Raw genomic sequence first — 68,594 nt, 5'->3', positions numbered from 1 at the left:
CATAAGACCGTAGTTCATATAGTTGTCCTATAAATTTGCTGAAACAAACTCTTTTCACTTTCTTTCTTTCACTAGGTAATAATCAGTTAAAAAGTCGATACGGATCTTTGTGATTTACTACTTTTTTCCCATCGAACCAATAAAGCTTATTGCAACTAATTTTTTTTTCTTGACACTGATCAACTGATCAAGATTCTGAGCAATGGGAAATACAAGAGTGTTCTACATCGAGCTGTCGTGAACGACAAGGCTACAAGGATATCGATCGCTCTGTCTAATGGACCATCGCCCGACACTGTCATCACGCCAGTGGAGCAGCTAGTGGATGGCAAGAACAACCGAGCCGTGCACATCGGGATGAAATACAAGGACTTCCTGGAACTTCAACAGAGCATCGTACTCAATGGGAAATCGGGCCTGGATGGGGTTATAATGCAGCCTGAACTGTCGGAACTTCAACAGAGCAGGGTTCTCTATGGGAAATCTGGCCTGGAAGGGGTTTTAGTGCAGCCTAAACTGTTATACTAATGGATGTGCGATCATGTTCTGCTTCCAGACTGTTTGGACTCTTCAAATTGCAACCCTATGGAACGCTAATATTATGTGATTCCAGGTGCAAGAACCATATAGCACTGATGTATTTAAGCTGGTCCTTTCAGTGATGTATCTTCTTGACAGAATAAATGGAAGTAAGAACACCGTAAGATTGTAGTTCTATAAATCATGATGGTTGGTCAGTATGAGCTAGCAAATTTTTCTGTCTAGATTTTCATTGGAAATGAGCCCTTCGTTGGGCTAAAAATATCGGGCACTTGGCGCAAATAGAAGAACTTGCTTCTAGTATGATCTCCTCAACAAAAAAACTGACCTGTTTAGGCTGAGGAAATGCGCTATTGACCTCAAGCACAAAAACTACAAAGGCATCCGGGGCGAATGTTTAGGATGATTCTAAAGCATCGGTTTCTTCTGGTTTCCACTGTTTGGATTAAAGCGCCAGACTGATTATACTGATGTGAATTTACTAATGTGAATTTACTTCATTAAGGAATGACGCACGTATTCAAGTAAGGTATTGAAGGCGTTCTTTGTACAAAATCATAACAAACAAAGAGCTTGAAAATTTTCATGCTTTCGGGGTACGTATACACACTTTTCGCTTTCTGACTGGCATCCCCCAAAATTTGGAAGGACAAAAGGTGCCGTCTTTTGTATGTCCCTGTAACGTCTTGCAATTCTAGAGTAAGAGACGATCCTCAATACGAACGCCATGATCTTCTCATATTCATATATGATCAATATAAAAAAAAATTGTAATTACAGATATATCAGCGAGGCTGTACATCTGAAATAGTCATTTCGTTGGCCGAATATTTTTGGTGCTTGCCACCGCTTGAAGAACTTGCTTCAGATACGGACTCCTCGCTGAAAAAACTGGGCTGTTTAGGATGAGGCAATGTGCTCTCACTGCCCAACATCATAACCACGGATGACATCTCCAGTCTGTCTCTCGAATTTTGTTGAACGCACAGCAAAGACACACGGATCGATCGCAAAACTTCCACAGGGATTGAATGTGGATGTGATCGATGGATCAACCAGCTCCATAGACTTTCGATCTCCGAACAGTGTCCGAGCCTGCATGATCAATTGATTACGTCAGTTATCTAGAGTAAGACTAAAAACTAACCTGAAGATAAATAAACAAAGAGATCTGATAAATTTTCCGACTTACGTATCCAAGAAGGCTCAAATGGCTGTCAGGATGAGTGAAGCCCCGATTTCTTTTCCCGCTCACGATTTCCAGCACTAAAACGCCAAAACTGAACACATCTGATTTTATCGAATATAACCCGTGGACCGCATACTCTGGTGACAAGTAACCGCTATGCAAAAAAGCCATCGAAAAGAATGATTAGTTTTTGAAGCAAATGGACCAGATCCAGTGAAGATCACTTGTTAAGAGAACTCACTATGTTCGCACCGCTCTCTTCGTATTCGCTTCGCTCTCATTGCCTCCGAAACTCCTCGCCAAACCAAAGTCCGATATCTTTGGATTCATTTCGTTGTCAAGCAGGATGTTTTCAGCTTTCAGGTCTCGATGAATTATTCTTAATCTTGAGTCTCGGTGAAGGTATAGGAGCCCCGAAGCTATGCCGTTGATGATAGTGAAGCGCTTAGGCCAATCCAGTGAAACACCCTTCTCTTGGTCTGCCAAATTATTGGCCTTATAGGTTATTAAAGGAAGCTTCTTCAGCCCTTTTCTGTGACAAAAGCAATGAAAATGTAGAGACTTGAGCGAAGCAAACCGAAAATGAAACAATCCAAGCTCCAGTTGGGCAAGAATTCATAGATCAACATCTTTTCATCTACTTGAATGCAGCATCCAAGAATCTTGACGAGGTTTCGGTGTTGAAGTTTGACGATGTAGACGACCTCATTCTGGAACTCGGCCTGTCCCTGCCCTGAGTTTTCCGACAGCCTCTTCGCAGCAATTTCTTGGCCACTCTTCAGAACACCCTAAAAGATAGAAATTTTTTGTTCCTTTTTTCCATTGTGCATTTGTATATGTATGAGCAGATTTAGAATTCCGAAAAATGAGAATAGTAACCTTATAGACAGCTCCAAAGCCTCCCTCTCCAAGTTTGTTGTCGTCAGAGAAGTTATTCGTTGCGCTCACTATGGTTGTGAGGTCGAACAGAGGTAAGTCTAGATCTTCACTACGGCTTTCATGGGAGAATCCAAAGATTTGTCCTGCAACTAGAAATTAAAGTGAGTGAATTCATCAAATAAAGAGAACTCATAATTGAGCTTTAAAAATCCCAAAACAGAATTCAAAGCAACACACATTTGGTCGATTCATATTCTTCACGCCACTTGGTTCATTCAAATTTCTAAAGGGAGACGATCTGAGGAAACTTTGCATTTGATGCAGAGCAGCAACATTTAAAACCTATGCTAACAAGAGTAAAAATTGACTCTTGTGGATCAAGAAAAACATCTTGCTTGGAAACCATATTATCTGGTGACGACTTTAACATCTCTCCCATACTCTGTAAAAACAGCTGCAATGCCGAGAAGAAGCACCGCAGACAGCACAGTGCTGACAATGATGCCATGCTTTTCCTCGCGCCATCATTTTTGCTCAAACTGCCACCTTGATACACATTACAATAAATTGAAGACAGAAGTTACTAACAATCCGACTGTCATGTCGAACTCATTCTCTTCCTCGTGTCATCACGTCAAAAATAACTTAGGGTTTGAACACGTACCAACTTCTGATGTGCCCATCCTTACGTAAATGTCCTGGCCGTTCTCGTTGAACTGTCTAATATCCATCAGGTCACCGAACCAAAGCAAGCATCCACTTCCTTGCGCTCATATCCAAGTTTGAATGAGGAGTGTGAATTTGAAATTAATTGAACTCAATCAATGGGCAAAAATATCTTATTTTTTTAATAGTATAAGATATCCGGACTTTTGGATTCGCCTAATTTCATAAGTACAGGCAAGCAAAGCGTCATGTACACCTCATTCGCGAGGGTGACATTTCATCCATGAGGCGGCGGCAGGGGACACCTTAAGATTATTTTACGTGAAACGGGTCGGGATTAAACATAAGTGGCTATCTCAATATAAAGTCTAACTTGATCCAGAGCAATAAAAACAATAATGAGGACTCGTCTTAGAATGACACACGATTAGCAAAATTAATCATACGATTATAACATCCTAATATTTTTGTGTTCCATTTTCCACCATTAACGTGTGGTCTCTTACGACTTAATCTGCGTTAGTTTCTGGTCAAGCAACTTGCTTCTTGTTGCAAGAAGAAGAAGATAGGAAGTAGCAAGTCAGTAGTCGCTTGAACAGTTTCGAAACTATTTATGTCATTATCCAACTAAGACACCTAAATGGACCAAAATAAAATAATTTATCGTTCTATACCTAAGAATAACTTAATTTAAACCTTCAAGGTCTTACTATTCTTAGTTCTTACCTGAAAATTCAATAATTTAGTATAAAAGGGGTATGATTCGAGTTGCTAAAGCTATTACCAAATGGTCTTATAAGCTGATAAATAAATGAGCAACTCCGATTGACTATAGTGTCGTTAAAGGAGAGAAGAGTTCAACAGATTCCACTCTTTGAAAAATCTACAAGGTACCCAAAGATATGCTTACGAACCTTGAAAATAATTAAAACATAGTATAAGTTTTGATTGTTATAATGTCACACAGCAAGTGGAACCCGAAACCCAACGTCCAGTGAACAGATTTTGAAAATTTCAACTAATTGATTAAAGAACGAATATTTAATTATGGTCAATGTGTTCATAATTTTTATAAATATGGGAAAATATTATTCGCATGATATTTCGGTTTAATAAAAAGAGGTTGTGATTAACTTAATATAATCCATGACGATACTAGATATAGTAATAACAATAATTATGGTATAGTCCCTTCTCTGGGATAATTAGCAAATCAGTCCTAAATATATTGTACATATACCAATTAAATCCTAATTTTTTCAATTTTACTAATAAAGTCCTAAATCTTTGCCCAAAATTTCAATTGAGTCAATTCAGCCAATTGCCGCTAGAAATCTCTGACGTTGCTATACACATAGGATGTCCTTTCGAGTAAAATTGTCCATGTCAACGTGACAAGTAGGACGACCGATGATGACCGGATGCCGTGGTAGCAATATCCAACGGGCATTAGCTGGAAAGACTACATCCAAATTTCGTGTAAATATTTAGAACTAAATTGGCAAAACTGAAAAGTTTAAGATTGAATTATAATCTGTGCAATAAGTTTAGGAATGAATTGAAATCCGTGCAATAAGTTTATGATTGAATTGATAGTTTTTCTTCCCCTCTTCCCTCCTCATTCAAAACACTTTCCATCCAAAACAGTCAAAGAGAGGAGAAGGAGAGAAACACCTAGTCTAGGACTCGTATGGTGTTTTCTATATCGATCGATTCGACGACGGTGATTAGCTAAACCAGGTGTGTTTCGATTGAAAAATATATATTCTGAATTCTATATATGGGTTAGCACCTCTCAAGTCATTATTATCAATTGAAATATATGATTAATTGATCCCATCCGGTCGGAATGTCCGACATGGTCTATCGTAGTAAGATATGACTCCAAGGACAAATTATACAGTAGACTATGACATGTAATACAGTACGTTAAAGCTCGAATGTGGATACGGATTGAATTACAATCGTTATGCTACAAACACCCAATTAAGTTATCAAGAATTTGAGGGTCGATTAATAAGAAATCGTGCAGATTTTAACTGTTCTCTTGAAGGATGGTACTCATACCAAAGCCAACTGAATATGAAACTACAGTGATAACGTGGACTCATGACCTAACTCGCTTTTCTGTACATAATGCATTGATTTTTGTCCTGGAAAATCAAATATGTTATGCATTGTTCAAGCTATTTTAAAGATGGTATATACATAAATAAAACTTTTGACCCATAAATTTATAGAAAATTGACGCTTTAATTTAGAAGCATTGGCTAAATATTTACTAAGACTCATGTAATAAACAGCGAGACAATCCGCATGTCATTGATTGGTTGATGATTTCACCCCTAGCATTGCTCATTGCATAGAGAATAATATGAGACACACCATGACTCGGCTACTAAATTTATCAGCCGAGCAATGTGACAAATGCTTATTGCACGCTTAAATAGGGTCACTAACTAAAATGACGACTAACGGAATGCCACACAAATTAATAAACCCATTCGCCGGATGAGTATCGGGTTCACTAGATTTGCTTTGATCTAAAAGCATGGATCATAAGCAATTAGATTGCAAAACGAAAATATATTCCGTTAGAATACGGATTGGGCCCATTCGGGTGCTGAAAAGAAAGACAGAAAATTTTTATAAACCTGAAAACTACTAAGGATGGGCCCGAGGAATCCGCGCCCAGCGGTACCTTCCCTTCGAATGGGGCAAATTTTTCCCGTGAAAAATGTCCCGCGGGGTATTTACTATGGCACGGGACAAGGCGAACTGACTCTTTTAATGATTATAGAATATGAATAAGTTTAAAGTAAAATGATTCATAAATTGTTATCAATATTTTAGCGATTACATTTTTTTGATATATAATAAATGGAAAAATGAATGAATGTCCGTAATGTAGATATAGGGCCTTGGGAACACTCGGATGCACCAACCACTTGTGTTCTGGTTTGCTGTAACCCTGACCTGTATTATAGTGCTTACGTTTTGTTAGAAATATATTGTATGATTCTGAGTATCTCAAATATCATAATCTCGTTATTCTAATTATGAGAGATTATGATCAGAGAGATACTTAAAATCAGACTTTATATTTCTATCACGTTTGATTTTCCTTTGGAAGATTTATGTTTCCAATGCGAGGGCTCGCTCTATACTATGTGAATCTCTTAACATCTTGCACCTTTAGGCAATGAATCTTTAATGGCTTGCTACTTCCTTGATGTGGAATAGTCTTAGGAAAGTCTTACTGCTGGTGCAATTGTTTTTCCTCCATTGATGGAAGCAAAAAGTCTCTTTGTTCACATGTCTCTGTGTGAAAATAGAAATCCCTTCGAATTGGTTCACCATCATTTCACAGAGCTAAACAAAATGAAGAAGCTTTCTATCTGGCTAGACACTCGTAAATCTATGTGTCGTGGTCTCTCCTTTCATCACTTTTTGGGATAAACGGTAATCATCGAATTTGTTAAGCTAGTCTGCATGGCAAATTGTGCGAGTTTAAGTACACTTGCTCAGACATTTCCCTATGAACTTTTACTAAAAATATACGAATAATGTAATTGCAATGTAATCTCGAATAAGCTGAGTTAGCTTCAATGTAAGATTGAATTGTGCCTGAGGAAGATTGGTCATTATTTTGAGTCTCGATCCAGGTAGCTTTCCTTGGAATTGCCTCTAGAGTAGACATGATCAATTAGCAGTTGGATTGGAACTGAGCTTAACTATCCTTGTCAAGAATGCACACACAGTTCAAAGACTATTAATTTTCCAATACAAAATTGGCCTGGCCGGAGTAAATCCACCCAGACTGGATAGGTTCAAAAAGAGAATTACTTGCCCAAGCGTGCCCATTTTGTTTCCCTTCGAAGTCGGTCGAGCCTGGCCAGGCCTAAGCAAGCCAAGCGGGCTGCCATGGTAACCTCTACTTCAGAGGCTTTCTGCCCTGATGATAATTACTTGGTTACAGTGGGGGGAAGTTAGAGGTGGTAAATGGGTCAAGAACCCATATATTAACCTAAATTTAATAATTGTGGATTATAAATGGGTTGGGTTTAGTTTTAAAAATAGACTTAAATGGGTCATTAATATGTTGCTTATTAACTTAATGGGTCTTAAATGGGTTCCCCAATAAGCTTAAGTGAAATTTTCTATTTTTTTTAAAAATTTTTGATTTTTATAATTTTAATATCCTTTTTATTCTTTTTTCTTTTATTCTTTTATTCTTTGCAAGGCTTCACCAACCTCTCGAGCTCCCCCGAGGCTGGCTATCTCGAGTCTCACCAGAGGCCGGTGAGCTTTTCCCTCCCCTATGTGTGGCCGGCCGTCGTCATGGCCTACCACCGGTGGGGGAAGAAGAAAAAAAATAAAATAAAAGTAATTAAAATATGATTTTTTAAATAAAAATATTAAAATGAGTACACAAAAGAAAATATGATTTTTCATACCAGAGGGTAAAAAATATTTTCTAGTTCATTTTCACGTTTCGCCAAATATCGGAAAATATTGTCATTTTCCTAAAGACATTTTCCAAAAATGTTATATTTTCTACGAAATAAACGGAGCCTCAATTTTTTTTAAAATATTTGTATTGCATGAAAATGTTTTACCAATACAATTTTTTAAAATAATTATCAGAAATAAGTTTTTCTAGATTTAGTTAAATGGGTCGGGTCGTGTCGGGTCGGATCGGATTTGGGTCAAGATTCTAAAGCATCGGTTTCTTTTGGTTTAGGATGATTCTAAAGCATCTTGGGCGTATGTCTAGGATGATTCTAAAGCATCGGTTTTTTTTTGTAGGAAAAAACCCTAATCACGATTGGAGAATTTGGAGAAGATTTTCAACGAACGAAACCGATCAACTCGTAGCCCTCGATTTCACGAATAACTTATTAAAATTTGAGCGAATTTCGACATTGTTGGGCCTTCGAAATGGGACCGCAAAATTCAGCCCCTTTACTTCCTTTCCCTCCCCATGTTCTCTCGGTGAGCTCGCGGTAAAAACTCACTTTTTCTCTCTCCTGTGGCGCCCTCACACCGCACAAAGCAGCAGCCCCCTTTCTTTGTTTGGTTTTGACTTTTTCTCCTTTTTTTATTTTGTTTTTGTTTTATACTAACTGGGTCCCACATAAGGTGGACCCAGTCAACATGAATGAAGGGGAAAAAGACAGGCATCTATCTACGCATTTCCATTGTTTCGTCTTTTTTCCCTTCACCTTTCGGATGCAAAAAGAAGGCAAACCGTGTTTGCTTTTTGAGACGTTTGCACGTTCTTGCAAAAGATGGTCTTAAGCCTAATAATGCAAGCGGTAGCATTATTATATTGCAAGTTGAACCATTATTAGCTCCCGAAGTAGCTATCTATAGATACATAGAGAAATGATTAAGTAATCGTCATTTATTTACCGTGAGACTGACTGCCTATTCTTGATCACAGAAGATTGATTCTAAAAGTTACACATATGCACTAATCATTCTCCTAGCGAGATTACTTTTCTTGCACACTCCATTCCTTTGGTTTCTAGTTTTAGAAATTTTTTAACTGGAACTAAGAATTTCACCGACGCTTTTCGCCATTGTTTTGTTCAAATAAAGAAGTAGATTCACATGAAATAAGATATGATACGACACATAATTTATACCAAATTCTAATTTTACACGAAAGAAAATGGTCGCATGTTGAGATGCACGCGTGAGCTCAATGTTAGAGAAGTCCCACATCGGAGAATTAGTATGGTGTTGGGCAGTTAATATATCTTAGTTGAATCATAACTCATTTGCTTAAGCTTTTGAGTGAAGATGGGTCCAACTGGATATGTTGACGGGCTCGGATTTAAGCTCCCTCTTGGCGATCTCCCTCGGTAAAGGTATCGGGTTTTTGTTGTGCGCTCCTAACAAATGGTATCAAAGCCAATGGTTGGTAGGTGGCCCACTCCCAATGTGTGTCGGTGTTTGGTGAATATCTCAATAAATGAATCTGGTGACGAACTCGATTTTTGGGCGAGCGGCGTGTGACGATTGTTAGTACATGCCATTACAGATTATTTATATGATTCACTGGACAAATTGCACTCCTAATGTATGATCATTAGAGTCCAATTTACATGGAAGTGAGTCTAGTTATGACCAATTAAATTGGCGCCAGGGCTGGTCATCAGACCGGGAATGCCACAACGCCGCATGCCACGCCACATGTTTCCCCACCGCTATGCCAAAGGGCACCACCAGCCCACCATTGTTATCCAAGCTTGGACACATGTCACCTCATCCAAGCCACAATTGGGACCTCATGCGTGAAGGGCTGCTGAAGATTAAAGATCTCTCTCTTCTCTCTCGGCAAACTTTCCCCCACACCCTCTCACTCCCGATTACTGCATTTCAAGAGAGAACACCATAATTCTCTTGTTTTTTTCGACAAGTCTGTTGGTGGCAAGAAGATTCAAGAGAACCCGCGGCAAATTCTCTTACGGTTCGACTTCCAGGCAAGTGAAACTCTAATTTCTAGACTCCTTGATCTTCTTGTGGCTCGGTTCGAGGATTTGCAGATGTAGTAGTTCACGGCCAACCGAATTGAAGACGGTTCGATGAAATTGCAGTGTAGTTCAGTGCTTAAATCGCTTAGAAAACATGAGATCGTTGTCCTGGGCACGTGAATATTGATGTACCTTCTTGGATTGGATGATTTATGAGGATGATATCTTCGGAAAGTCTGAATCGGGATGAACCGGGAACGTCTGCCATGACAGATTATTTATATGATGATTCACTGGATAAATTGCGATCCCGATGTATGATCATTAGAGTCCAATTTATATGGAAGTGAGTCTAGTTAGGACCAACTTGTCACCAGGGCCGGTCATCGGACCGAGAACGCCACAACGCCGCATGTTTCCCCACCGCCACATGCCACGCCACATGTTTCCCTACCGCCATGCCAAAGGGCACCACCAGCCCACCATTGTCATCCAAGCTTGGACACATGTCACCTCAACCAAGTCACAATTGGGATCTCATGCATGAAGGGCTGCTGAAGATTAAAGATCCCTCTCTCTTCCTCTCTCTCTCTTGGCAGACTTTCCCCCTCACCCTCTCACTCACGGTTACTCCATTTCAAGAGAGCACCAGAATTCTCTTGTTTTTTACGGCAAGTCTGTTGGTGCCAAGGAGATTCAATAGGACCCGCGGCAAATTCTCGTACGGTTCGACTTTCAAGCAAGTGAAACTCTAATTTCTAGACTCCTTGATCTTCTTGTGGCTCGGTTCTAGGATTTGTAGAAGTAGTAGTTCACGGCCAACCGAATTAAAGACGGTTCGATGAAATTACGGTGTAGTTCAGTGCTTAAATCGCTTAGAAAACATAAGACTGTTGTCCTGAGCACATGAATATTGATGTTCCTTCTTGGATTGGTTGATTTATGAGGATGGTATCTTCGGAAAGTCTGAATCGGGATGAACTGAGAACATCTGAACTGCTGTTCTGAATTCGAAGCTGCCTGATCATTGTTGTTTACTATTTTGTGTGGTTCTTTATGTTCCGAATTTTGAGACACTTCCTTCATGAGAGTTGTGCTCAACATCTTGAACAATAACATATTTTAATTTCAGAATTTTGGAGTAGAATTGGTCAGTACGTTGCCCTTGAGTATTACTGGTTTTTACTGGGTCACTACAGGATAAGCTACGACCTTTACTTAATTCTGATTTTCTTAAAAATTCTCCAATTCGAATCCTGGTATACTTCCTTCACAAAAGTTGTTAAATACATCCATTTCTACAACATAAAAAAATTTCAAAGCTTTTGGAGAAGGTATGACTTGCGAAATGAGTATCTTTTAAGTGATATCTGTTCTAGCGGACTGATTTTGGTCTGTTTTTGAGTAACAAAAAGACATGATTAAAAAATGAACTAGGCTTTGTGTTACGCATAATAAATTTTTATCAAAGTATTTCCTATAACATACTTAAATTTCAGAATTTTTGGGGTTCATTTACTATATTTTTAGAATGGATTTTGGCTACTATGCAAGACTGCGCAGATTTACCCAATTACAAAGATACACTATCTTCTATGTGAAAACGTTCAAAACTTGATTTGATGTCTTCTGGAGATAAAACATACACACTTTGAGCTTTCCAATGAGGTGTGAACAGTCTTGATATGAGGTCAAATGATGAGGCAAATAGGATCACCTATGTGATGCCAGATTCTGAAAATATTGGTCATAAATGCCTAGTGTGTGATAGTTAGATGTTAAATTGTTTTTTTGGCATATGTTATTCATTGTTCCTGTGAGATATGATGAATCGCATGGTGTGAAATGATTTTGTTGTGCATGTATAAAAGAAAGTGCATGAGTTGTTTGATATGAAGCTACCATAAGAAATGTCCATCGGTCTTTGCGCCAATGATGCCCCGGAGGAGTTGGGATGCCCTTGTGCTGTGTGTCTGGGATGCCTCGAAGTGAGCTGCCTATGACTAGTGAATCACAGAAGTCCGATCAATAAACCGGAAGTGACCCACACAGCCCAGACAGTATACTGGTTGAAGAGTGAGATGGGTTGTGGATTAAATGACATGAAGAACATTAAAATGAACTTGTGAAATGTATGTGCACTTGACATTGCATATACATATATTCATTGAATGCTGCGCTCATGTTATATATTGTGCTTGACTTTTCATGACTACCTTGCATGTTAGGCCGTTCTAGAATCAAATAATAGGTGGATCAGGTAGTCTATAAGTTAGAACTTTCATTGCTGAGCTTTGCTCCCTTGTTGTTGAAATTTTTTTTTCTCAGATAGCTAGTCATGGCTGCTTTGCCTGCTATGTCTATTGCTCGATATGGAGTATCTATAAATTTTGAGAGCTTGTTTGATGATTTCAATGATACCGCTTTCCCTAATATCATTTTTACGAAGTGTATGTTAGTTTTGTGGGTTGATGTAGGGCAAGTTTCGGAGAGTATTGCCTATCGTTTTGTGGCAGTATTCGTGAGGCTTGACGAGCGTCTTTTGGGCTCGATACCGTACCCACCTGACAGTAGCAGTGACGACAACAGTGGCAGTGCGTAGGGGAGAGTAGTGATAGGATGAGTAGCTGTACAGTCGGTCCATTTTGTCCATTTTTGGTGGTATGGTCATTTCTTTTCGGGGACGACCGTGAGAAGGGCTTTTGGCTAACTACACTAGAAATATGAGTGGATGGCACCTTTTGGCCTCTTATGTGTAGTTGATGTATAAATGGCTTGTACTTACCCTCCCAGGAGATATAAAGGAATGATGTTAATATACTTCTTAATCGGGATCCTTTGTAAATTACAAAATTATGTCTAATTGCATAATTCGTGTCATATATGCTTTGCAAGGGACATTGCCTTCCACTTGCATTTGTATCATAACAGATTAAAGAAGATGCGTTAGTAAGTGGCGCCCTAAGACGATAGAGCCTCTGGGCCTTCATGGTTCAATCTAGAGAAAAAGTGGGAGGGCAGGGCGGCCTTCATGGTTCAATATGGAGAATATGGAGAAAGAGATTAGGGTTGAAGGTGGGCATTGATGGACATTCAAATTGAGAAATGTTGGTGTAGATTTCTCACGTGAGCTAACTGTTAAAGAAGTCCCACATCGGAGAATTTGTATGATATTGAGCAGTTAATATATCCTAGTTGGCTTATAATTCATTAACTTAAACTTTTGAGCGAAAATAGGTCCGACTGGATATGTTGACGAGCTTGGACTTGGGCTCCCTTTTGGCCTCTTCTGGTGAAGGAACCTGGTTTTCGAGCGGTGGGCGTTGTGGTGTAGCAACGCGGTTCTGATAACAGTCTTCATGGTTCGGTCTAGAGAAAGAGACTAGGGATGAAGATGGGTGTTGATGGAAATTCAAATTGAGATATGTTGGTGCACATGCACGCGTAAACTCAGTGTTAGAGCATCGAAAAGTTAGTATGGTGTTGAGCAGTTAATGTATTTATCCTAGTTAGCTCATAACTCATTGGTTTAATCTTTTGAGTGAAAGTGGATCTAACTGGATATGTTGATGGGCTCGGACATGGGCTCCCTGTTGACAGTCTCCAAAATGAAGGTATCGGGCTTCTTCTGCGCGCTTCCAACATCGCGCTCGTTGCAACTAATTCGTATTTACATTGTCGAGACCCTTTCAATTCATGTGGTGAATTTCGTAAACTTACTCTTCGCGAGAGATTGCTGTGTCTATCATACACTTACCAATTTTATCCCAAAAAGAAAAACCCATTTAGTATTTGCTCCCACCACTATTCATCGTGTCGACACCAGCCTTAGACCAACTCTCTTTTAGTCACCACCATTGACACGGGTGAAGCCAAATTTCTTTTATTAAGGGTTTTTTTTCTTTTCTATTAATTTTGCTTTTAGGTTGAAGGCTACATTTTATATCAGCTATTGATATATGCTAATCATCAAGCGCTGAGAAGAAAATAGAGAGAAAAGAAAATAGAGAAGAAAAAGTGAGTTTTTCTTTGTGAGTGTTCTCAATCTTTTTGTGCTCTGATCTTGAGAGAAGATTGCCATTATACTCTTACTTTTTTCGAAGTCTAGTGGAATTGCAGAGTGCTTCTGCACGGAAACGTAGCCCGGGTTTGGATAAACTTCAATAACAAATTCTCTAGTGTGTTTTTCCAATTTTGTTATTTTATTATTATATTCTGCCTAAGTGGATTCTTTACTTGTGTTTTTTTTTCTAAAATTGGTGTGCGATTCCCACAACACTCCCTCTCTCTCCAAATGAAAGCGATAGAGGTAGTGGTCATGGTGGCGATAGAGTCATCATGCTAAGCAATCGCAAGTGCGAGTATTAGTGGCGGTTGCTCTTAATAAGAAATGAAATGCTACAAAAGTAAAGTAAATTTAATGTGGCATATCCCGGCTGTTAATTAAATTATCCACCCAATGCATTGTCTTCTTAAATAAGATACTGAACCACCTAAGTTCTAATACAAAGATGGAATTCCCAATTCAAAAATTGTGATTTCTAAGATTGAGCTAACAACTCACTAAACTCAATCACATATATTTAATTTATTTGTTTTTTATTATCTCTTATTTTGTTTTCATTCTGTAAACAGACACATGTGCATGCATATTGTTAGAATATTTAAATATTAAATCATACTTTTATCTAATAGTTTAAATTTTTAGAACTGTTGACAGTGATCCCACAAAATCTCACATGGCATCGGAGCATAAGATCTCGAGTTTAAATCTTTCAAAGCCCCTATCACTTTAAGTTTTGGTCAAAGTTCAGCCTAGAGCCTACACGTGAGAGGTTTGGAACAATTGGCAATTCAATGAAACTCCACTCATCCTTTCAACTTTGCAGTTGATCTTCGTTATATGGAATTAGAGCATCCAAAATACTCAAGTGAGTAACGATCCCATCATAGCCGAAAATATTACTCAGGTAAACTTTCTTGCTTTCTCCCTCCACTAATGCCAAAAGGCCGACACTAAGGGTGCGCATGATAACCATTCTGTTTCAGAATGAGTTCCTGAAACAGAAATAAATTTTTCTATTTCTGGTTCCAGAATGAGTTTCTGAGAAAAGAAACCCATTTGATAAAGATCAAAAATTTCTATTTCTGGAACAGAAACCCGTTTGATAACAGCACAAAATTTCTATTTCTTAAAACAAAAACCCGTTTGATAAACAACACAAAATTCTATTTCCAGGAACAAAAATCTATTTTTTTAGAAATGGAATAAAAATAATTAGAAAATCCAAAATATTCCTAAAAATTCAAAAAAATTCAAAAAAATTGAAAAATTCTAGAAAAATTCATCACAATTTTCAAAAAATTAAAAAAATTCAGATTTCGGGAAAATAGGAAATTTGTTGAATTTTTTCAAAAAAAATCAAAAAATTCAAAACTTCATAGAATGACTTAAAATACACTGTGGCCACCCACTTTTAGTGAAATTTAAATTTTTTAGGTGCCCAAAAAAAATCAAAAATCAAAAATTTCAAAACTTAACGGAATAGTTTAGAATACATGTGGCCACCCACTTTAAGTGAAATTTAAATTTTTAAGGTGCCCAAAAAAATTCAAAAACTCAAAATTTCAAAACTTTACAAAATGGGCAGAATACACATTGTGTGCTTTGAGTGAAATTTTAATTTTTGAGGTGAAAAAAAAAGCAAAAAATCAAAAATTTCAAAATTTCACAAAATGACTTAGAATATTTGTGGCCACCCACTTTGAGCGAAATTTTAATTTTTTTATGTGCCAAAAAAAAATAAAAATAAAAATAATCAAAAATTTCAAAATTTCACAGAATGACTTAGAATGCCTCTAGCCACCCACTTTGAGTGAAATTTAATTTTTTTTAGGTGCCCAAATGGTATTTTTTTATTTTTAATTTTTTAATTTTTTTTTCGGCACCTAAAGAAAATTAAATTTCACTCAAAGTGGATGGCCACATGTATTCTAAGCCATTCTGTGAAGTTTTGAAATTTTTGATTTTTTGCTTTTTTTATTTTTTTGGGCACCTAAAAAAAAATTTCGCTCAAAGTGGGTGGCCACAGGTATTTTAAGCCATTCTGTGAAGTTTTGAAATTTTTGCTTTTTTTCTTATTTTTATTTTTTTTGCACCTAAAAAATTAAATTTCGCTCAAAGTGGGTGGCCACATATTCTAAGCAATTCTGTGAAGTTTTGAAATTTTTTTTTAATTTTTTCGGCACCTAAAAAAATTTAAATTTCTCTCAAAGTGGATGGCCACACGTATTCTAAGCTATTCTGTGAAGTTTTGAAATTTTTTATTTTTTGCTTTATTTTCTTTTTTTCGGCACCTAAAAAAAATAAAATTTCGCTCAAAGTGGGTGGCCACAGGTATTTTAAGCCATTCTGTGAAGTTTTGAAATTTTTTCTTTTTTACTTATTTTTATTTTTTTTGGCATCTAAAAAAAATTAAATTTCGCTCAAAGTGGGTGACCACATGTATTCTAAGCCATTCTGTGAAGTTTTGAATTTTTTATTTTTTTATTTTTTCGGCACCTAAAAAATTTAAATTTCACTCAAAGTAAATGGCCACAAGTATTCTAAGCCATTCGTGAAGTTTTGAAATTTTTATTTTTACTTTTTAAATTTTTTTCGACCTAAAAAAAATTAAATTTCGCTCAAAGTGGGTGGCCACAGGTATTTTAAGCCATTTTGTGAAGTTTTGAAATTTTTACTTTTTTGCTTATTTTTATTTTATTTGTCATCTAAAAAAAATTAAATTTCGCTCAAAGTAGGTGGCCACAGATATTCTAAGCCATTCTGTGAAATTTTGAAATTTTTTATTTTTTTATTTTTTCGCACCTAAAAAAATTAAATTTCGCTCAAAGTGGATGGCCAAGTATTCTAAGACATTACGTGAAGTTTTGAAATTTTTTATTTTTTGCTTTTTTAGTTTTTTTTTCACCTAAAAAAATTAAATTTCGCTCAAATTGGGTGGCCACAGGTATTCTAAGACATTCTGTGAAGTTTTAAAATTTTAGATTTTTTGATTATTTTTTATTATTTTTTTCATCTAAAAAAAATTAAATTTCGCTCAAAGTGGGTGGCCTTAGGTATTTTAAGCCATTTTGTGAAATTTTTTATTTTTTATTTTTTATTTTTTTTATTTCTTTCGGCACCTAAAAAAATTTAAATTTCGCTCAAAGTGGGTAGCCACAGATTCTAAACCATTCTGTGAAGTTTTGAAAATTTTGATTTTTTGCTTTTTTTTCCCACCTCAAAGATCGTGACTTCTAGATAAACATGTGTTTTGAAGAAAGAGTTCTCTAAAAAATGATTCTCATTTTTGGTCTAGAAATAAAAAACCTACTTTTTTTTTTATTCTAATTTCTGGTTCAGAATCGGTTCTGGAACAAAAAGTTGTCCCGGAAATAGAAAAATGATATTGCGTTACCAAACGGGTTTCTGTTCCAAAACTGTTTCTAAAAACAGAAAACTTGCTTTCTCCCTCGACTAATGCCAAAAGCTCGACACTAATTGCCATCAATGCAGCCGTTCAACTCCCCGTCAAGCGCTCGCCATCCAACTACACTTCATGGAGTACCCAGTTCATGTCCTTGCTCGTGGGTTATGATCTTTTGGGCTACATCGACGGCTCCCTCCCACAAGCATTCATAACAAAAATTTGTTCGAGCAACCCCGGGAGACTGGTAAAAGATAGATTCGATTTATCTACATATATGTTTTTACAAATTTTTTTATTTATTTTGGTTCGCTTTAATTTGTTTGAATGAAATTTGACAGAAGATATAACAAAAAATATTACTTCGCTTTTGCGATTGCATGTAGTTTATAAGTTAAAAATGTAAATAAACAGCTTCTTCATTACCCTTTTAAAGAAGCAACCTAAGTCACATCATATGAAGCAATGACTTGATCCGAGCACTTGGTGCATTGTATGTGAAAAGCCAAGGATACGATTGACTTCATAAATACGATATAATTACATATGTATCTATCTCTTTGAAATTTTTTGCGTGAAGAAACAAATCAATTGTCTCGTTTCTGCACTCAATATATAGTAGTCAATTTTACTACATTAGATACTAGATTAAAGTATTAATACCATAAAAAATCTCAAACTGGTACACTCGTGACATATGCACCCAAAACCAATTTTCGTGTCACAAAAAACCCAAACCGGTACACCCATGCCCCATTAATCCTAAATTAATTTCCGTATCACAAAAAATCTCAAATATTTGGGTAAATGTGGTACAGATATATCGGTTTGAGGTAAATCTGACACGGGTGTACTGGTTATTATAATTGTACCAATTTGAGATTTTTTGTGAAGCAAAATTTACTATTTCTTTGGGGTTTTTTTCGTGGTAATAGTTCTAACATTAAATTATATTTAGAGCTTTTAGGATTTTGGGCCCGGTGAATTGCTCATAGTGGGCCCATTCGCAAGCCCACTTGGATAATGGGCCTTTCCCTAAATTTCTGGGCTTAACAAATTCCCATGTTCTCTTCACATTCGGCGCGACAGTGCCCTTTGTTTGGACGGCGACATTCTCGAAAGCGGCGCGCCGGATATCGCATCTCCGGTCGCTTTCTTTTTTATTTCTTTTTTGGGGGGATGGTCATCTCCAGTAGCTTTCGTGAAACTGCTTTTGACCCTCTTTTGGACTCCTCACGCTTCTTTTGTTTCTCCTTTTGTCTTTTTCTTTTTTCAGCAGCTCATTTCTTCTTCTTCTTCTTCTTCTTTTTTTTGGCCCATCCGACCTGGAAAATCTCGCCATTTTTTTCCCTCCCGCGCTTTTGCAGCGGACAAAAACGACGCCGTTTCGGTCGTTTCGAGTGGAGAAAAAGGCGCCTGTTTTTGCGCATCCGAAGGAAAAGAAGATGAAGAAGACGACATCATCATTGTTTAACAGTGCAAATTTATGGGTGCAATGTCTGCTCAGCAAATTGAGCCCCAAAGAAACGGCAAGGAAAATTTTAAGGAGAGCAGAACACTTGTTAGGATTCATTAGTTTTGTTTTTTTTCTTAAATTTAATTTTTTTATATTTGGAATCAGTGAGTTTTTTTTTAAAGTGTCAATCTTTTAATTTCCAATATGTGGTGATATGCCTCGTTTTTATCGAGTTTAATAATGCCCTTAAAACACCCGTTAATTGGAAAAAAGCCATTCCTTACCATTAGAACTAACCCTTTTCTCTTCTTTCCAATCATAGGATTATCGAGGAAACAACACGTAAAAAGGTGAGAATTTTCGTAGGAGCAATGAAAGAAAAGGCTTGCTTATTCCGATGCGTTTGCAATGACTTTTGCTTTTGACTTTAGAATTTTGATAATTAGATTTGACTAAGCAAATCTCAAGAATAAGTATAGAAATAGATACCGACTGAAGTTAGGTAAAATTTTTCCGATATTTTTATAGAATTCAAAATGATGTTTTCATTTTAATTTTAAAATAAAACCAAAACGAATGGACTTCGTTTTTAGTTTTTATTCATGCTTCGTGGATGAAATCTCATTTAGCAAAACCAATCCATGCATAAAAAGAGGGGAAATTTTCAATTAAGGACCCAAAATGGGGTCAAATTCTCAAAAAAGGATCCAAAGTGGACATAGTGTTAAATAAGGGCCTGAAGTCCCTAATTAGTCTCAAGTAAGGGCTTAGGTTCGCCGGCTGGTCAAATGTTCAACTGTCGATAAGCACGTTACTGTTTTGATCACCGGAACAGTAATTTTTTTAAAATTTTAAAATTTTTTTCTTTTTTTTTTCCTTTTTCTGTTTTTTTTTTTTTCTTTTCCTTTTCCTTTTCTTTTATTTTTTCCTCTCTTCCCTCCGCCGACCATAGCCGGGACAGGCGGAGGTCATCAGCCTCAGGCGGAGGCTGCCCTCGCCGGCATCGAGCAAGGGCCGCCCTTGCCTGGGCTGGTGAGGGTTGCCCTCACTAGCGTCGGGCGACCCTCGCCCAACCTTGGGTCACCCTCGCCGACGTCGGGCGAGGGCCACCCTCGCCTGGGCTAGGCGGGCGAGGGCAACCCTCGCCAGATCCGGCAAGGGCGACCCTCACCGGTATTTGGCAAGAGCCGCCCTCGCCGAATCTGGCGAGAGTCACCCTTGTCCGCCCAGCCCAGGCGAGGGTAGCCTCCGCCAGCCTTGGCTAAGGCCGGCAAAGGGAAGAGAGGAAAAAATAAAAGAAAAGGAAAAGAAAAAAACATAAAAAAGAAAAATTTTGAAAAATTTTAAAAATTACTGTTCCGGCAATCGGAACAATAACGTGCTTGCCTACCGGTGAACATTTGACCAACCGGCAAACCCAAGCCCTTACTTGAGATTAATTGGGACTTTGGGTCCTTATTTGAGACTGATTGGGCATTTCAGACTCTTATTTGATACTATGTCTACTTTGGATCATTTTTTGAGAATTTGACCCCACTTCAGGTCCTTAATTAGAATTTTTCCTAAAAAGAGGGAACTAAGAAAAAAAAGGAAAAGAAAAGCAAAGCCGAAAAAAGAAACAGCACGCATTTTTTGTTCTTCTCTTTTTCGAGACCCACGAACTTTGCCAGTTGTACCATCAGGGTCATTCCACGAGAAGACAGCCTAAAAACAGCTGAAAAAAAAGGGCGGGAGTTTAATCAAAAAAAGAAAAGAAATTAAAATACGAGGATCGTTGATTTTTTATTAACGAGGGTCACTCAATATATTACACACTTAGCATATATAATAAAAAAAATATCATCATTTTCTATAACATTCATTATCACACACCATTAAAAAAATTCTGCATTAAATTTTTCCTTGATTTTTTTTATTGGACAAGACTCGCTTGTTAATAAGTCTAAAAAGAAAGAGGAAATATAAATTTCGTAGGCTAAAAAGAGAAAAGCCAAATGTAAAAAAAAAAAAAAGAGAAAATGAAAGGGATAATAACATGAATAGTCCCTGAATTTTCGCTTTGGTTCTTGAATTTTTAATTTATTCAATATGATCCTTACATTTTTTGTACATTTTCAATTTAGTCCCTGAACTATCCATTAATTAAAGTTCAATGACTACATTAGTTCAGTGACTATATTGAACATGTAGTAATTTAACAAATTAAAATTTCAAAAATTATATTATGCATTAGACCAAAATTCAGGGATTATGTTAAATAAATTATAAATTTATGGATTATTGGATTAGGGACTGTTTGTTATTTTCCCAAAATAAAAATAAAAATAACGAGACCATCAACATCGCCAGAAGCACAGGGAGCGAGACAATTGGAGCCTGTACGTCCGTACCAGTGTCAGTTCTTGTCCTCCACCCTCGTCACCTCAAACAGCTTCACTGTAAATTACGCACGCAGAGAAAAATAGAGAGAGAAGAGAGACAGAGAGAGAGAGAGAGCTCGTCCACCTGTCCTCCGACTCTCCAGCAGCGCACCCTCCCCTCGCCGAGAAAAGAGCGAAAAAGGAAAGGCAACGAGAGCGAGAGACAAACATCGGCGATCCCGAGCTGCTGCTTCGCTGTGAATCGCGCCACGGCTCGGGCCGCATCTTTGCCATTCCTCGGGTGCCGTCTCGTCCAACATTCGCCCTGCCCTCCCCGGTGTCCCTTTCCCCGCAGCCCGAAGATCACAGAGAGAGAGAGAGAGAGATCGAGAGAAGCTCCTTCTATTTCCATTTCCGGTCGAGCTCTCTCGATCCGTGCCATCGGAGGACGAACTTCTCCATCGCCGCGGCGATTGACGCGTCCTCGATTCCTTTCTCTCTTCATCCCGCCCTCCTCCTCCTTTTGGACCTCCAGGTAACGCGGCGGTGTGAGGCTCTGCTTTCGATTCGTTCCGTTTCGGCGCTTTAGATCTCTGCTTTCGAGGACGCGGCTGCGGTGCGGATTGCGGCTGACGTCGGGAGCTTCTTTCGATTCCGGCGCGCGTTTTTGTAGATCGGAAAGGAGGCGGAGCGCGTCCGGAAACTCTGCGCGGAGCGTGTTCCTGAGGACGCATTCGGTTGCCGAGTGCGCGGCGGGCGGCGCGCGTAAGAGAGGGGGGAGGAAAGACAAAGGTAGGAGGAGGAGATCGAATGCGGTGGACATAATGCAGGATAGAATGTATGCCAACGCGTTGCCTCCTCATGTTTCCGATTCTGATCGGCGGATCATCGACGGCGGGCCGTCGTTACGTGTGTATCAAACTTGGAATGGAAGCAATGTGAGCTCATCCTCCATGCTATTTTGTTGAATTTGCTTCTGAAGTCTCGTTATCTGCACTTTGGTAGACAATAGTTTGTGCTCTATTACCTGCCATCGTATATTATTTCTATAATTATAGGGGCTTCTGCATGTTGACGAAACGAAACCTCTGTTGAACTGTGCTGGCAATTATGGAGGAAGTGAGGAACTTTTAGTTTTCGAACCTGCAAAAGCAGTTCAATAGTACTCTGTTGTTATGGTAACTTGGAGTATTCGTCTTCGGGAGCCCGGAGAGTGTTTTTGAGAAGAAAACTTATCAATTCACGGTGCACGTGGGTCTTCTTTTCCATCTCTGGCATGTTTTTCAACAATTAGAGGTTTGGAAAGTGGAATTTTGTCGATAAAGCATAGGCAGTTTATGTTATCTTCATGTAACCATCATGGAATTGTATCCTTGTTTCCTTAAATGGTGGTACGGAAAGAATTATAACTCGGAGGATAGTAACTCTGAATTATTTATTAGCCGTACCCACAGAAACTTCGGTGCTGTGCCAGGTGGCACAGAAGATCGGAAGATAATGCCTGACTGGCTAGACCAGTCGATCCATATATGGTTTGCCATCCCGTGTAATTCATGGAGTAGTTTTAATTTGGCCTCCACAACTGTTGCTTCAAGCTACAATTCAGTAATGATATATACGTTCCGCATTAAATTTTTATAGCTGCATCTCAGGATTACAACGAGGCTTTTGGCATTACTCCTAATTTTACTTATCTTTAGCGGGAACTCCAGATAGAATATTCATATGATTGCATAAACTATAATACTCGACTTTTTTTAATTGATAATTTAATGATCATAGGACCTGAAAAATTAGTGAGACAACACAAGGATGCGAATATTTTCCGTTGGCTACTTTCACTCTGAGTCCTTTTATTTATTTCGCTCTTGGAGATACTTGGCGGCTGTGCATCAAACACATCCACATGATTCTCAAGCCAAAAGTTTAACTGCTTCACTTAGATGTTTTGCAGAGATTTTGCTGTGGAGGCAGACTTATATTTGGCCCAGATGCAAGGTCACTATTCCTGACGGTGCTCTTAATTGTGACTCCAGTTATTCTGTTTTGCACCTTTGTCTCGCAAAGGCTCTTTCACGAGTTCGATGACCACATAGGCTATTTAATCGTGGCTATAAGTGCCATCTTCACACTATACGTGAGTACTTATGCACTGAATTCATTGCTTGCTCTCCTTTGAATATGAAGCCGGATATTTTCAGGTCCATTTTGCAAGAAAGATCAACATTGAAATTCTTCCATGAAATTTCATTTTGTTGGCAATTGAATGACAGTAAGAGTAATTTTTGAATATGAAATCTCAAGATGACACCAGTAAGGCTCGCTGAAACTTAAGAATAACGTTCATTAGTTTGATAATTACTAAATGAGGATCATATTTAGTTTAACTAGATGATGGATGGAATGGGTCATCTTACAGATTCTCTTACTGAATATGCTCTCATAACTGAAATGGCCTATATTTTCATTATTTAATACTTTTCAGCATTTGATCGACTTGTTAAACTGCAGATTGTCATCCTCCTTTTCCTCACATCAGGAAGAGATCCGGGCATTATTCCTCGTAATCTACACCCTCCAGATCCAGAGGATGAAGCTGATGGCTCCAATCTATCTGCAGATTGGCCTGTAAGTAGGATCGGTGGTCCTAATCTGCCACCCACAAAAGATGTTACTGTCAGGGGAATGGTAGTCAAAGTCAAATACTGTCAAACATGCATGCTATATCGTCCACCAAGATGCTCTCACTGCTCAATATGTAATAACTGTGTTGAACGGTTTGATCACCACTGTCCGTGGGTGGGACAATGCATTGGGAAGGTACGCTTTATTTGGAAGTTGTTGTTCAATTCTTTCACTCTTTTGAATTAGACAAATGAAACTAAGCAAAGAGAATGAATTTATGGTGAAAGAGTGCACTTGTGCCCTCCAATGGTTAAGTTTCATGATAGAAATCAGGTTGATGATTAGTTTAGGTGGTTTGTGAAATTATTTTCTTATGGTATTCTGCTAGCTCTCCGCATTTGAGATGCCTTTGTTCTTTTAGTATAACTGACATATCAACTGCTTTTTTCTGCAGAGGAACTACAGATTCTTTTTTATGTTCATTTCTTCGACAACAATGCTCTGCCTGTATGTCTTTGCTTTCTGCTGGGTGAACATCAGCAAGATAATGGATGAATATCAGTGTGATCTTTGGAGAGCTCTTGTTAAGTCTCCTACGTCAGGAGTTCTCATAATCTACACATTCATAGCTGCATGGTTCGTTGGAGGCCTCACCGGATTTCATCTTTATTTGATCATAACCAATCAGGTTCCTTTCTCTCTATGCTTACAGATGTTTGGCCTTGCTTTAGCTTTCCTCTTTACATCTGATTACGGAATAATCACTTTTTTTGTGCAGACAACTTATGAGAATTTCCGATATCGATATGATTGCAAGATGAATCCTTATAACCGGGGTTGCGCAGGCAATCTTTGGGAGATATTTTTCTCCAAAATACCTCCTTCCAAAAATAATTTCAGGGCAAAGGTTAAGGGGGAGGCATCTTCTGTTTACAATTCGGTTTCGGCAGGGCCAACCATGAGTCCGGAGATGCCCAAAACAAGCTTTGATGTGGAGATGGGGAAAAGGCAAGCGGTTGCTGCTGAGGATTTGGAAGATATACAGAGCCAGATTGATAGTGTCGGTGGACTTGAGAGATGCGGAACTCTACCCCCTCATACAAAGTGGGATCAAAAGAACAATTGGGAGATCACACCTGACATGAGGATGTTAGCTGCTGAGTTTGGAATGCAATATGGTCCGAGCCCAACTGAAAGAGAGAAAATTCATGGTGACCAATAGCTTTTCTAGTCGAACTCCTGATTTTAGGAATAGGGTTTGTTATTATCTTGTACCAGTACAGATTTCTGCTTAATTAGAAATTATATTCAACAAATTGGCAAACTTTAAGTGAGATTTGGTAATGGATCCTTACCACTTGAAAATTTGTCTGAGAGTGATCTGTCTTAAGCCAAGGGGTTAAATGCTCATCGAACTCCATGAACTCATTGTACCATAGTGCTTTAGCTTTTTAAGATTTTTTTAGATGTCTCTGCTTGCAATCTGTTGGACAATCTTGGCACCTTCAAGTTTTTAATCCTAAGTCCTTTCTTAGTAATCATATGATTGTTGAAGAGGATACAAATGATGCTGGGAATAGAAGGTGCCGCTGCATGATTGTTACAGTGGTGGCTTGGAGTAATTCTCCTTGCATCATTTTCTTTCGAGGTACCTGAAGCCTGCAACTTATTGTAGCGATCATGTGTAGATCAATCAAGGTATCTTTTTTGAATCACGTGCAACAAAGATGGATAATTCATGGGGAGGAGCATGGCTTCATTCATACTTTTTTCATTTTTTGATAGATAACGGTGAAGCTTCATCGTACTTAGTACCTGTAAAGCATGTGATTATGAGGCCTTACTTGCCGTTGAAATGCATTCTTTCATCAACAACAGATTGCACTTACCGAGATGCATATTGGCCTCTAAAAAGTAGTTTTGCTTCTTGTGGAGCATGAAAATCATGATTGGAAAACCGGGATGGTGCTATACGATCTCGTTACTTTCGACGTCGGAAGGGGCTTTGTGCATCTCCGTTCTTCTCAAATTCCGTGTTCTTTCTTGTCTGTCGTAGGAAATCTACTATTCACTATTCAAAGTGCTGGTTTGGTTGTCGACATTAGTTTGTTCCGGTTAAGTATGTCATTTGATAGAAAGAAAAATTCCTTCTGAATACGTAGACAAAGAGCGACCCGACTCATTGCTACTCTTGCCAATATATATGTTACTTCAGAGATAGCCATCACGGAATGTGAACTTTGCTCGTAATTCATTCATCTATCGCGTTTCATTTCTTTACTTATGCATCTAATGTAGCCATCTCAACAGAATTCTATCTCATCCGCTCACGATCTTTCCAATATGTTCTTCGGTCGACCACGAGGATGCACCTGTTTGTCAAGCAATGCTTAGTGCTCTCGCTAGACAATTACATGAACCACATGTATAATGATTTGTTCTCTGGGCAATGAACTCACGACGTATTCATAAAAGACTCGAATTCAGAGATCGATACCTTCCCGACTCGTTTCTAACCAAGCAACTTGGACAAAAACAACCATCTTAGCAGGAACGGAATTACAACATACCGATGCAGTCAGGATGAGGAGGTTGCCGTCCAATTTACAGAGTTGAAGTCCTGTGGAACTCTTATTAGGTGACTCATAAAGTCTAGTTCATCATTACAAAACCCTTCTTCTTTTACACTACAAAGTAACAACATCGTATCAAGAACAATTACAAGATGCCTTTGCTCTCTTGAGCAAGTCATCCGGGAAACACGTAGCTTTTTGGCGTGAACACTCACCCATATTCTATGTTAAAAGGAATGGGCCGTCAACCTCCCTCTCAGGCCTCCGGTTTTTTGCCTGTTGCATTCAAAACGAGTCAGAAAATTGGAAGCCTTCGAGGGAGATTGAAGATCATCCTTTCACTTCAAAGTTTCTTTCAACTCGGCTTGGCCAAACCATACCAACACTCACGGATTTTATATAGGAGCAAAAGCGGGACAAAGAGGAGGCATTTGAACTCGAATCCCTTATCACCTTCTTTATCCACAAGGCACTTGTCTCCATGGACTCGAATTGCGCCACATAAACAAGTTACATATATACGGAATCCATTAATCCATGATACACATGAATGAGTTACCTCCAGTGCCACCCACCAAAGATGGGTATGTCAACTACTTGGCAAGATTCTTCCATCTCAAAGATAGTGCCCGGGATAAGGTTTTGCTTTCTCAGATTTGATGCCTGAATTGATGCCGAATACAATATGGATTGGAGGCAAAAGGGAGTCATAGCTCCAAACAATTTTCCTAAGTTTGTCGAAGTTTGGTTTTCTTGCCGGGATAAAGATGATATTCTTGAGTTGACTTACGGGAAAAACGCGATAACTGTTGAATTAACTGGACTTGACCTGTTCCCCTCCTTCAAAACCCCATTTCTGAGAGGCAATGCTTTTTATATTACTGAATAAGAAGTTTCGGCTACTAAATCGGTTTGAGAACCTCGTTCCTCCACCATTAGCTTTCTATTTCCACACTGTGTGGCAATAATGCAGCAAGAATAGATGCCTTTACTTGTCAACGCTAGATGCAGAGAAAAATGTCTGTAACATTTTCCTAACGTGGATTACATTAATTGAGATTGTTATTACCCGCTTACGGGTTTGGTCTAATAAGTTTGGATATAAGATTTCTTAATTGGTCGGATATGGGCCCGGCTTGTGTGGGCCGAGTTCTGCCCGGCCCGTTATGAGAGGGCCTGGCTGGAAACTCTATAAATAGAGCTGCAGGTCCCTCCTCTGTACCTAACTCTCTCCAATCTCTCTCAAACGCTCTCAAACTCACCTAAGGCTTCCGTGAGTTGGCTGAGGCGGTCTCATAGCGCCGGGACTTCGGGGGTGACAGCGGAGAAGACCTACGGCACCGGTTCATCGTCATTTCCACATCCAGGCGGATGGAATCCAAATCATGTGCACAAATTCTATCCATCCTTTTACCGTACCGTTAATATCTCGCTATGGTGATCCTAGGGCGCTCGGCCGAGCCATACGGGCCGGCCAACATGTGGTATCAGAGCCACCATAGTCGAGAAACATGCCGGTACTGTTCGTAGGTGGTTTTGATTTTTTCATCCGTTGAATGTTAGAATAAATCACATAGATGGATAGATAGTCGAGAGACGAGAAAAATGAGTGGTCGCCGGCCACCAGGGGCCGCCGGAAACGGCCACACGCGCCGCCACGCGCCGGGGCGTCGGAGAGCTCCGGTGGCACATGCACGGCCACACGCGGGTGTTCCCAGGCCCGTGCAACGCACGCGCTAGGGTTTCCGCGAGCCGGGTCGATCCGGTTGACCCGACCAAGACCCGACCCGTTGACCCGACCCAGGGTCCGACCCGTTGACCCGACCCAGGGTCCGACCCGTTGACCCGACCCGGACCAGACCTGTTGACCAAACCGGTCAACCGGTCGGACCGGTAAGCGGTCAGACCGGTCGGCGGTCAGACCGGTCGGACCGGTCGGCGGTCAGACCGGTCGGACCGGCCCTTTTTGGCCGACTTAGGCGCCGGCGCGTGAGGCCCACGCGCTGCACCTTCAGGAGGCGCGTGAGGGCGCGTCCGACCTCCGATTGGGGCGTGCAAGGTACCGGCGTGCTCGTATAAAGATTCTCTACACTTTGGTATATTTATTTTACATGTTTGATACTTTTAAGGATGTGAAAATACATATGGAACCCTATATACGCATATTTTTAGGGTATATTTTCGTATCTTCCTGTATTTCTTTATGGTTTAAGAGATACAGATTAAATCTTACATGTATATGATGACTTAAGGACGTGTAGATCATGTTTCATTGATAGTATGTATAAGGTTCGACATATATCAATGTATAGAGCAATGTATTTAGCATGGTATGTAATTTTAGAGACATTGCCCATGTCTTCCAGTCTAGAATTACATTATAAAGTATATGTGAGACATAAAGTTTATATCCTTAGTATGAGAGAGTTTCAATGATTCAATTTGGTAGTGACCGCCAAAGTGGCACACTTGATTGAGTTTGAGAAATATCAGTCTCGTATTGTTAGGATGTCTCATGTTCTAATGTGTTATTATACTCCCAAAGGAGGTGATTATGTATTGGTTCATGGAGGGATGCATATACAGTTTGCGTGAGGAATGACTGATCCTAATGGTTCATACACCCAAAGGTGGTGAATTCATAAAAGATTGGAATATATTCTCATGGCGGTTGTAATGTAGAGGGTATACAATTGCATATCATGTATTCTGCCCAAAGGTGATTATATGATGATGTGTGTAACTCTCAAGAAAAGTACTCACATGATGTTGATTATAGACATTGCTTGTTTTTAACAGTCACCTTCTCCCTGAACGGCAACTCCATAAGTATTGAGGTTCTTACTGGTTCAAACTTTAAGAAATGGAAAGAGGATTTTATGTTTGGTATGGAACTGGCAGATATTCATATTGCTCTTACTGAGGATAAGCCAGCAGATGTCACTGCTGAAAGTACGGACATAGAAAAGGCACTGAGTGCCGCCTGGGAAAAGAGCAATAGGATTTGCTTGTTACTGATGAAGCGATCCATTAAGGACCACTTGAAGAGTAGTTTGCCAGCTGACTGCACTGCTAAAGAAATGATGGAAACCTTGCAAGCAAGAAACCGTGACTCGTCTAATGCTGAGGCTGGGACATACATGCAGTTACTCAATAATATGAGGTATGATGGTTCAAGTGGGGTTAGGGATTACGTCCTTAGGATGGTAGACCTCCAGACAAAACTAAAGGTTCATGAGATTATCCTTTCTGATGCTTACATTGTGCATCAAGCCCTGAACACCCTTCCTACTGAGTTTGGAATTATAAAGACCAACTATAATTTCCAAGATGAAAAGTGGTCGGTCAATGACCTGATAGTTAGGGTTGTGGTAGAGAAGAGAAACTAAAGAAAGATAAAGGGAATCTTGCTTTCTATGCCTCTAGTTCCAGTAGCAGGAAGAGTAGTAAGTTCAAGAATCGTACTCAGAAAGGAACTCCTGAAACCACCGGTCATTTAGACCATCTGGGTCCTGAGAAAACACCCTTGAAGAAGAATGGTGTTCACTGCTACTTTTGTAGGAGGAAGGGTCACATGAAGAAAGACTGCAATAGATATAAAACTTGGTTATCCAAGCGTGAGCAGTCAGGTATTAATTATTTGGCACTTGTTTGTGAATCCAACCTATTAGAAGCTCCATCCAATTCTTGGTGGCTAGATAGCGGTGCAACTAATCATGTTACGTATACCATACAGGGATTCACAAACAAAAGGAAGCCAAATCAGGATGAATTAAAGCTCACTGTAGGAAACAACAAGAGAGTCGACGTCGAGTTCGTGGGAGATGTCATATTAATTTTGGATTCTGATTTTAATATGATGTTAAGAAACACCTTTTATGTGCCTTCCTTCAGACGGAACTTAGTTTCCGTATCAAGTTTGGATGTTTGTGGCTACTCTTTTGAAATAAAGAACAATATGGTTTCTATGTTCTTTGATTCAAATAAGGTTGGGTGCTGCAACATATCGAATGGATTGTATAGATTGTGTTTATCTCCCAATGATATATACGTCGCTTATGCAGCTGAAAGGGTTGTTTTCAAAAGACCTCTACCTAAAGAACAGTCTTATGCATTGTGGCATAAACGACTTGGTCACATTTCTAAAGAAAGAGTGGAAAGGCTGATAAAGACAAACATCTTGCCTACTCTTGAAAGTGACCTAGATACTTGTGTAGACTGTTGTAGGGGTAAGATGACCAAGATAAAGAAGAAAACCGCAGTCCGTAGTTCTGACCTGTTGGAAGTCATTCACACTGACATTGATGGACCCTTTACAGCAACATTGTGTAGAAATTTCTATTTCATCACATTTACAGACGACTATTCCCGATATGGTTATCCGTTCTTGATTAAGGAGAAGTCTGAGTCTCTTGACAAGTTCAAGATTTTTCGGACTGAAGTCGAGAAACAGCTGGGAAAAGTCATAAAGGTTGTCAGGTCTGACCGAGGTGGTGAGTATTATGGCAGGCATGGCGATGCTGGACAGCTGAAAGGGCCATTTGCCAAATACTTGGAAGATTCTGGAATAGTGGCTCAATTTACTATGCCCGGGAGTCCTGAACAAAACGGTGTGGCCGAAAGACGGAATCGCACCCTTATGGACATGATGAGGAGTATGATTAGCAGGACGAACTTACCTGATTTTCTATGGGGTGAAGCCTTGAGAACAGCTCTCTACATTCTAAATCGTGTTCCTACCAAGGTTGTTCCAAAGACTCCTTTTGAATTATGGACTGGACGTAAACCTAGCCTAAATCATCTTAAAGTTTGGGGGTGTCCTGCAGAAGTAAGGTTATACAATCCAACATTGAGCAAATTGGAATCCAGAACTACTCGATGTTACTTCGTATCTTATCCAGATCATTCGAAGGGGTATCGATTTTGCAGTCCCCATGGAGGCACAAGAATTGTCGAATCACAGACAGCGAAATTTCTAGAATTTGATGTAGCCGAGAAGGGTAGTTGCTCACAGACCATTGAGGATAATAATATGGTAGGTACTACAGTGTCGATTTCTCTACCTGTACAGACGATAATGGAGACCCCTACACCACAGACTGAGCCTGTTGTGGTTCAGGATCCTATTATTGAAATAGCTCTTAATGAAGTACTTCAAACCCCTCAGGTGCAGGATGAGGAAGTAGTAGCTCCACTCAGGAGATCTATCAGGCAGAAATGATCGGCTATACCACCGGATTATATGGTCTATCTGGGAGAGCATGACTACGATATAGGCTGCGTGGTTGATCCAGTAACTCATTCAGATGTAATTTCTTGTCCTCAATCAGATATGTGGGTGGATGCAATAAAAAACGAGATTCAGTCTATGCGATATAATGGTGTTTGGGAGCTTGTTGAATTACCTAAAGGTTACAAGCCCATTGGTTGCAAATGGGTATACAAGACTAAAAGAGACTCCAAAGGAAAGATTAAGAAATTCAAAGCCAGACTGGTAGCCAAGGGTTTCACTCAAAGAGAAGGAGTAGACTATGAGGCGACTTTTTCACCAGTATCTTCTAAGGATTCTTTCAGAGTGATCATGGCATTGGTAGCTCATTTTGATATGGAATTACACCAGATGGATGTTAAGACTGCCTTTTTAAATGGAGCCATTGATGAGGAAGTCTATATGGTGCAACCCGAAGGTTTTGCAGCTGATGATTCAGGTGAGCTTGTGTGTAGATTGAAGAAATCTATTTATGGCCTTAAGCAAGCTTCTAGACAATGGTATTTGAAGTTTCATAGTGTTGTCACTTCATTAGGTTTTGTTGAGAACAAGTTGGATCAGTGTATATACAGCAAGGTCAGTGGGAGGAAATTTATTTTTCTCATACTTTATGTAGATGGCATCCTGCTTGCGAGTAGTGATATTTGATTACTACATGAGACAAAGCGAATGTTGTCGAAGGATTTTGACATGAAGGACCTTGATAAGGCGTCTTTTGTCTTAGGCATTGAGATCCATAGGGATCGTTCTCGCCAAGTATTGGGTTTGTCTCAGAGAACATATGTTAATCGTATTTTGGAAAGATTCAGTATGCAGGACTGCAAGCCAGGAATTGCTCCTGTCATAAAGGGTGATAAACTGAGTCTGTAACAGTGTTCTCATACGGATGTTGAGAAAATCCAAATGAATGATGTTCCTTATGCTAGTGCACTCGGAAGTATCATGTATGCTCAAATTTGCACTAAGCCAGACATTGCTTTTGCAACAGGACTTCTAGGCAGATATCAGTCAAATCCAGGACACGATCACTGGGTTGCTGCCAAGAAGGTTTTGAGGTACTTAAAGAGGATAAAAGACTATATGCTGATCTACAAACATGTTCAAAACCTTCAGCTGGTAGGGTATTCGGATTCAGACCGTGCTGGCTGTCAGGATGAAAGGAAGTCGACAACGGGTTACATCTTTAAGTTAGCAAGAGGTGCAGTATCATGGAAAAGTGAGAAACAGAAATCAATGACATCCTCTACCATGCAAGCGGAGTTTGTAGCATGCTTTTCGGCCGCTACTCAGGCAATTTGGCTCCCGGAACCTCATTAGGGAGTTGACCGTATTTGATTTTGTGGATCGGCCCATACAGTTGTATTGTAACAATAACTCTGCAGTGTTGTTTGTTAACAACAACAGAGGTCTCAAAGGGTCTAAGCATATGGAGGTCAAGTACTTGACCATAAAAGAAAAAGTCAGGGATGGTGACATTATAGTAGAGCACATTTCCACAGATGATATGGTAGCAGATCCACTAACTAAAGGCCTTCGCCCTTGTATTTTTGAACGACATGTCGTTAGCATGGGCTTAGGAGTATCATGGGATACTGTTGTTTAGTGGGAGCTATTTTTTAATTTATGCTTTAATAAAGTTTACATCTGTGTTCTGTTACTCTTTGTAACATTTTGGATGTGTATCAACCCATTTGCATTCAATAAGGTGTTTCTGAATGCATTGTTGTCATGTTAAATACACATATAAGGTGACATTCTTAAGGTACTATGTAAACCTTGAGTAAAGGCTATGGGCATTCAGTTATTGGCCTTAAGGATATGTCTTATAACACATAAAGTAATGTTAACAATAAGGATAAGACATATGTAGGTTCATTGGAACCATAAAGATATTCTCTAGTGACACATCAGGTTTTTGTGACACTTAAAGAAAGAGAATGAGGACTGACAAAGGGGATGACACATGAGGTATCACTCTTTATGAGGTGTCATCCGTTTGCCACACAACCATATCGAATCCATATCAGTAAAGTCTAAGACGCTTGTGACCATGGAAGGCTCTGCGTGATTACATGCAGTTACCGCCATAATTCGATGTTTGAAACTTTATGGAATCGGATTGACTATTAAGAATTATCCATAGACCAAATAAAGGTGCACATAAGGTACGATTTCAATTAATATAGCCCAAGTGGGAGAATGTAACGTTTTCCTAATGTAGGTTACATTAATTGAGATTGTTATTACCTGCTTACGGGTTTGGTCTAATAAGTTTGGATATAAAGTTTCTTAATTGGTCGGATATGGGCTCGGCTTGTGTGGGCCGAGTTCGGCCCAGCCCGTTATGAGAGGGCCTGGCTGGAAACTCTATAAATAGAGATGCAGGTCCCTCCTCTGCACCTAACTCTCTCCAATCTCTCTCAAACGCTCTCAAACTCACCTAAGGCTTCCGTGAGTTGGCTGAGGCAGTCTCATAGCGCCGGGACTTCGGGGGTGACAGGGAAGAAGACCTACGGCACTGGTTCATCGTCATTTCCGCATCCAGGCCGATGGAATCCAAATCAGGTGCACAAATTCTATCCATCCTTTTACTGTACCGTTAATATCTCGCTATGGTGATCCTAGGGCGCTCGGCCGAGCCATACGGGCCGGCCAACAATGTCAACCAAGCTACTGATGGAATCCAAATCAGGTGCACAAATTCTATCCATCCTTTTACCGTACCGTTAATATCTCGCTATGGTGATCCTAGGGCGCTCGGCCGAGCCATACGGGCCAGCCAACAATGTCAACCAAGCTACTGGTATATATCACAGCCTACCAACGAGACAAACTCAGTTTGGTCTGGGTTTCTCTGAAAGACTTGAGGGTATTGGAGAATAACCATTTGGTGGTTTTATTGATCAGTCTGCTGTTCAGACATGCTTGGTTTTGTATCTTAGATTACTCCAACGTGTTAGTAACCGTTGAAGTGAGTTCATATAGTATCCTCTCCAGCATGGAGTTCCTAATAAACCATCTATACTTAGGCGGTTACAGATCATTCAGGACGATTCATTTAGCTAAGTAAAAATGACTCATCTCTTATTTTTCAAAAGAACAGATGCTCAGTAGTCAGTAGCAGTGTATCTCTGGAAGATGGGACCGATAATTCAATATCGGAACATAAGCAAGGAACGCAATTTCTAGGGAAAGTAAGGCAAAGAGAGAACACATAAACGCAGTGAACAAAGTTTTGACCCTAAAGTAGATTAGTCACCATCACCAATCTGGATGCAAATTCTGCAGGCCTTCAGGTGCAGTCAATTGTCCTAACCCTATCATACTGCCGTCGTGACTTCTCTTAACCCCAGTCCTTGATTGCCCAGCCGGATCAACCCCTAAGAAATCAACTGTCATTTTTTCACCTCCTCCTGTGTAGTATTCTCCACCAAGTATGTTGCCAACATTCCTATTGTCATGCATAAAAAATGCCGAGTCGGCCAATCCAACCTGTGGAACAGGACCGGTGCTCTGATTCTCCACTTCCATCAATGCATTATGTTTTCCGACACATTGCCTCAGCTCCGTGTTGTTAACTACAAAACTTCCATCCTGCACTGACCCAGATGAGTTCACTGAGCCGCCAGCTGAGTAACCAGAAAATCCTCTGTATAGTATCGGAGAGATCGTGTTATCACTTATTTTTGCACCCATTTCAGTAGCCTTCTGAAGCAAGGCTGTTGCGGATGTGTAAGCAGAGGCCATGCTGAGAGAGGCAAGGCTGTTCGATCCGCCAATCGAGGCCATACATGCTCGGGAAGCTCTCGCGTTATTGAAAGGATCCACAATAGTCGGTATCACAACCCCTGCTGAGTTGAGAGCCAGTGGCCTCAGCGAGGTGTCCATGTCCTCATTATTAAAGGACAAGTTCATCATAGAGTCTATGTTTGAGGAGGAATCGCCTGGCAGCAAGGGGTTTAAGGCCTCTTGAGTTTGGTTTTGTGACATTCCTCCTCCAAAAGCTGTGAGGTTCTGATTCATTCTGTCATTTTCTTCTGTCGATGCATCGCAGAAGGCTCTATGCGTGACGAAGCTGTCTTTCCTGTGAATTGGTGTTGATAACAATAACTTATTTCAGTAATTATTGTTTTTCCCAATCCTATTGAACTGAAAGTCAAAGTTGGCCTAGGAAATTCTTGGAAGAGAAACTTGTACGTTGAAGAGTGTTCTATGGATCATAGAGAACTGCGACTAGGAATGTTTTACCTTGAGAAAATTGTTCCGCACTCGCAACGATACTCTCTCGTACCACAGATTTTGGTATGCGCCTTCCAATCTGATTGGACGGCATACCTTTTCAAGCACTTGTCGCACTTCCATTTCTTTTCTCCGTGCTTTCTGCAGTAGTGCTTCTTTATGCCAGTCAAATCGCCGAGAGCCCGACTGGGGTCGTGGTGCACACAGTTCGGCTCGGGGCAAATATAAACTCTCTTCTTGGCCTGTGTGCTTGACCTCTGCTTTAGCTTCCAGGGCAAGTTGTGGCCTCTCCTGTGAAGCTGGAGGTTTTGATCTCTCTGAAATCCTTTATGGCACACCTCACAGATGTACCTGTTGGTCGCCATTAGAGTCCTTGGAGATAGGGCTACAACTTCTGCATCCGGGTCTGCAATATTTTGTCATACAACGAAAGAAAGGATCTTAGTTTCACAAAACATAAATGCTGTAATCTCTGCAGCTAAATTTAACTGAGGACTATTTAACAGGAAATAATCTTCCTCCCTGTCCTTTCTCAAAGGTATTAGTTGTAGATATCAGCTCATTCCCATTTTTTAAGCAGTCATTAATGATGTTGAAAGACTCCCACAGATTCTTGTAATGGCAGAGGCCCAGAGGCTTATAGTCAACAAACGGGTTGTCAAGATTACACGTGTGCTTTGACTGAAAACTATCGTGATTTTGATGGAAGAGTCCACCGTCAGAAGCCTAGTTTGAATTATAGCATTCATCTTTGCAACGTTGTACTCTAAAGTAGTTCCCTCAACAGCTTTTAATACTATGTTAAGTTTGACCCACTAACGAGAACTTTTTCTTCTTAATTCGACTTCTTGTTACGAGTACCATGCATTCTTATGGTGCAAATAAATGAAACACCTGTACTTACCGGGGTTTCCTGGAAGGTTCCGCTTCTTTTTCGATGCTGTCGGGGGTGGAGGAGTGACAGCATCGCTGCTGTTCTCAATCATGACAGGGCTTCCATTGGAGGACTGCGAGAAGTTATTGGCACTCTGAAACTGTTCATCATCTTCAAAACCCTGAACATAGTTTGACATATTTGAAATGGTGCTTCGGTTATTATCTCCCAGTGTTGGAAGGTGGGGAACTGAATATAAATACGCGATGGACAACGTAGAACTCGGGTTTTGCCGACAAAAGGAAGAAAAAATTCCGAGCCAAACTCGATGGAAATTGCATGGTCCACGAAAGTAATATTATAGTCTAATTAAGAAATTCCGTGATGACAGCATCTTCATGTCAATAATGCTTCCTGGTAAAACCAAGTACCATTCAGATTGAAACTGTAGAACTTGGGATCTGCTTGTCCTGTTTGGTTGTAGTAAGCAGAAGTCAGCTCATTTTTTGGACCGACCCTTTATATTTTAGTGGCAAGAATGAAGAGTTCATGAATGAGTGCAACGAATAGTTCATTCCGTGTAAATTTTAGTGGTTCGGCTTGAGATCGATCTGAATAATCATTTACTTTATAAAAGCGTTGCCGTACCTGTCTCGGTATGAAGACCGTGAGATAAATATGATTTTGAGGACATGAAGACAATAAGAAAAGGGACACAAAAGAGAGTGACAAAGGAGAGATCCGTGTGAAGAGACAAGAAGTAGCCTTCTGGTGTGGTTTGTTTAAGTCTTGAAAGTGAATGTGAAGACCTGCTTCTGTGATCATCCTTTGGATGCCACCATCAAACGTTTGGAGCATATGTGCTTGTCAAGGACTCGTTGTCACTTAGCTTCAGGGTGGTTTAAACAAGTTCATCTCAGACTCAAAAGAGTGGCCATTGATGTGAAATTCTTCGTTTAATTTATGCTTTTTCCAAGCCGATAACCAGTGCGGTTGGGTACCCGATCGCAAAGCGAAAGACGATCTTTCGGTGTTACCGTAGGATTAGGAGAATTGTTGAACAAAAGAAAGAAGTCATTTCTGTGGATTGAGTAGTCTATTAATCTGTTTAAAAGCTAGCGAAGGACATCCGGAAGTGATATCGTGTAACAATAAGAAAAGAGATTGACAAACTCTCTTTTATCACTTAATATAATCTTCTTTTCACATTTGTTGGATTATAATGCAAATTTCCATCTTAAACTGTATATCAAAATATTTCTTATCTATATTTTGAACTTATGGAGCAGGAAAAATCAATAAAAATCAAAACTGGGTCGTTAAATGCGTGCAATATTTCTTAGGCTTTAATTATTCACGGTAGATTTAGACACTAAAATTCATTCTCATAATTTGAACTGAGAACAAGAAAGGGCGATGACTAGGCCGATTTTCAAGCACGGCGTGTTAGCGACGAGAAATCAAGTCTAGGAATTAGCTTCGAGAGAGATTCAATTTGGAAATAATTTTTATGGAGGGATTTATTTTCATAAAAAGAAAAGAAAAAGTAAGAGTTTCTAAATCTTGTCTTATTTGCAGGTAAACACCCCCTAACTCGCACCATTTGTAATTATCTTAAACGCCCTTAATCCCTTGTTTTTGGTCAGCATTCTTTAATCCTTTGAAGGTTTGACACGGTCGATGCGCGTCCCACTAAGTTGCAAAAACAAGATGTAATATCATGATAATTAATTCCGATCCCTTGCTTTTACATGATCATTAGACACAGCTTCCTCTCTTTTTTTTATGCTCTTCAACCGAAAAATAAGCAAAAGAAAAAATTAAAAAAGAGAAAATCAAAATACACGCAAATGGGAGGGCCAATAGATTTCACTTCTTTAGCCCAACACAAACCCCATCACCCAGAACCCTTCAACCCCCCAAAAATCAGAAAAAAAAATTAAAAATTAAAAATAAGGATAAAATATAATAACTCCAAGACGGCAAACAGCAAAAATTACTTTTTAAGATTTACAGAGAATAGAAATTATTGATTAAGGCTAAAAATAGTACGCAGATGACGAGCCCAAATCGAACCCGTCCACGCCCTTATCCGAGACCTGCGGCATCCTCCCGAAGAGTGGGCCTGGTTGCTCCACGAACTCGTTCGGGTCAAAGCCCATGTACGGCCCGTTTGACGGCCCAGGCACGTTGCTGCTCAGGCCCTGCTCTTGCAGCCCCAAATAGCCCATATCGGCCCAACCGCCGTGGCCCATATCCAAGCCCGACCCGTAGCAGCTGGACATGTCGGGCGGAAATGGCGGGAGCTCGGTCTCGTCGTAGGACTGCGGGCGGGCCGCGTGCCCGAAGTCGGCAATGCCCGTCACCGGATCGTAGGGACCACCGCCGAGGGACCCGTCGGCCCACCCGTTTTGGGCTGGCAGCCCGGACGTGAAGTCCACGTTGCAGGCGCTCATGGAGCCCGGCGAGTAAAAGAGCTGATGAGTGGGGTTGTTGTTGTTCTTGTTATTTTGATGATGTTGTTCTTGTTGTTGATGATGATGCTGAGAGATGAAGAGCGCGGCGATGTCGCTGTGGGCCTCATCGGGGGAGACGAGGGAGGTGACCGAGGAGCCCGGGGGCATGTCGGAGTAGACGAAGTTAGTCCGAGCCTTAGCGCCCCGCATGGACCGGGCGGCCCGGTCGTAGGCGAGGGCGGCCTCCTCGGCCGTGTCGAAGGTCCCGAGCCAGTGCCGCTCCTTGGTGGTGGGGTCCCGTATCTCAGCCGCGTACCGGCCCCATGGCCGCCGCCTCACCCCAAGGAATCTCGCTGGGGCCGCCCCGTCGTCTTGGTGGGTTTGGAGGGGGGGCGACGGTTGCTGCTGCTGATGCTTTCTTTTGGGCTTTGAAGGTGATGGTGAGTTGACCGGTGATGACGAGTTGGTGAAGTTCAAGTGATCCATGATGAGTGAACTAGTGGCAATGCCTATATGATCATGCAGAGAGAGAAAGTGTGTGGGGTTTCCCAGGTTGTGTCGAGGAGTTTCAGAACAAGTTGTGTTGTGGCTGTGACTTGGGTTTAAGGGCTCTGCATGGATTGAGGGGTTTAAATAAGGAGGAGGTGCTGTTATATAGACCCACGTCCGTTTGCAATAATTGTCGTTAACCAAGTTGTTAATTGCATTCCAATCCCTATTACTTTTGCATCAGTGATGATGTTTAACAATCAAATTAATCTTTTTTTTTCCCTGAAAAAAGTTCAATACCCACTAATATTACTGGCTTTGTGTTGCACTGTGGCCAAAATAGAAAATGAAAAAAAAATTGAAATCGTTGCGCTGAAATATTTGTGTTTTGGGGACTGTGGCCAGACACTTCTAGCAGAAGCCGTTAGACACGCATTAAACGGGCGCTGATGAAGAGAGTTAGTGGTTTTGAGAAATCACTCACATAAATGACTTGAGCATTTATACTTTGCTTTGATGTCAACATTTTAAAGTGCCTCTTGAGGTCGATCTCATAGCCATTGAGATCAAAATGACTGGCTTTGAATGTCAGTCTCGGCGTTCCGTCTTCTCTTCTCCCGTGACCTGTTGTAGTCTTACTCGCAAACTAAAATCTGCAAATCTTTTAGGACCCTTGGCTTTGAATGCATTGGCAAAATCTGAGTGAAGTCATGAGGTCCTTTCAGTATGATGTGGGGAATATCATCATGCGGAAAAAGATAATGGGTCAAATCCAGAGTTCACATTGAACACCTCACACGTTACACTAGTCACAGATGTCTTAATGTCAAAGGAAAGCTGTCTTGAAAATCTACATATGAAAAAATTCAAACGCATGGTCCAGGCTTATATCCTGCTCTAATCATTTACTCACCTAATCCAAAAAGCCCCTAACATGTGATCACCAGAGATATAGTGTATGAGTGCAGAAGTGTGTGTGTGTCCGTCTCTCTCTCTCTCTCAATTCATTCCCAATCATAGAGCGTACTGAACCAAATCAATGCCATGATGAGCCCCTGCATGCTTATCATGAAAACGAAACGACCCAAAGCTTTTATCCCAAAAGGCCATCAAAACGACTTAGAGGATTCTTCTGCACCTTATGATTGCTCAATTCATGCCTGCAGCAATCCAATCATCAATCCCATATTGTCAGATGATTAAATCAACTGTCAGAAGAATCCAGCACCCCCCATCATCCCTTGTTTATATTAAAACCCTACATTTTCCCACCGACTATTCAGTCTCCCATTCTTTGAACATCTAAGATCGGTACAGAAGTAGATTTCTCTTTCCAAGCTCTCTTCCTTTTTATTCTTTTTCAAAGCACAGTTCGAGAGCTATGACTTCTCAAATGAGTGCGTCTGCCCTCACTCCTGTGAATAAAAAAGCTCACGTTACCCTATATTCAATGCACATTAGAGAGACTCGAAAGAGTCTTGAGCTCACACGAAGGAATATAATTATCTCAGCCATGTGCGTCCATTTCGACCCAAATACAGATGATGATATGTTCCACAAGGGCTCTCGCTGCTTTTTAACCCAAAGTTCGCTTTTTGATCGATTTTTGTATTTTTTTTTTTTAATCGCCATGAGGGTGGCTTTTCCCTCTTTGATTGTTTAGTGGATTTTGGACCTTCTTAGTTGCACGTTAGCATGGAAAGGATAGAGACGCTCGAGGGCAAAATTTATGTTGGGCTGCATGTGAGAGAGGGACACATAGGGAAAGCTTTCTTTATTGAAGTAAGCAAAATTCTAGGTAAGACGACCTACGGAGTAAAAGCAAAGACTAGAAGAGTGGTCGAGGCCTTTGACGAAAAAGAGAGAAGTAGTAAGAAACAAAATGATGCGTCTCTTCAAGATGTGCGTTGTTTTCCTCAAACCCTTCTTCAACCGGACGGATTGGTGGATAGGGAATATTAATATCACTCGAAGTATACATTTTGTTAAGTTTGCACGTGGGTGATGCCCATCTTATAACTTATCAATTAGAGACGCGATTGGAGATAGCGATGGAGGAAAGTGTAGTGGTTTTCACAATTTGGTTGCTTCAAATTTACTTGGGGAAAACAAACAAGATAGTTTTGACTACTTTGACTGAAGATTAGAGCATGTATTCTAGAGATATAGGTTAGGACATTCCCGTGCCTAATATATAACTTTATGGGATTAGTTTAGAGGATAAGGAATGTGTGTAGATGAGGTGCACGACACAAGTATGATTCCTTACATACCACTGAGTGCGAGCCATTTCATGTTGGGGTCACCTATCCGAGTCTCGGCTCGCATTTTACCTAGTTTATGAGGTCAATTGGGTATCTCACGATTTTAGAATTTACTTAACTTCAGGAGAGCTTTCTTATTATAAAAAGAAAAAATGGATAACACTACGTAGCTTATATTCAAATCTGAGCTTTCAGTTGGACTTACAGAGATTTCACAGTATTTCTACAATGGGAAGTCAAAAAGGTAGTGCAGATTGTTTTTCTATAATCATTCATTGGCATTTGATAGATTGAAGGACAAATTCAAACCCTTCTCAACATAAGTCTTCAACAAGGACTAGCACAAAAAAGAGAATCCTTCTTTTGCTGTTACTTAAAGTCCAAGATTACTCTCTCTCCCCACCCTCATGTGCAAGCACATGAAAAATAGTGGAAATTCATGATTGCTCCGCTTCATTAAATAAACAAGAAATAAAAGGGTGTCTCAGCTTGATCAAAAGTAATTGGGGTACAGGTAGTTCTGTGGGTCACTTTCGCGTTAGCGAACTGCCTACAGGAGTCGAAACTCCCTTCCTGTCACCTCCGGGCGCGGGTGGCTATTATACCAGCCTACTCAGAAAGTAGCCCGTAAAAGCAAACGCGGGGTATACCCTCTCTGCTCAGGAAGCCCCAAGTTCCCTCCAAATCTTTTTCTTCCCTGGATAAAGGAAATACGAAGGAATTTGAGAAAGCTAACCTCAGTAGAGGTAAGAAGTCACAAACTTCCCACCTCCACTAAGGTTATCCCTCCCCTTATCCTTCTTAAGCCTTTTAAGGTCCTACTCAGGACCGATGTATAATGGTATATGAAGAATAAACTACTCCATTGGGAAGGCAAAGAAAACCTGCCCCTTGCTGATCCCTAACCTAAATCACAGTAAACATATATAGAAATTAGAGAGAGAGAGAGAGAGAGAGAGAGAGAGAGAGAGAGAGAGAGAGAGAGAGAGAGAGAGAGAGAGAGAGTAGGGTTATAGAAATTGGCAAAGGATGGCTTTATCTCCTCATATTTAAACTATTCCATTACATGGGTCATGCAAAATAGTATTATAACCCCCTATTTTCGTGAGGGCGTTTACTATGATTTGGTGTCTGGTGACTTATGTCTGACCAAAGCTTTTCCCACCTAATTTTTCAAGCAAAGGCATTATAATTAAGTCCAACGAAAGTTGAGAAAAACTTTTTTTTTTAACTTAATATCATACATGTATCGAGATTCGGTCGTCAAAATTAATTTGTGCAAATAATGGTATCGAGGGAAATATTTTCTGCATCAATAAAGTATAGGAGTTAGGTCTTACAATAAACAAATCAAGGCTAGTCTATAATGGAGAAGTCCATGAGTCATGGGTTTAAGATTTCTATGCTTCTAGTCCAACTTTGGTCAGTGTCTTCTTGGAAACAATAATAAAACAAAGGAAGTGAGGACAAGAATCGGCACAAGGGCTTTGAGAAAACTGAAGCCTGTTACGGCATGCATGTGGCTCCCAATATTAACCTCAAGATAGGTATGTCGGACAACATGATCCTCGGCTATAGCTCCTAAGTGAAAAGTCAGACGGTATGACCGATGAATAGTTGATATGTATTTCCAAATTAATTTCAAGATTTTGTTAACATGTATCCTGAATGCACTAGATCAGAAGGTTTTTCATTTTCGAAGCGTTATCTTTTTCGTGTTATGCACATTCAATGCATCGAAAACGAAAATATTTCTTTATCGAAGTCTACTGACGAGTATGTCAATCAAATGCGCTCATTAACAAGATCCTTGATTTTTACGCGTTTTTTCTTGGTAGCATAAGATCGACGCACAAAGTCAGACGAGACAAGAACTCGGCTTGCATCACTGGTCAAGAGTCTCTCGACAAAATTACCAAACGCAAGGATACAAAAGACTAACACAGGCTTAATATTTTTGGGGAATAGGAAAGTAGGTGAATGGAGACGCTTTGACATATTGACAATCCCCAAACACTGGCCTTGAACAAGTAGAGATCACCCCTATCGAGAAGAAACACGACCACCACTTCCATCGAGTCAAACCTCAAATTCCGGGAAAAACCATGCTATTCAACGCGTCAAAGTAGTAAAACATTCAATTTCTTTTTGTAATTATAAAAGAAAGGGCAATGCACGCTCCCTCGAACATCGATCCATCTTGATTTCTTTTCTCGAATTTCGTAACTATAATTAACTCGGACGAGGACTGAGAATCCATTCTTAACACAAACAATGCACAAGAGAAGGCGTGCCCCCATTGACAATGGTGGAGAGGGGTTGCTTTTTGAAGTCTGCGATCGCTTTCGGACTTTTCACGTATGCTTTTCCCACTTGCCCCAAGTTGATCGGCAGACGAGTAATTCCCATGATTTCCCATTACCTCCGTGCATGGTTCCCATCGACGATCCTTCAAAAGGGAAAAAAAGTACGGACATCGCACGACAAGAAAAGTATTCTCAGTAACGGTTACATTAAGATTTCGATCGAAGTGATTTCGAGTTCAATAGGAAACTTTCTCGCGTGCTATGTTACTTGTAATACATGGAATATCTTCTCAAATGACATTCGGAACAAGTGCTTGCACTCAGTGAACGTTTCCATGAAAATTGAAGCGATGTGATGGACATAAATTATGAATGGTTTTGATCCGTTGAAGGATCAGTTCGAGCAAAATGGAAGTTTGAGACAATTATAAAATTTTGAGGAGAAGGGACAAAATCGGATTGAGACTTCTGGAAAGTAATAGGTTGGTTGTAATCAAGTCGCAAACCAGACGGAAAGTCGAGTCAAATGAACCAAAGCGGTAATTCTCTTCTTCTATCTTCTTTATCAAGGGTTCAAGGATTTTATCTTATGAAGAGTGCATGTGGGGGTATTAGGTAAAAGAAAACCCACGTCGAGGACGTGATGAAATGTTGAGTAATTAATATATCTTAGTTGATCAATAACTCATTACTTTAAACTTTTAAAACAAAGATTGATCCACCAGTAATGTTGACCAAGGTTTTTGCCGCACGCCTCTAACAAGATGATATTAGAGTCAACTAATAATTACGGTATCCCCTTGCTTTCTACCAAGCTTATGGGCCAAGGCGATTGAGGTGGAGTATGAAAGGTAGATGTTATTGTCACCAACATCTACCAAATTTGGTCGAGCCAAGGTTAAGATGTATGTATGAGTTGTGTTAGAAATCCCACGTTAGGAAATTGATGTGGCATGGAGTAATTAATATATTTTAATTAGCTCATAATTTATTGGTTTAAACTTTTGAATGAATATGGATCAAACTGGATATATTGATGGACTCAAACTTGGGCTCTCTCTTGGCGATCTATCTAAAGCAAAGATACCAGGCTTCTTAGATTAGTTGCACAAACATAACGAAATAGAGAGCAAATGGTTTACCCTTAAATTAGGTCTCTCATCTCTTTGTTACATTCCTCACTCAATAATTATTCATGAACTCAAGCCTAAATTATCAATAAAATACAGGCTCAAATTATAAAAGCCCTCTAGCATCACTGAATTCCCGTTGAGAGTAACACACCCTTCATCAAGGTGGAGATTCTCGAGTTAAGATAAAATTGGTGTGGAGTAATTGGCAAATGGCACGGGAAAAGGGGGGAGATGAATCTATGCCAAAGTTTTTGCTCGGCACGAGAAAAGGGGAGCATCCAGATACTCGTCCTGAAAGTGCTGGAAAAATAAGGCATCCGGAGAGGAACTATGAGATTGCCATCTTTTTTCATGTAGCTATCACTCATCTTGCCATTGCGAGAGAGAGAGAGAGAGAGAGAGAGAGAGAGAGAGAGAGAGAGATTGCTTTGACTTGTTCTACCATCGAATCTGTCTCGTTTCGTGTCTTGGAACTGGAGAGTCATGGGATTCACAATTTGGACCAACCAGCATATTCCTCCTTCCTATATAATTTCGTGGTTCCAATTTACCCTTTTGATGCTCAATAAGACCTTAATCCCTCCCTTCAATTTACTTCTTCTTTGGGCAATACTTACCATTCCACCAATAAAATAAGAACGGCTTTGAAATAAATAGTAACATAACGTTTTCTCGGGTGAATTTGCATCAATGGTAAGTGGTCGATTAACTTTAGTGAGTTTTATAATCAAGCAATAGCCATCGCCAATGTGTCGGTAACATCAGCACCTCGAAGGAAACATTACCCAGTTTCAGTCAAAGTGCCTAAAGGGGAAATAAAATGAAATTTTAGTGCATTGTGTCATTGAAATCATGCCATTATGTCCTATTGGATCAAACGGGGGAAATATTCCAAGTTAACGCTTTCCAAGGTCCTTTACGACAGAAGATGGACTTCATAAGGCCCATTAGGACTGCTAGCCCAACCTCCGCTTAAGGGCTGGAGGTGATGGAACCTCATTTTTGTAGTTACATCCCAAGCGCAAAACTGTGACCTCGTAAGCTTATGGTTAAAACTTGGAATCGCGGTTCCTAAGATTGGCTCTTTTGGAACTCGTGCCGGGCTACGTGAGCTCTCGACCTGTCCCGATATATTTGAGCGCGCTTCCTCCAATTTGTTCATATAAAAAAAAAAAAACGATTGTGCTTGGAAATGGTTGAAGAAGCGCGGAAGAAAAATCGTGGCTGAAAATGATGAGAATTGCGAATTTGTACGAGAAGAAAAAAGGAGAGAGAGAGAGAGAGAGGGGTCAAAATTAGTGACAAGCGAGTATGGAGAAGCCACGATCCATTTCTGATAATGCGAGGATACTCACTTGATTATATAAAGAAAGAATATTCTGTTATAATCGATTTTTGGTATACAGATCGTATAGCTTCTTTTTTTTTTACACAAACCACCTTTAAGATCATCTTTAATACACGCAGTAGCTCTGTTATTAGAGATTAATTAACTATCAAAATCAATTGCGATAAGCATGACTTGTATAAGATTAAGAATACCAAATTTGCGTACCACAAAGAAAATCTGTTATCCTCGACTAGAATTAAATTTTCGACTTGATTGATTTGATTCAATTCAATTTTCTTTTATATGTTTTGGATTGGATACGGTCTAAGTACTTCGTTAGAGACTTTCATAACCCCCCCCCCCCCCCCCTTTTTTTCCCAGTGAACATCTAAATTCAGGAGAATCGGGATTATTTTTTTTCAATAAGGCTAATACTACTTATATTAAGATCGATTTGCATAATTAACGCTTTAATCGGAGCGAAGCACTATTTTGAAAAGAGAAAATCATTTTTCTTTATTTTTCTTTCACCTAGACCAAGCACACTCTCCTCCGTGCAATCCTTTTAATAATTTTGTATTTTCTCCTTCTTTTTTCTTCTTTTTTCTTTTTTAATAGATTTTTTAATTATTTTCTTTTTACTTGTCCTTTTCTTTTTGTCATTTTTGTCTTTTCTTCCTTTTGCTTTTTCCTCCTCCTTCAGTCGGTTGCCGGCCACAGAGATGGCCGACGACTAGCCACAGGCGAGGGGCGAGCTCGTGCAAAGCCAGTGAGGCTTGAGCTTGAACCTTGTAGGCCTCGGGAGAGATGGCGAGGCTCGGCATGTCGGAATCGGGTGAGCTCAAGCCTCGTCGGCCGTTGCCATGACGGCCAATCGAAGAAGAACGAAAAAGAAAAAAATTGTTAAAAAGAGTACACAAAGAGGAAAATCAAATATTTTCTAGCTCATTATCAAGTTTGAGCCAAACACCGGAAAATATTGTCATTTTGCCAAAAGACATTTTCCACAAATATCGCATTTTTCTCTAAAACAAACAGACTCTCAGTGCATCAGTTTTGTAAATCGATTTCGCTCATACGCTCGAACACTCTTTACGATATGATATGGACCCATTCGCGTTTCAGAAGAAGTTGACGGTGGAGGTGGCGATGAGAAAATTCAGAGATTCGGGGTATCAGTGGGCTCCGACCGGACCGGCCCATCAAGCAGACAAAGGCCCGGTCGCACGATCGACACCACCGCCGCCGCATCGCGCCCGGTGCGTGCACCGCAAATTCCAATTTCTAAGACCCCACGCGCGAGGTGTCGGAGCTTCATCATCAATGAGCGCACGGTCCACAACCCCCACACCAAATCCATAATCCAACCACTTTCTCGATAATTCCATGTTCATATCAATCGGCGGAGAATAAAGTTTTAATCTTTCGCGATATAATCTCTTTTTCTTTTTTTGTGCCAATCCTTTTTCTGGGAGGCTGAACATCAAGCATCGTCAAAGTAGGCGGTGCGGTGCGTGGCATTTTGTATTGCCGTCGCGCTGTTTTTGCGACTCCTTCCGTATTTCTGCCTTTGGTTGACTCCAAGTCTCTGCTCCCGGAGCAAGCGTTGGATTCGGCGCGATCCACCCGCGTCCCCCTCCGTTTCGCTGCCTCCCGAGGTAGGCCGATCGTGTGTGCTGCTGCTGTGCGCAGCTTAATTCCGGTGAAACGTGAAGAATTTGTTCGTTCTTGTTTAATTTTGAAGGTGGGTTTTCGTGGAGATCTGTCGAGTGTTCGTCAATTGTTCTTTTTTTTCTTGTTTTTTTAGCTTTTTCTCGTTAAAGGGGTTGTTTTGATTACTCGGATGGTCTGATTTGACTTCTCATTGTGTTGGGTCTGTGTTGATTGCCCGAAGATCTGCTGGGGTGTTACGAAGAAGCTGGGTTTGATTTGGTTCTCGAATGGTTTGTTGGGCCAATCATTGGAGAAACGTGGAATTAGGTGAAATCTGACTCTTTGAACTTGTCTGAGGCAGAAATTGAGTCGTCACGTGTCCTCTTTGGTTAGATTTGCTAGGCTGGTTAATGTGATCACATTCTTTGCTGCTGATGATGATCTGACTGTTGCTTATCGCAGTACTTAACCATTCTTTTCGGTGATCATTGGTTAGTGTGCATTGTCGGTGACGAGAATGCCACTTTGTTATATGTGCGAAGCATCTGTTCTTAGTTGTTATCCTTGGGGTGGTTGTCGAGGCATGTTGTGGTTCTGTTGGTTCATAGTAGTTTTCATAAGCTCGATTTGCAGGTTGTTGAGGTAATCACTGATGGGTTTCTGAAAGTGTCAATCAGAACAAAAGCTAGACGTGAACTTTTTAATGAAAAAGTCAAACCTATGGCCATCCTCATAGGAGTGATGGTTTGAGACAAAGAAATGAATGCATTGTTCTGGGACATAGCATTTGCCAGTTGATGACATGAGCAAGGCGACATTATTTCTGGTTACAAATGATGGTATTCAGAGATGATCTCGAGGAATGTGTTATTTATGCTCTTGGAGTGTGAGTCAATTGTCTGATGGGAGGATGTTTGAGAGTGTAGAAGCAACTGGCACATATCATTGGAATGATATCCATATTCCATGTTCAGTTGCTTCTCCTTTTGTTTAGCTTCATTGATTTTATCTTTCTTAAAATTCTTGATAATGCCAATGGTTTGCCACTTTGCAGGTTTCACTCTTGCTGTTTTGGACCATCAGGTTTCCTATAGGTTTCTCCTCATTTATCAGAAGAACTTTCCCATTTGATTTTCGACAATCTTGGTAGTTTGGATCTTCTCCATGATCTGCCAGATTTCATTGTCCACCACCAGGACTTAGAACATTTTCTGGGAAGCATCAAGATGGGTGCTATTTGCTGCTGTCCACGCACAGATGATATTGAAGAGTATACTTGTCCAAGCAATACTATATATGGACAGTGCTTATGCTTAAGATTTTTCTTCCACCAGCTTTTTACCGGGGTAGGCTTACACCAAACATATCAGAAGCTTTGATATTTAATATTAACGGAGAATTTCAGTATGTGTCCTCTGGCTGTTGTTAGTGTCGGTGCGGGAAAGTCCTTTTTGCTTTTACAGCCTTCCCAATTCGAATAGGGAAATTTATTTTTCTGAAAGTGACTTGCATGGGTGGTATGTGGAACTTGACCAGATTCACACGGAGTTGGAGATAGGTCCTGCTATTCTCAATAATTTGTCGCAATCCACCTTAATCCATATTCAGCATGGGTTCTCTCATAATTTATCCACAGTTTGGAGATTTTAGGTTTCCATAGTTGTTAACCTCTTTCAAGTATAATAACCGCACCGACCTTTTGTTATTTTGTCTCCCAATACAGTACAGTGCCGTGTTCCAGAGACCTCAAGGACGGTCTATGACTGCCACGGCTCCGGTCTCCACTTCTTTGGCTTCATCAGGGATCACTGGATCATCACCAGACAATTCCACGACTGACATTCACCTTGCAAATCCCAGACCCGTTCCATATGAGGTTGAGCAGAGATATTCCCGCTTGCCACGTGATGGCTTGGTGTCTAGGCGAGAGAAGTCCATGACCCATTTCCAAGAAGAGTCACAACCACTCAGAATAAACGTGAGTAGTTCTGGTACAGAGTCAGTGGAGTTTGAGAAGAAATGGAGTAGTGTTGATCCGGAAGAAGAGTCTAAACTTGATTTAGAACCTATGGAGAAGTTGTCAACAAACAAATCTGCGAAGGGATTAAATTCGACTCAACTTTCTTTAGAAGATGAAGACGTCTGTCCCACATGTCTTGAAGGTAATGTAATCTGGTAATCTGGATTGGGCATTTTCCATCGCGTTAATCCGCTTGTGAGTTATTGTGCATACTTTCTTCTCATGCATTGCCGTTGGTAGTTGCGATGGAAAAACTGTTGCAGCTGTTTTTGCATAACATTTGCAATTGCTGATTCCTGCAGAATATACTCCTGAAAATCCTAAAATTACAGCACGATGCTCTCACCATTATCATCTTGGTTGTATTTATGAATGGATGGAAAGAAGCGATAGTTGTCCTATTTGTGGCAAGGTATGCACCATTCTCATCCCAGTTACTTCTCACGCGGTGCAGCGACACCTTTTTTCTTCGTCCCCATTTATAGAGTATTTAGGAGAAATAGGAAACAAATTTCTATGACTCATTCCTAAGCTTTGGAAATATGCCTTGTATGAGATCTGAATTTTTTAATTTTGGAACATGTGAGTATGAAATAAATGTTCATTTGAATTGGATGAGCACGTGAAGTCTCTTGTCTAATGTCTTTCTTCTTTTTCTTTTCTATTTTAAGTTCCTGCATATATGTATTTCTTTTCTTTTCTTTTCTTTTGAAGTTCGTACACATGTGATCAATGCATGGTATATAAAGCTTCAAAAACGGTTGCCTACTCTCTCATTTGAGTAATGAAATCGGGTCCCTCTTTTCCTCGGCATGTGTAGAGCTTATATATGTATCATCATCGTCGGCTTCATCTTTGCTTGCGACATTTTTGTGGTCTTTTCTTGAGACGCATCTTTTGCTCTATCGAGTTTATCATCTCCATTGAATCCTTATCTCACCGCTCTTCTTTCTTGAATCTCAGGAAATGGAGTTTTGTGAAAGCCCTTAGCGCCGTATCATGAAACCACTGGTTATCACAAAGATCTAAAAATATACACAGATTAGTTGGGTTTGTGTTCTGTAAATAAAGGTTCTCTTGCCCCCGTATGAAATGGGCTGTGGGGAGGAAATGGTGGTCTCTGGATTGTACATCACATGTTATTCCTGATATGAATGATGCTCTATCTTCTTTACTTATGTATCGGTCTGCCGATTTAAACTAATGCCAAATCGAACCAGAACTGTCACGGGATCAACGGATAACTCAGTAATAGCGATTTTCATCTAACGTTGAGATTGTAAAGAATAACTAGATGGTTGCCTAAAGAAGCAAAAAACACTGGTCATTTGTGGCTGCTGAACAAATACCCTCTCTCTCTCTATCTCAGTCTCTCTCAGTGTTGTTTAATATGATGTAGTTTGGTGCAATGACGTTGATGTACAAACTATCGGAGTGACTATGAAAGGATACCAAAAAATGCAAGAGCACTGGACAGTGGACAGAGACTACAGAATCACAAAGAGTTGCAGAACGCCACTCTACAGACGGTGGTTCGCCCACTTCGCATCTTGTCTTTCAATTCCTCGGAAATGCAATACAGAGGCGCGTGACCGCTCGAATCGACTATTTTGGCCGCGTTTCGACATGCTCATTTTTTTCGACGGGATAGGGTGAGGAATTCAGGGGGATTGGGAATTGGGGTATGCAAGGTCATGTTTAATCACGTCCAGTGTTTGGCAGTTCAATTTGGAGTAATTGAAATGAGGAGGCTCAAAATCAGGGCTTAGAAAAGTGACAGAAGAACAGGCAGCGAGTTCCATATCTGTACAATGCTCCGATTAACGTTCTGTATCTCATGACTATTGAATGATCATGTTCTCCACTACGAATGACTCTTCAAACCTACACCTACGTGCCATGCAGTCCGGGTCTGAATTTTGTCATGCGCATCACTTTCGAATTTTTTCGTTAAACAACATGAATTAGTCGGTTTAAGTACTTGGAAAATGTTTAGGGATCCATCCATTTTCGAGGAAAATGAATGAATTTGGAAAATATTTTCCGAAAAATGATTCTATGTATCTGCAAAAAAAAATAAGGAACGAACGAAAATATTCAATTAAAGTCGATACGAAAATGTTTCAAAAATAAATCCCTCTTTCTGATAATAGAAATATTTTTATTTTCGACTAATAATTTCTTTTTCTTTTTCTTTTTTTTTTATCAAAAACGATCGTTTTTTGGAACTGCATTTTCCAGTAGAGCCTTGGTAATGCAAACAAGTTTAAAAACTGGCCTACACAAGACGATCCACACCAATTCGAAAGAATGCTAGTCTCCGGTCCTTTCTCAAACATTCAAATTTTCGTTTTCAAATGGCGATCGAAATTCATATCATTTGACAAATTAATTTGCGCAAAGACGCAAAATAGATTTTGTCACGTCCTAAATAACTAAACCTTCGAATAAATTCAAGTTTTTTTAATTTCTTGTAACTCTTTTTATAAAGCGTTCTAGGCAGCATCATTCCACCAATTTTGTAAATTTTGAGCTTTCATTTTATCACGGGATTTTATCAATATAATTGAAAAAATCATAAGAAACAAGTATTCTAGATTATGTTAATTTTTGCAGTTACAAATAGGCCCGAACGGGTGGGTCGGGTCTTAAATGGTCCAACCCAAATTGACCCATTAACTGAATATCGGATGGGTTGGGTATGGACCGGGTCGGGTATGGGTCGAGATATTTACCTATGAATAAATGGGTCTAACCCATTAATGGGTCAATTTGGGTCGACCATTTATCTTGGGACCATAGGCCCGTTTAACGGACCATTTGTATCGGTCAAAATGATTTCAATTGGACCAAATATTCACTTACGAAATGTTAAAGAATAAATCCGATAATGGGAATTTTTAGACAATAGTTAGATTAAACTTTCTATTTTTTCAAAAATTTTAAAAAGTAAATAAAAAAAAACTTAAAAATATATATTTATGCTAGTCCGATCCTTTCTCAAACATTCAAATTTTCGTTTTCAAATGGCGGTCGAAATTCGTATCATTCGACAAATGAATTTGCGCAAAGACGCAAAATAGATTTTGTCACGTCCTAAATAACTAAACCTTCGAATAAATTCAAGTTTTCCTAACTTAACTCCTCTATAAAGCGTTCTAGGCAGCATCATTCCACCAATTTTGCAAATTCTGAGCTTTCATTTTATCACGGGATTTTACAAAATTGACCGACTCAAGAGCGTATGTGCTCGATATTCTTCTTTTATTATTATTATTTTTATTATTTTCTAGTTTATTTTAAGAATCTCTGAGATCTCCGCCCACTGATCTGAGCCTAACCAGATCTCGATTTTTATTTTTGATTTAATTTTATTGAATAATCCCAAAACGACTCGACCATGAAACCCAAACTGAGTCGGCTCGACTCGACTCGACTCGAGCTATAGGCTATAGGCTGGCGCGGAGCCGAGGGGCGGGGCCTCGTGTGGGGTGCTTTTGCTTTTGTCGTCGTCGTCCCTGCTCGCACGAGCCCAACTTGCCGCTCCTCCACATGTTTTTACAGCGCTTCTTTTCATTTTGAAAAAACAAAAAACAAAAAACAGAAAATTCCCCCGCAAAGCCACGTCCCACGACAATACCACCTTGGTCCTCCTCGGCTTAAGTCCCACAGTTTTTTATTTTTTGCCCCCCATCGAAGCCCACATTATTATCTCTAATAAAAGACTTTTTGTTAATGAGTTGCTCGTGAATTGTTTATTAAATAAAGATTATTATATCGACAGAACATTTCTTTGATATCAAAAAATCAATGTACGCAAGAACAATAGCGGGGTCGGTCTCTCAGCCACTCTCTTTTGTGAAGTCCGGTCGGGCCCCTTGAACAGTTCATGTGTCCCATCCGTGTTACCACCGATATTGCCAGATTAAATTCCCGGTGGCACCAATGCATCGAAATTTCTTTTTTTGGTCGCTAAACCTTCGAGCTCATACTGACGTAATAAAAATAATATGTCCATCACAAGGAATTTTGAACTTTGCTCATTGTGTAAATCTTTTTTTTGTGCCACCAATACTCCAAAAATTCGTACCAATGTGACATAAATTGAAAGTTTGGGGCATTGATGTTAGTGGAAGATGTAGTTTAGAAAAAAAAAATTTGTGGTATTAGTCCATGATAAAAGGAATTAGTTTTGGATCACAACGAGGAGGGAGTATTAGCGATGGACCATTTATTTTGTGTTTAAATTTTTTTTGCCCAAAATCCAGCTAACAGTAACAACCCCGTGATTTGAGGCCAGAGATCCTTTTGCACCTGGACCTCTAAACCATCCGTCGTCTTATGCCCCCCATCTTCAACGGCTCGGCTCGGCTCGGCTCGGTTTTGGAACCCCGCTTTATATATAGACGCTGGGCACTGGAGCGCTTACTGTCACTCTCAGTCTCGTCGGGGGCAGCAGATTACATATGGATTCACTTTTCTGAAAGACAAGCCTTTTCATCTCGTCTCTCTCTCTGTCTCTCTCGCTCGCGCTCCGGCTGGCAGGTTCGACGCCTTCAATCTCTTAGCTCCGTCCCTCGATCCTTTGTCATCGTTCTCGTGGAATTCGTAGAAATCGATGGTTCTTTTCCATGTCCGCGTCGTCATTTTGTTTTTTTTGCCCCCGCCGCATCGTCCTCGTGTAGATTGGCCAGGCTCAATTCTTGGTGGAGATCAGAGAACCCTCTTGCCTGTTGAACTAAGTCGATTCGGACTGATTAATGGCAGGGTTGACATGCTCACCACCCTTGCCTTGCGTCAATCTCAGCCATCTGTGTTTTCTTTAAGCAACTCTCTTTTAAGGTTTCCCAGTTGCGTCTTTCTTGACCCTTTTACGGTGGATTTTCGATCTGATGAGTGTAATGGGTTGTGGGTAGGAGGTATTTTCGCGGGTATGGCCCAAATTTACGTTATGTTGCTCCGTACTGAGGAGTCGCGTTCTAGATTTTTTGTCTAAATGGCTGCGGATTGTGTGAGCTCATGTGGGGTTTTGTTTCAGCTGAACTGATTGAATTCGGATCAGATGGACACGGACAACAAGTTCTTCAATGTGGGTGTCTTGCTTGTGGCCACTCTCATTGTGGCCAAGCTAATCTCGGCATTGCTAATTCCGAGATCCGGAAAGCGCCTCCCCCCTGTTGTTAGGACATGGCCGGCGATTGGCGGGCTGCTCCGGTTCTTGAAGGGTCCGATTGTGATGCTACGGGAAGAGTACCCCAAGCTCGGGAGTGTATTCACTCTTAATCTGTTGAACAAGAAAATTACGTTCTTTATTGGCCCCGAGGTGTCTGCGCACTTCTTCAAGGCTTCCGAGTCTGATTTGAGCCAGCAAGAAGTGTACCAGTTCAATGTGCCGACTTTCGGACCTGGAGTTGTCTTCGATGTCAATTACACCATAAGGCAAGAGCAGTTTCGGTTTTTCACCGAGGCTTTGAGGATTAATAAGCTTAAGGGGTATGTCAATCAGATGGTTTTGGAAGCAGAGGTGAGCTGATGGTTGAAAGTTACTTATTTATCTGTTATATTACTTGGTTCATGTGGGTTAGGTTTGCGTAAACTCATCTCACTGTTTATACTTTAAAATTTGGGGCATTGATGTTCAGTGTATGAGGAAACGAACAGATCTTGAACTTGTCAGGTGACGGCTGTTAGCTCCGAGTAATGTACTGTCAGATTGAAAGACAGAGGAAATTTTTTTTCAGTACCTCTAGAGCTATCCGGATGTAAGTAGTTAAGCCGAAGGACTGTTCATACTCTATGTCAAGGTTAGCTTGAGCTGAAGGGTTCATAAGTATGGGGGACAGCGCCATAAATGTGTCAGTAGCCATAGGTCGAGCCCCGTTCACTTCCTTTAAAAAAAAAACAAGAAAATACGAAGAGGCAAATATTGCAACAATAAGTATATCATGCTTTTTACTGTTTCCCCCTATCGATACACATTCTTATAGTTTTACTCTCCTTTCTTATTTGAAGCTTTATGTTAGCCTCTTGCTTAGTATGTAAAACTCTGCAGGACTACTTCTCAAAATGGGGAGATAGTGGTGAGGTGGACCTAAAGTATGAGCTTGAGCATTTGACCATATTGACAGCGAGCAGATGTCTTTTGGGTCGAGAGGTTCGTGAGAAGCTCTTTGACGACGTGTCAGCCCTATTCCACGACCTTGACAATGGAATGCTGCCCATCAGTGTCGTCTTCCCCTACCTGCCCATCCCAGCTCACCGTCGTCGTGATCGGGCCCGGAAGAGGCTCTCTGAGATTTTCGCAAGCATCATTTCTTCACGCAAATCTGCTGGCAAATCAGAAGAAGACATGTTGCAGTGCTTCATTGACTCAAAGTACAAAAATGGTCGCCCGACAACTGAAGCCGAGGTCACTGGCCTGCTTATTGCTGCTCTCTTTGCAGGGCAGCACACCAGTTCTATCACTTCCACCTGGACTGGGGCCTACCTCCTCACCAACAAGAAGTACCTCTCTAGTGTCTTGGATGAACAGAAGCACCTGATGGAGGAGCATGGGAACAATGTTGATCACGATGTTCTGTCTGAAATGGATGTCCTTTATCGGTGCATCAAGGAAGCACTGAGACTTCACCCGCCTCTAATTATGCTGCTCCGAAGCTCGCACAGTGATTTCAGTGTCAAAACACGGGATGGCAAGGAATATGACATCCCAAAGGGCCACATCGTGGCTACTTCGCCTGCTTTTGCTAATAGGCTTCCGCACGTTTATCAGGATCCAAACAAATATGATCCAGACAGATTTGGAGTGGGCAGAGAAGAAGACAAGGTGGCAGGCGCATTTTCTTATATTTCTTTTGGAGGCGGTAGGCATGGGTGCCTTGGTGAACCATTTGCCTACTTGCAAATTAAAGCAATATGGACTCACCTGTTGAGAAACTTCGAGCTGGAGTTGGTTTCACCTTTCCCAGAGATCGACTGGAATGCCATGGTGGTGGGTGTCAAGGATAAAGTTATGGTGAGGTACAAGCGCCGTCAGCTCTCTGTGTAGAAGAGAGGCCTTACAGAGGCCTTGGTCGTAAAGCCGTCATCGTCTTCTTTCATGCCCCTAGAGACAGCCTTGCTCCTTTTTTAGCTTCTGGTGTTTCTGTTTGTGTTGAAATTAGGGAGTTTTAGCTTCAGCTTGTTTGTGACTATTGTAGCTTAAGACCAGAGCTCGTCATGTTTCAGTTATTAGTTGCTCGAGATTGGGTTGCTGCATATGTGTTGATTACTTTTTAGAGCAACGAACTTTTTCATCAACTTGCCATCATTATTTCTCTCCTAGAAACATCCAGATATCAAAATCGGTTGCAGTTCTACTACCCTAGCATGGCCTCGAGTTAATGAGCGGTGGGAAAGCTGGATAATGGATAATGTAATGTTGCACTTGGCCCACTTGCCCTGAATCACTTTCAAGTGCATGCTTAAAAGTTAGAGCCTCATTTTAACGATCATAAGAATGAAGTGGAATACCCACGGCTCTGTACTGCGGCATTGGAGGCAGCACAAAACTGGCGATATAGGTGAGCAGACATAATGTTGGCCGATCAATGTGTGCTTTCATGTTTTGGAGGATCCTTATCAGGGAATGCATCTCAATAAAGTGCAAGTGAAACCCTATCACGCACCGCAGGCGAGTACATGGCATGCGTAATAAACTGATCTAAAGCGATCACGACAAATCACGAACCATGCCCCACGGGCTCCAAAGTCCCCAATAAGTCTCCGTATTCACACTCATGTGCCTGATGCATTAGTATTGGTCTCGCTCAAGTTCAGGCTCATACCAGATGCCCTACGTCATAGGTACATAATTGATTGGCATTTTGGCTAAGCAAGGACATGCAAATTTCACAATTTGAGCTGGGGTATTTTACAATTCAATAAAGAACCATAGGATTTCTCCTTTTCTTGTCTATGAAGCCTAATCCCGTTCATCTACTCGCGACTCAATAATAAGCACAAACCATAAGCCTAGGATAGCAGATAATAGAGCCATCGACCATCCTTACAAAATCAAAGCACGCAGTTCAGCTTTTCAACGATTGCCTTCTATGAAAAGACGGAGTAAAACATGTCCGGAGCAAAAACCCGACTCCCAACTGATCCTCACCACATCATAAATGCCAACTCTATGATTACGCAAAAGAAATCCAACAAATATCCAGACGCGCCACCTTCCTGTAGCTGAGAAGAAAATCAGCTGATGACAGCATGCAGAACCCTCACTATGCAAACACCTCCAGCCGACCCGTACACAGACGTGCCTACCAGTTTGAAGCCTCAACAGCAAATTAAGAAGCCTCAACAGCTGTGTACGTGCCTACCCGTATACAGACGTGCATGATACCAAGGGCCTACCCGTATACAGACGTGCATGATACCAAGGGAACTTCACAAGCTCATCTGAATTTATAGTCAAGTCGACCTTTAAAAAAAGCTTGACCACATTGTCACACTGCCAGAAGCTTTATCGGCTAGACAACATTACATCAGATGGAATATTTAACTATACATGACTCCAGGAAATAAAGGTAAAGGCACAAGCAATTGCGAGGGAGCTAAACAGAAGTCTTAATAGTCTTACTAAGAATTAAGATTGTGAATGAGATCCACACTACTCAGGCAGGTTAATCAAGATAAAATTAGAGACAGTACATTCCGAACTAAATAAACTAGCGTAATCCAGTTCCATTATTCCAAAAAGATGCTAACCAGAACTGGCAGCAAAGATCCAGTATCCAGAATCGTAATGCAAATCGAACAGGTCCAATTGCAAGATGAAATGAAAGCCGAAAAAGCAAGACACTCGTCTTTATTTTTGCTTGCTACAAGAACAAAAAGAATAAGCATGCATTTCAGCAGTAAAAACAGCCTTCAACATACAGTCAGCATCAGCATTTCTTAACCGATCAGTAACTTATGCTCCTCCAAGAAGCTGTAAGTAGGCACCTCCAAATTGTATGGCGCCGGTCCCTTGCGAATCCTGCCAGAAATGTCATAGTGTGAACCATGGCAAGGGCAAAACCAACCACCAAAATCACCAGCATTTGGCAATGGGATACACCCCAAATGAGTACAAACTCCAACTAAAATAAGCCACTCTGGGTTCTTAACTCTTGCAGAGTCCTCTTGTGGGTCACGGAGGGAAGCCAAATCAACAGTGTTGGCCAGCTGAATGTCCTCTTCAGTACGGCGCCTGATGAACACCGGCTTACCACGCCATTTAACAGTAACAGTCGTCCCAGGCTCAATGCTGGATAAGTCAACCTCGAGGGAAGCAAGGGCAAGGACATCCTTACTCGCTGACATACTCAGGACAAACTTGAGGACCAGAAGACGGATCAAGGATGCATAGACGAACCTACCACCTGACAACACAAAGTATGCAAAAGCACGCTTGCTAGGATCACCTGGTGGATATCGCTCATGATTATACTCATCATACACAATCTTTGATGTTGGGTTCTTCACAGCTGCCACGGTGGCTGGAAGGTCTGCGACCATACCCATATCATGTGCTGGTGTCAAGGCCTCAGAAGAAAATCCTGAGACAGCAAAGAACCCACTTACAACACCAATGTCAAGACAAAGATCTTAGACATCTGAAAAAAATTCTCCTAGTATTTTTTTTCCCCACAGACCATCCCTGCAAGAGGGGAAGAATCTTAATAGGGAATGTTATAATGAAGAACAAATTTCTTTGCTTAACTTAAGGACAAGGAGTATGTTTTTTTGCCCACTTAAACACCTTCTTAGCAATCATGAACATGGTATAAGGGTAGAGTACAATGAAGCATTCATCACTATTTGATCGAGGAAAAACTATTATGTGCAATGACAATAAGATGCCCGCTAACCATGGAAAGCTAATATCATAGAAATCCTTGGAGCACAAGGAAATGCAACCTAAACTCGCGAAGCTATAAGCAAGCCCAAGGTATGCAGGTGTGCAAGATGTCAGAACTCAAATTTTAGCTAGACTCGACAAATGGAACCTGATGCAACAAAATTTTAACCCCTTGTACCCAACTCAGTCTCCCAATCAAGTTGCTATGTGACAACCCAAACTTTACTTAGCGACTAAATTAGATTAAGTAAATGGTTGCCATTTTCGGTTTAGAAACTTGACGATGGTTAAAAGGACAAATAATTGATTCAAGTCAAAATGGTCAATGTCTTGCATGAAATTGCATCGTGAAGGACACGTGGCTTATCTGCATGCAAGAACATAACTCAAGGACATAGTTATATGCACGAGGTTGCTAAGTGGATGAACATTACTCTTAGGGGTCATGATTAAAGCTTCACCCTGTAAATAGATTCTTTAGCTATCTCGACAGATATCGAGAACAAATTTGGAAAAGAACGCCAAAACCATCAACCTAATTATGCTATAGCTTTACAGAACTGTGGACCATATCTTTTCACCAAAATCTCCACCTTAACTTGTGCGGTCACGATGGGACACAACAAGACTTCTAAATCCAAAAGCCCTAATACTATGCACAAAGCTAAATATCACAAAATGCGCCTAAGATGTAGCATTCGGATTGTAGACATGTGCAAGATGCCTCACTCACTAACCCTGAGAGCTTAGAAAGTACTAGCCCATCCAAGGAGTGAAAAATGGATAACAGGACCAGGGTACATCTGCATAAATACAAAGCTAGAAAAAACCATAGATCCGATCTCAATATATCCTAACACCTGAAATATGTCGCCAAAAAAAATTAAGATTTCATAGCCTTCCCACCGCAATGCGGAGGCATAGGAGGTGCAATCTAAACTGCTGAGTCCCACGAAGATTGCTCCAAATTCCCACTGTAAGCTCCTCCCATTGGGCTTATTGATCTCCTTACAACTCTCCCACTCCACAGACGCATCGATTTCAATCTTCGTCAAATTCTCAAATTTGCCTTTGCTGGATGGACCAGTTAGAGCCTAAGCATGAGCACCGCTCAGAGGACCCATATACTAATCAAAACCGCTGGTCTACCCAAATTCATTCCCCCACTCAAAGGAACGGACGAAGCTTCCCGAATTTAGAATCCCATGGCTTGGGAGACGAACCGCGCTTAAAAAACCAAATCTTGAGCGCTCATTGGGGATGCAAGCAATCTGACCTCTGATCGGAAACCGGAACTGCGGGGGCAGAGAAGGCGACGGGTTCTGGGACGGTTCGGATCTGGAAGAGAAATCGGAGCCGAGGTCATGGCTTCGAGAGAGAGAGGCAGCTGCCGGCGACGACTGCGACGGCCTCCAGGATAGAGAAGAGAGCCTCCTCCCCGCGATTCTCAGCATTTCTTCGCCTTGGTCCTCCTCGTCCCCTTCTCTGCTCCTTGCTTTCTGAATGATTGATAGGGTTTGGGAAGGATCTCTTCTTTATTCTTCCCTTTGCATGCGAAAAATGGTTCTGTCGGAGAGGATGGGGGAGATTAGAAGCTTTAAGTTTTTAGCGTTAATCAAGTCAACGTGTGCCGTCTTAGCTCAGCCGGTAGAGCGCATGGCTTTTAACCATGTGGTCGTGGGTTCGATTCCCACAGACGGCGATGATTTTGTCAAATAATCATGAAATTTGAATTTAATCTTACGTTTTGGCGAAAAGGTGCATAATTTATAACTCTAGCGAATCTTTATGTATTCATATTTTGCTACATCTTACCTATCAAATAAAGTTAGTTTTACCCTAATTTACAGTGAATATTATATTAAAGTTTCGCGGTGATAAAAATGCGAATTTATTAACATCGAAAGGAATTGTGAATATCTTGCTTTATCAAGCATGTTTGATGGAAGATATTTTTTTATAACTTTCCTTGTTCGTTTCACGAACAGTACCATGTACAAATGGGCAATCATTCGCATGCATAACTAATTTTTTGTCGTTGCTTTATACTCGAGAGCAACTGTCTGCAAAGTGTTGCATTAAATTCCTCGATCGTGGTATTATGTAATTTTCGAGAGCAACTGCCTACGTTCTATAATAAATTTCTAAGATTAGACTGTTATGTAACGACCGATACCAATTGTTTGCATTTTATGGTAAACTTTTTAAAATAGATCATTATGTAACGACCAAAAATGCTATTTAAATTTCCTAAACCATTCATTGTTATTTTAAGACAAGTTCATCGTACTATTTCTGAGAGAAATTAGTGGCCCAATACATCGCAAAACAGCAAGAGCACCTCTTTAGTAAATTCCTCGATCATGACATTATAAAAAGATCAAGAGCAATTTATGATAAATTTTTTAGATTATACCGTTATTTAACGGCCAAGAGCAATTGTTCCAATTTTATGATAAACACTTTAGAATAGACCATTATGTAACGACCATGAATGCTATTTAAATTTCCCAAACCATTCATTGTTATTTTTGGACAAGTTTATCGTACTAGCGCTGAGAGAAACCGGTGGCACAATACATCGAAATTTTTAATCAACCGTTTATACAACAATAAGAGCACCTCTTCAGTGAATTAGAAGGGTGATATGCATAGTGTAAGGGTCCAGAGGTTTCTAAGGTAAAATGTTGCGAGAAATTATTCAAGATAGCCTGGTAAGCCTTGAAACTTTTAAGAACCTTTCTTGATTTCTCCAGAACATTCTTGAGGGTAATATGGGAAAGTTACACAAGGTTGATCCGGAGTAATTTTAAGATGGAAAACGGGAAACATACTAGTATTCTAGAGACTTTTCATAAATCTCAATCGTAAGATTGAGTTTGAGATCAACGACCGTAATTTGAAGGATTCCTATATAAATAGGGATTCACATCTTCAAACTCTAGATATCATTTTCCCGATGCTCAAATCTTTCTTTCTCACCTGTGAATCTCATCAATTTATTCAAATATCTCTCCCGAAACTACTCGTTTCTAATTTTGCACGAGTTCATTATTTTCTCGGCAAGATCGACTTGCCACATACCACGTCAAATCCTTTGTGCACAAGAAACAATTTTGCACGAGTTCGTTATTTTATGGGCAAGATCGACTCGCCACATACTGCGTCGAATCCTTTGCGCACAAGAAACAACATTTTTCGGATTCCTTTAATGCTTCACCACTTTCCAGTACAGATAACCAACACAAAATGTTGCAATTTTTTCCTTTTATTGATCTTATTTGCGGAATCATTGTCTCCGTCGCCAAGCTAATCCCTAAATCGAAACAAACAACATTCACCTATAAATAATGTAGTTACCCGCGAAATCTGAGTAAATAACTAACATAGTAATGGTAATAAGGAGTACATCTATGTCATTAGTCATGACAATTGTTGTTGTTGCTTAGCTTATTTAACAGATAGTGAAATTTTCCACGCAACACACTAAATTCTAACATATGTAAAGGGTGACGGTTTTTCTTCATTAATGCGAAACCACTTTATAGTATGAAAAACATATACGGAAATGTACATAATATTTTCATTATCGTTGATACTTCAAAGGTTATTATCTAGATCTAAATGAGTATATCCAAATAAACGAACAAAAAATTTACCCCAGAGTATGGATTTTCCTATGATCAATATAATCAATACTTCTTTTCCATTATAGCTAAAGGATTTCTTAAGAAACTAGACACTACCTTTTAAAGTGCATCATTTCGTTCCTCCTATATTATTTCTAACTTGCACGCGGAAAGTAAAGATATTAACTTCTCGATAGTCAAATATTTCTTTCTCATCCACCATACCGTATTTAAAAGTACCTGTTAATCTCATCAATTTATTATAAGATATCTCTTCTGAAATCGCTCATTTCTATTTTTGCACAAGTTCGTTATTTTATTGGCAAGATAGACTTGCCGCGTGCCATGTCGAATCATTTACGCACGAGAAGCAATGTTGTCGGGTTCCTTTAATGCTCTACCACTTTCTAGTACTGATAACATACGTAAAATGTTATGACCTTTTTCTTTTATCGGTCTTATTTGTGGAAACATCGTCTTTGCCGGCAGCGAGTGTATCCCTAAATCGAAACAAACGACATTCACCTATAAATGATGTAGTTAGATTGCCGAATCAATATTTTTAGTGCCGTCCCTCGCAAAATCTAAGTAAACAACATGACAATGAGGAGCACTATAGCAGCCTTATCTCCTCATAAATACAAAGAGCACGAAAAAGAAAGAAATCCAGGAAGAAAATTAAGGACGTGATCTATACCGGGCCGTGCCACGTTGTGGCCCAATCCATACACAGTAAGAAAATCTGGCACAAAAGGAGCTGGATTCTAATGGTAAAGTCCCTATCTGACCAGCAGGATTTGCGCGAGATGGTTCACAAAATCCAAAAATTAATGAAACTACGAACGCCCATCCATAATTACTAATGACTTTCCCCTGCAACGAGACCAATTCGCAAGACCAATAAAGTAAAAAAAACAAAAAAAGAAAAAAGAAAAAGGAAATTAGTATCTCAGCCCTGCAACCTATGAATTAGCATGTAATGATGAGCTTAGACTTTTCTGCCCCATTTCTCGTGTTTCCATATTTTTGTCCGCCGAATTTATGGAATTTCCCATACATTTTCCTGCCACGGGTCATTTTCAGTAAAAAGAGCAAAAAAAAAACCCACCTCCCCAAAACAGGAGGAGGAGGAGCTTGCATTTTGGGAAACGGCAGAAAAAGAAAAAAATGGTTTTCCCATACAGGGCGTGAGGGGGGCCGTAAGAGGGAAAAATTCAAAATCGGTCCTCCGCGAATTCTGAATTTCGAGGAACCCCGCCCGATTTTTATTTCCCCGAATGAATTTCGATTTTTCTTTTTTTTTGGGTTTTTAATTAATTTCGGGGCATTTAATAATTTGCTATTTTTCGGATCACCATCGCCTTCCCACTGTCCGTCTCTCTCCTTTAAATATTGCCTCCACTTTCACTTGACCCCATGACCAATCCTCTCCTCTCCTTACTCAACCGCTTCATACTCTGTCGCTCTCTGATTTGCCCCCCTCCCGTTTCTCTCTCTCCCTCTTCCTCTCTCTCTCTCTCTCTCTCTCTCTCTCTCGTTCGAACTTCAAAAAACCTCCGTCTCGCCTCCGGCTTATCCTGCTCCCCGCTGGCCATGGCGCACGTTAGCGACCTCCCCTGCGACGGCGACGGCATTTGCATGGTCTGCAAGGGGAAGCCGTCGGCCGACGAAGCCCTCACGTGCAGGACCTGCGCGACGCCCTGGCACGTCGCCTGCCTCTCCTCACGGCCCCCGACCATGGCTGACGCCGTCCAGTGGGAGTGCCCCGACTGCTCCCTCCTGCTCGTCGCCGGGCCCGAGCCCCCGAAGCCCGTCGCGATCGCGGCCGGGGCGGGGGCCTCCGGCGATCTGCTGGCGGCGATCCGCGCGATCGAGACGGACGATTCGCTGAGCGAGCTGGAGAAGGCGAAGCGTCGGCAGGAGCTCCTGAGCGGCGGCGCGGGGGCCGCCGAGGGCGAGGACCGGAAGGAGAAGGGCAATGGCGTGCTCGACATTCTCGACGGGAGCTTGAACTGCTCGTTTTGCATGCAGCTGCCGGAGAGGCCGGTCACGGTGAGCCTCTTTTTTCCCAGTCTGTTTGATCTTATCGCTTCGTGAAGCTCAATGGAGTTGTTTCTGGTTGTTCATTGCGGTTACCGATATCTCGCGGAAGTCCGTTTCGCTTCGTTTCATTTTCTTTTTTTCTTTTTGGTCTTTGGCTTTATCTTAAGCAGTTTAATCTGAAGTTGCATCCGTTCACAAGTAGTTGTTTATTCGTTGCCCAGGTGTTTTAGCGGATTGATTTTACATCTCAATCGAGTACAGTAAATGGCGAACATCGGATTCTCAGCTATCGATGGCTTTTTTATTTTTTGTATTCCCACGAGTCACCATTTCTTTCACTCTCCTGCATCGGTTATAGTTCCAGTCGTTTTAGGACCTTGTCGTTTTGTGCTACTGCTCTAATCTGTTGGTTGAATCTTGTCCGTAGTAGCTTACATTTCGCCTATTGCCAGGCGCCTTTCTATGTACAACTAAACAAGTCACACTCGTGTTTGTTGGGCTAATTTTAACCTCATATTGTTGCAAGTTAGCGTTGAAGATCATTGTTTACGAGTCGCACTTGTTGCCGAACAAATTTAGCCCAGTCATTTTGTAATGAATGAGACTTGGTTTTACCCATCAGAAAAAAAGGGACACCATGTTCCATTTGATGCTAAAATCTGCTTTCTGTATCCTGTTACAGACGCCTTGCGGGCACAACTTCTGCTTGAAGTGTTTCCAGAAATGGATTGGGCAGGGGAAGCGCACCTGCGCGAATTGTCGCCATGAAATTCCGGCGAAGATGGCGAGCCAGCCTCGAATCAATTCTGCACTTGTTATAGCCATCAGAATGGCGAAGATGTCAAAATCAAACAGTGAGAGTGCACAGGCCAAGGTCTATCATTTTATCCACAACCAGAACCGGCCTGACAAGGCATTCACTACTGAGAGGGCAAAGAGGGCCGGAAAGGCCAACGCTTGTAGTGGAAAGATCTTTGTTACCGTTGCTCCGGATCACTTTGGTCCAATCCTTGCAGATAATGATCCAGAGAGAAACCAGGGTGTGTTGGTTGGAGAGACTTGGGAAGATAGGATGGAATGCAGACAATGGGGTGTGCACCTTCCTCATGTTGCAGGGATTGCGGGGCAGTCGACGCATGGTGCGCAGTCTGTGGCTCTTTCGGGGGGCTATCAAGACGATGAGGATCACGGCGAGTGGTTCCTCTACACAGGGAGGTATTTCATTTCCGCTGTTTTTTTTTTATTCTTTGGACTATTTGCTAGCTTGTCTTGCATCCCAATGAGGGAAAGTGTTTAAGAATCTTAGGCCACCACTGAGAAGCAAATCTCTCTGTCTGTCATTTGTTGACTAGTCCTTTTTTTTTTTATCTGAAGTTATTGGCTTTTACTTAATTTAATATCAATAATCTAATGATGGGTTCCAGGTTGTGGCTGGGGCTCATTGCTTAGGAAATCCTAGTGAGGGTTTTGCTTTTGACACACATTTATTTACTAGCAAATATTTTTTTACTGCATGATCGCTAAAATGAAACTTGAGCAGACACTGATGAGAAAGCACCACACCCTCAATTTGTTTCCTGTTTGAGTAATGTTGTAGTGATTGTTATTCCTATCTTCCATTAATGTGTCAATGATGGATGACCATAATTTTGATTGCTTTATAGCGGTGGAAGAGACCTTACTGGCAACAGGAGAACAAATAAGGAACAATGTAAGGATCAGAAGTTCGAAAAGTTGAATGAGGCATTACGAGTAAGTTGCAAGAAAGGGTATCCTGTCCGAGTAGTGAGGTGAGTTCACATCATTAATTCTTGCTAAAGTGACAGATTCTTCTTACTGGACTAGCCGTTGCCAGAAATGTTGTGCAAATTGGTGATGTGCATGATCCTTACTGGTTATTTTATGTCAGCTTTTTGTAGTGCTAATGAAGGATAGAAATGCACTTACATTCACAGTTATTCCTTTGTATAATTGATATTTTTTTTTTGGCCAAAGATGGTTTGATATGTGGATATAATAGGTTAAGGTTTTCAGGTAGGAAAGAACCAGGTTGTATGGAGGTGATCATATATGGATAGATTCTGTGACATTGCCTTGAATTTTATCTGCTGCAAAGGACTATCTTTCGTATTAAATGACACAATATACAAGAACAGCCATGTTTGGATTAGCATTAATGTGTTTGCATAACTTCCATAATCATTACCTTGGCTAATCCAATTCGATAGTTGTTGCATTGCATAAAGTACACTGCATTCTGAAGAAGGAGAATGTTAGAGTTAATTCTCCATTTCCCAGTATTGTTCAAGAAGTGTTTTGCTGCACTATGGGTTAACATTTCCCTTGATGGCAGGTCACACAAAGAAAAACGTTCTGCTTATGCTCCAGAAACAGGGGTGCGATATGATGGTATATACAGAATTGAGAAGTGCTGGCGTAAAGTGGGGATCCAAGTATGATTATTGGCACATTGATCTTGTTGCATAATACACATTGCTTTGTTTTAGTCTCATTGTTAACAGATAGTTATTATGTCCCAGGGTCGCGTGGTATGCAGGTATCTTTTTGTACGATGTGATAATGATCCTGCCCCTTGGACGAGGTTAGTATCTTGCACTCTCTCTTCCTTCTTTGTTTTCATCCTCCCATAACACATTTGTGTTTTCAAAATCGATGTGAAGTGATGATCATGGGGATCGACCAAGGCCACTCCCGATTGTTAAGGAGTTGAAAGGTGCCAAAGATGTTACTGAGAGGAAAG

General features: G+C 40.6%; 8 protein-coding genes, 2 long non-coding RNA genes and 1 other non-coding gene across 13 annotated transcripts in view; 7 read left to right on the top strand and 4 right to left on the bottom strand.

The window, feature by feature from the left end:
• Positions 1-759, top strand: part of LOC115667452 (2-oxoglutarate-dependent dioxygenase 19-like) — a 2,938-nt gene extending 2,179 nt beyond the window's left edge. The window contains exon 4 of the mRNA XM_030589032.2: positions 193-759. Within this exon, the coding sequence (XP_030444892.2) occupies positions 193-528 (336 nt within the window). The 3' untranslated portion in view covers positions 529-759. The remainder of the gene's footprint in view (positions 1-192) is intronic.
• LOC130137794 (uncharacterized) overlaps positions 1-12,636 on the top strand; it is a 32,565-nt gene extending 19,929 nt beyond the window's left edge. The window contains exon 2 of the long non-coding RNA XR_008816234.1: positions 11,088-12,636. This is a non-coding gene — a long non-coding RNA (uncharacterized LOC130137794). The remainder of the gene's footprint in view (positions 1-11,087) is intronic.
• An 8,523-nt stretch (positions 12,637-21,159) lies between these two features.
• LOC115671856 (probable protein S-acyltransferase 6) lies at positions 21,160-25,204 on the top strand. Its single transcript, XM_030593510.2, has 5 exons — positions 21,160-21,979; positions 22,996-23,178; positions 23,553-23,861; positions 24,121-24,354; positions 24,445-25,204. The coding sequence occupies exons 1-5, from the start codon at positions 21,866-21,868 to the stop codon at positions 24,886-24,888; spliced, it is 1,284 nt and encodes a 427-aa protein (XP_030449370.1). The 5' UTR covers positions 21,160-21,865; the 3' UTR covers positions 24,889-25,204.
• A 693-nt stretch (positions 25,205-25,897) lies between these two features.
• On the bottom strand, positions 25,898-26,596 carry LOC130137835 (uncharacterized). Its single transcript, XR_008816292.1, has 2 exons — positions 26,237-26,596; positions 25,898-26,038 (listed from the first exon to the last, which is right to left on the bottom strand). It is a non-coding gene; the product is annotated as an uncharacterized LOC130137835 (long non-coding RNA).
• Positions 26,597-34,769: 8,173 nt separating this feature from the next.
• Positions 34,770-36,820, bottom strand: LOC115672129 (protein indeterminate-domain 12-like). Its single transcript, XM_030593907.2, has 3 exons — positions 36,721-36,820; positions 35,757-36,153; positions 34,770-35,592 (listed from the first exon to the last, which is right to left on the bottom strand). Exons 1-3 carry the CDS (start codon positions 36,818-36,820, stop codon positions 34,770-34,772), a joined length of 1,320 nt encoding a protein of 439 aa, XP_030449767.2.
• A 1,840-nt stretch (positions 36,821-38,660) lies between these two features.
• Positions 38,661-39,575, bottom strand: LOC115671857 (ethylene-responsive transcription factor ERF087). The gene has a single exon (XM_030593513.2). The coding sequence runs from the start codon at positions 39,561-39,563 to the stop codon at positions 38,661-38,663; it is 903 nt and encodes a 300-aa protein (XP_030449373.2). The 5' UTR covers positions 39,564-39,575.
• Positions 39,576-47,879: 8,304 nt separating this feature from the next.
• Positions 47,880-51,509, top strand: LOC115671859 (E3 ubiquitin-protein ligase At3g02290-like). 3 transcript variants are annotated; one of them, XM_056310037.1, is made up of 6 exons: positions 47,880-48,343; positions 48,494-48,579; positions 49,307-49,598; positions 49,976-50,414; positions 50,575-50,684; positions 51,236-51,509. In XM_056310037.1, exons 3-6 carry the CDS (start codon positions 49,479-49,481, stop codon positions 51,260-51,262), a joined length of 696 nt encoding a protein of 231 aa, XP_056166012.1. In that variant the 5' UTR covers positions 47,880-48,343; positions 48,494-48,579; positions 49,307-49,478; the 3' UTR covers positions 51,263-51,509. The 3 variants fall into 3 exon arrangements, with proteins under 3 accessions (XP_056166012.1, XP_030449375.1, XP_056166011.1); XM_030593515.2 differs by lacking the exon at positions 48,494-48,579 and having other exon boundaries at positions 47,880-48,257; XM_056310036.1 differs by lacking the exon at positions 48,494-48,579.
• Positions 51,510-54,693: 3,184 nt separating this feature from the next.
• LOC115671855 (sterol 14-demethylase) lies at positions 54,694-57,571 on the top strand. The gene is made up of 3 exons (XM_056309354.1): positions 54,694-54,817; positions 55,311-55,796; positions 56,325-57,571. Exons 2-3 carry the CDS (start codon positions 55,335-55,337, stop codon positions 57,318-57,320), a joined length of 1,458 nt encoding a protein of 485 aa, XP_056165329.1. The 5' UTR covers positions 54,694-54,817; positions 55,311-55,334; the 3' UTR covers positions 57,321-57,571.
• Positions 57,572-58,978: 1,407 nt separating this feature from the next.
• Positions 58,979-61,709, bottom strand: LOC115671858 (cytochrome b-c1 complex subunit Rieske-4, mitochondrial-like). Its single transcript, XM_030593514.2, has 2 exons — positions 61,438-61,709; positions 58,979-59,859 (listed from the first exon to the last, which is right to left on the bottom strand). Exons 1-2 carry the CDS (start codon positions 61,613-61,615, stop codon positions 59,216-59,218), a joined length of 822 nt encoding a protein of 273 aa, XP_030449374.1. The 5' UTR covers positions 61,616-61,709; the 3' UTR covers positions 58,979-59,215.
• Positions 61,710-61,790: 81 nt separating this feature from the next.
• TRNAK-UUU (transfer RNA lysine (anticodon UUU)) lies at positions 61,791-61,863 on the top strand. The gene has a single exon. It is a non-coding gene; the product is annotated as a tRNA-Lys (tRNA).
• A 3,356-nt stretch (positions 61,864-65,219) lies between these two features.
• The window catches only part of LOC115671853 (E3 ubiquitin-protein ligase ORTHRUS 2), a 4,961-nt gene continuing 1,586 nt past the window's right edge, over positions 65,220-68,594 (top strand). Inside the window, exons 1-6 of the mRNA XM_030593507.2 lie at positions 65,220-65,842; positions 66,516-67,048; positions 67,498-67,623; positions 68,187-68,286; positions 68,374-68,435; positions 68,515-68,594. The exon at positions 68,515-68,594 is cut by the window's right edge and continues 23 nt beyond it. Of these exons, the coding sequence (XP_030449367.2) occupies positions 65,384-65,842; positions 66,516-67,048; positions 67,498-67,623; positions 68,187-68,286; positions 68,374-68,435; positions 68,515-68,594 (1,360 nt within the window). The 5' untranslated portion in view covers positions 65,220-65,383. The remainder of the gene's footprint in view (positions 65,843-66,515; positions 67,049-67,497; positions 67,624-68,186; positions 68,287-68,373; positions 68,436-68,514) is intronic.

Source organism: Syzygium oleosum, unplaced genomic scaffold (genome assembly GCF_021117445.2).
Source record: "Syzygium oleosum isolate NSW1041296 unplaced genomic scaffold, Sole_v2.1 Sole_v2.03, whole genome shotgun sequence".
Taxonomy (NCBI): domain Eukaryota; kingdom Viridiplantae; phylum Streptophyta; class Magnoliopsida; order Myrtales; family Myrtaceae; genus Syzygium; species Syzygium oleosum.
This window is presented reverse-complemented; position numbering and strand designations above follow the sequence as displayed.

Excerpts from the sequence above, each read along its gene's own strand:
- LOC115671856 (XM_030593510.2), top strand. The coding sequence starts at position 21,866 with ATGCAGGATAGAATGTATGCCAACGCGTTGCCTCCTCATGTTTCCGAT. Across the intron at positions 23,862-24,120 it reads TGGGACAATGCATTGGGAAG|AGGAACTACAGATTCTTTTT; the intron begins GTACGCTTTATT and ends TTTTTTCTGCAG. Across the intron at positions 24,355-24,444 it reads ATTTGATCATAACCAATCAG|ACAACTTATGAGAATTTCCG; the intron begins GTTCCTTTCTCT and ends TTTTTTGTGCAG.
- LOC115672129 (XM_030593907.2), bottom strand. The coding sequence starts at position 36,820 with ATGTCAAACTATGTTCAGGGTTTTGAAGATGATGAACAGTTTCAGAGT. Across the intron at positions 36,154-36,720 it reads CCCTGTCATGATTGAGAACA|ACCCGGATGCAGAAGTTGTA; the intron begins GCAGCGATGCTG and ends AAAATATTGCAG. Across the intron at positions 35,593-35,756 it reads TGCGGAACAATTTTCTCAAG|GAAAGACAGCTTCGTCACGC; the intron begins GTAAAACATTCC and ends ACCAATTCACAG.
- LOC115671857 (XM_030593513.2), bottom strand. The coding sequence starts at position 39,563 with ATGGATCACTTGAACTTCACCAACTCGTCATCACCGGTCAACTCACCA.
- LOC115671859 (XM_030593515.2), top strand. The coding sequence starts at position 49,479 with ATGGGTGCTATTTGCTGCTGTCCACGCACAGATGATATTGAAGAGTAT. Across the intron at positions 49,599-49,975 it reads TCCACCAGCTTTTTACCGGG|TACAGTGCCGTGTTCCAGAG; the intron begins GTAGGCTTACAC and ends CTCCCAATACAG. Across the intron at positions 50,685-51,235 it reads GTTGTCCTATTTGTGGCAAG|GAAATGGAGTTTTGTGAAAG; the intron begins GTATGCACCATT and ends CTTGAATCTCAG.
- LOC115671855 (XM_056309354.1), top strand. The coding sequence starts at position 55,335 with ATGGACACGGACAACAAGTTCTTCAATGTGGGTGTCTTGCTTGTGGCC. Across the intron at positions 55,797-56,324 it reads AGATGGTTTTGGAAGCAGAG|GACTACTTCTCAAAATGGGG; the intron begins GTGAGCTGATGG and ends AAAACTCTGCAG.
- LOC115671858 (XM_030593514.2), bottom strand. The coding sequence starts at position 61,615 with ATGCTGAGAATCGCGGGGAGGAGGCTCTCTTCTCTATCCTGGAGGCCG. Across the intron at positions 59,860-61,437 it reads GTTCCGGTTTCCGATCAGAG|GATTTTCTTCTGAGGCCTTG; the intron begins GTCAGATTGCTT and ends TTGCTGTCTCAG.